Source organism: Narcine bancroftii, chromosome 11 (assembly GCF_036971445.1).
Source record: "Narcine bancroftii isolate sNarBan1 chromosome 11, sNarBan1.hap1, whole genome shotgun sequence".
NCBI classification, from domain to species: Eukaryota; Metazoa; Chordata; class Chondrichthyes; order Torpediniformes; family Narcinidae; genus Narcine; species Narcine bancroftii.
In genome coordinates this window covers 34,367,949-34,440,037 of record NC_091479.1, presented here as the reverse complement: position 1 = coordinate 34,440,037, position 72,089 = coordinate 34,367,949, and the positions used below count along the sequence as shown (strand labels likewise).

General features: G+C 44.6%; 2 long non-coding RNA genes across 2 annotated transcripts; one reads left to right on the top strand and one right to left on the bottom strand.

Moving 5' to 3' along the window:
* Positions 1 to 41,839: 41,839 nt before the first annotated feature.
* Positions 41,840 to 71,851, bottom strand: LOC138745721 (uncharacterized). Its single transcript, XR_011346448.1, has 3 exons — positions 71,716 to 71,851; positions 69,307 to 69,402; positions 41,840 to 41,982 (listed from the first exon to the last, which is right to left on the bottom strand). It is a non-coding gene; the product is annotated as an uncharacterized lncRNA (long non-coding RNA).
* Positions 49,099 to 57,513, top strand: LOC138745720 (uncharacterized). Its single transcript, XR_011346446.1, has 2 exons — positions 49,099 to 50,295; positions 55,404 to 57,513. It is a non-coding gene; the product is annotated as an uncharacterized lncRNA (long non-coding RNA).
* Positions 71,852 to 72,089: the final 238 nt, after the last annotated feature.

Here is a 72,089-nt window from a genome sequence, read left to right as displayed (position 1 = left end):
CTTTCCAGGTCTTATGGCACCATCCATAGTGTTTTGAGATTGACAGGAATGGAAAAGGTAACACTGTTTCCATCAACAGGTTGAAGCCAGTGTATTTCGAATGTCCACGTTCTGCATCAGGGCCAGAGCGAAAGGACCAGTCGTGCACCTGCATCCCCTGTCTTCCAGAATCATACGAGATCAGGCTGAACTGTCAACCCTCCAGACCGTTACACTGGGGACAGTTCCATTCAGTCGCCTCCTTGCATGGAGCGGAGGCTGGAGGTGGGAGGGAGGGGGCTGTCACGGTGATGCATCTGCCTGCTTTGGGAACAGTGCCAGTTGCCGCTGATGATGTAATTGGATCGTCGCACTGGAGGAATAGCCCACGGGCGCAGGTGCGTTAAGCGTGAGTATATGGGTGATGGATCTCGGATGAAGGAGTGGGGGAGAGAGAGAGCATCAGGATCACCATGTGGCACTGAGCTAAGGAGAAGTTCAAAGGGGTTTGGCTGGGTGATGTTTGGAGAGTTGAAGAATGCAATGTTGTGTCTGAGGAGGATAAAGAAGGTCGACTGCATTGTCTTCTGGAGGAAATGAGTGAGGATATTCTTTAATTGTTTGTAAACAATGGTATATCAGTGTCGTTACAAATCTAACCCTTCCCTACCTCACACTCATTACCCTCTATTATTTTTCCATCCATGTATCTTAGAGTGTTTTGAATGTCCTTATTGTACCAGCCCCGACCTCCACCCCAGCAATGTATCCCAGACCCTCACTGCTCTGTATTTTTTTAAAACTTGTTTAGACGATGAAATCAAAAGATGAATCAAGTTCTATTGCTTCATCTCATGATCTCATCATCATTTCTTTGCAGATTATGGGCAAATTGAGAGAAAAATGTTTGTCTTAAATAGACACTATGTAGGAGAGGGGGAAAGGTGGATCCCTTATTATATCTGCTGTGCAAATACTACGAGGTGCATTGTTACAGCACATAACAGCAAATGTAACACCTCATCATCAGATGTTGAAGAATACTGGGGAATATTAATGATCTAAAATACCCAAACTGGAGAAATAAATTGAAATAAATGCCTTTGGAATGAACTTTGGAAGGCATCATTGGGTTTTCGTGACTTGCTCATGAACCAGAATTTCTCTCACATGGGTTCTGGCTCCTGAGACTATTCTCTTGCTTCCATTTCAATGAAGTGGCTACTTTCCCTTCCTGGCTCCCATGCAAGCTCCCTGTGGCTTCTTTTGTATTGACTGTTATTATGTTGTTGCAAAGTACTGTCCATCCATCTTTTCTCAAAATCTGGACTAATCCGTACCAACTCATGAAATATTGATGTTCTCCATTTATTGACTTCCTTGATTTGAGTTTCTTCCTCTACAACATGGTTCAACAGTGGATGGCAGAATCGCAACTCTGTTGCGCTGCCAGTGATAGGGATGGGGTTCAAATCCTGCTCTCTCTGTGAGGAGTTTCTATGTTCTCCCTGTGTGTGCTTAGATTTTCCCCGGGGTGGGGGAGGGGGGGCCAGATTTTTCCCACTGTTCAAAAAGTATGAGCGTGTTGAAGGTGAATTGGGAGGCACAGGTTTGTGGGCCTAAAGGGTCTTTTACTGTGCTGTAACTAATCTTAAAGTATCGCATTGACTCTGATATGTCACTAATGTAAATCTTGGTAGTAATGGTGTGTATGATTCTGCTTTGTCTTGATCTCTGCGGCTATTGGCCTCGTCTCTCATATGGAACCCTATAACTTGGGTGTTTTGGAATTACCTTGTTGTGAGGAGTATATCTGAATGAATAGCTTCGCGAATTGCTCACCATGTTCGTGTTTAAAGTCCATCTATCCTTGTCTGGACTGGAAAATTGTAAATGTTACTCCACTCCTTAAGAGGGAATAGAAGCAAAAGACTGTAAATTTTTGACCATGTCTTCACATAAAAAAAAATTATCACGTAAATTTAACAAATAATTCTGAAAATGAGGCCATTGTAGATGCTAATGCATATTTCCATGTCAATTTTTGCAACAATACTCTAGCCAAAGTACCTTTCTATAAAAATATTCTGATGCCTGCATAACTCTTTAAAGAATATCTTTGGAAGCAAACATGGAATTGATTGAAAAAGATATTGAATACAAGGAAAAATATTCACTTCAACACAATTCACATCTACCATTCATGTCAAAGGAAGATTTTTCCATTTAATTAAATCAGCTTTAATTTTATCAATAGAGAAACATAGTTCAACTTACACAAATGTTGATAATCCACATCAACCATTACCCCTAAATATTTAATTTTCTTAGTCCATCTAAGCTGTGTAATCTGTTAACAAGCAGGATAATCTTCCTCCTAATTGGTAACATGTTCCTCTCATCCCGATTAACCTTATAACCAGACATTTCTCCATATTGTACCAAACAGGTTTGCAGATGTCATAATGATTCTGAGGATTTGTTAAATATATTGGTACAAAGGAACCTTATATTCTCTTCATTTATTTTAATCCCACTAATTTTATCATTTTGTCTTATAGCTTGGGCTAACGGTTCTATCACCAATGGTGACAAAGGACAACCTTGCCTTGCGGAGCGTGTTAAATTAAAGGTATCTGAAATTTGTCCATTTGTCACCATCCTCACCAAAGGATTTTTATACAAGGCTTTAACTCAACCAGGTAAAAAAGGCCCAAACTTAAATCTTCAAGTACTTTAAATAAAAAGTACCTTTCAACTCGATCAAAGGCTTTTTCTGCATCTAATGCCACTATCATTGATTGATTCAAACAATGTCTTGACACATTAATCTAACAATATTTTAAGAAGAAAATCTATTCTTAATGAAACCTGCTTGATCAACATGTATTAAACGTGATAAATACTTTGCAAGTCTATTAGCTACTATCTTATAATCTACATTTAATAAAGATATTACTCGATATGAGGCAACTCTCAATGGGGCTCTTCCTTTTTTGCAATAACTAAGTCTAGGTCTAGAAAAGGATTCTGGAAATGGTTTTGCTCTTCTGTGGCTTGTTTAAGAACATCCATCAAAACAGGAGACAAGACTTCATAAAATTCTTTATAAAACCCTCCTGTAAACCCATCTTCTCCAGGTGATATTCAATATCGCTTCTTCAATTTCTAAATCATTGAAAGGAATTTCCAATTCTGTCCTATCTTTATTGTCCAAAACCGATAAGTCCAAACTACCTAAAAAAGACTCAACACGTTCCTCATCCTGACTTACTTCAAAAGGATATAAATTCTGGTAAAATGAGTGAAATTCATCATTCATTTCCTGAGGTTTAAAAGTGACTCCGGTATTATCTCATCACATTTATTGTCCTTGATGCCTGTTCAGTCTTTAATTGCCGAGCGAAAACCTTATACACTCTTTCTCCTTACACATAGTAACGCTATTTGGATCATTGTATTAATTTTTCATATTTATATGTTTGCATTATATTATAACAGTTTCAACTGAATCAAAAAAGTCTTTTCATCCACAGTCGAATTTCGTTGGAATTCCTTTTCTAACATTGTTATTTCCTTCTCCAAATTTTGCCTCTCTGCCAAATGCTGCGTCTTAATTCTTGTAGAATAATTGATTATCAGAAATCTTAAATAAGCTTTTAATGCATCCCACAAAACAAATTTACTTTGTACTGAATATGTATTAATTTGCAAATAAGACTGAATATGGTCTTTGATATAACTTTGAAACTTTGGTTGCTTCAATAACATCCTATGAAATCTTCACCGATAAGGGTCTCTACATTATACAAACCAGAACATGTGCAGGTCCACAATCCTTTCTCCAGAACCCTCGAGGGTGGGCGGGGGTCACTGTGTTCCGAATTTCAGATTTTTCTGGATTTCGCAAAGACAGATTTAAGCCCACCAAATTTGTGCTGCTGTATCCACCCCCACTCCCTTCTAGTCGCGCTGCCATTTTCCCCCACCCCTCGCCCACCTGATTCGCGCTGCATCTCTCTCCCCACTTGCTGGTGTTTGGAGCTTTCCGGATTTTAGATGTCCGGATAAATGATTGTGTACTTCTACTTAACAATGAAGAATGATCAGACAAAATCCTACTCTTATACTCTGTATGTATAAATCTACCCTGTAATTGTACTGACATTAAGCAAAAGTCAATTCTCGAAAAAGAATCATGTCTGGGTAAATAAAAAGAAAAGTATTTTTCTGTGAGTATTAACTTCCTCCAGATTTCCACCAAATTCAAATCTTTCATTGAGTCTAACATCCATTTAGCTATTTTGGTTCTTTGTACAGTTTTTCGAAATTTATCCAACTCTCAATTAAAATCCCCACCAACCAAAATATTTTCATTAGCTTGACCCAGATTCAAAAAAGTTACAGAAATAATATCTTCATCATCTTCATTGGGTGGATAAACATTCATCAAAGTCCATACTTCAGCAAAAATTTTACAATTCACCAACAGCTCTCTACCCAATGTGGCAGAGAATGATTCCAACTGAAACATTATCTTTGTATGAACCAAAGTTGCAACTCACCTCTAGCTTTCGAATTAAATGAAGATGCAAAAACATGTCCTACCCTATCTCTTTTCAATTTCTTTCTCAGACAAACGAGTTTCTTGCAAAAAAGCAACATCAACCTTCATTTATTTATATATGCCAATATTCCCTTCCTTTTAAGTGGATTATTAAGTCCTTTAACATTAAAGGTCAAAAAATTTAAATGAGCCATAACTTGATTTCCTCTTGAGATTGACACTTCACACAGCAATTACATATTTAAATAAACCCAACCCCCCCCCCCTTTCAATCAATAAGAAAACCCTGAAAAAATGTAAAAACCTACAAGAACCAGACCCCCCTCTGTGGACCAGGTGTAGTTCATACCACAAGTGGCAGATGACTTTAGAAGTAGTAGAGTCAACCACCACCCCCCAACTGAAATTTAATACCCATCAGTCATCCTAGTGATAACAACCACATTAAGCTTGAGCTTCATCTTCAACCTCACTCACCAATTCTGATTCCAACTTCTTTACCCCATTCCCTTCCCAATCTTATCCCAAGACATTTTCCCCATCGATTCCTTCAAATCTGGGAAGAAATTTGCAAACGCTAATGCACCATAAGGACTCTCAAAACATTGAGACTGATCTGGCCCGTAAATCACCTTAAATACCTTTGGATACCGAAAAGTAAACTTATATCCTTTCTTCCACTGCACTGCTTTGACCAGATTAAACTCTTTCCGTCACTTAATGATCTCTTGACTTAAATCAGCATAAAATAAAACCCTATTGCCTTGAACCATCGTAGGGCTTTGATCAAGGCGAGCTTTCTGAACCACAAGCCACAATATCATTTCTCTATCCTGATATCACAAACATCTTAAAAGAACCGCTCTTAACATTTGACCCGGAAAAGGTTTTCTCCTTAATGGCCTATGAGGCCGATCTAAAAAACACGACTCCAAATATCTCTGGAATCCATTTCCAAAAATAATTTTACAGGATCTTCTGGCAGACCAACTATCTTAATATTATTACGACAACTTTGATTTTCCAACAAATGTCCCTTCTGGACATACCAGCGTGTAAACAAATCCTCAATTTGATCCATTATCTCCACATAATGGTCCACACGGTCCTTACAGAGAAATAAAAATGTTATCTATCCTCTTAAATTGATCTTGTCCAGTGTCCACTGCTGTTGAACTCTTATTAATATCAACTTGAGGAGTGTGGGTATGACAACGGCTCTGTATACGCTTATCTTTGTGAGGTTTTTCAGTTGGTTGTTTTTCCAGACTCTTTTGTGTAGTCTTCCAAAGGCGCTATTTGCCTTGGCAAGTCTGTTGTCAGACTTGCATCTGATGAAATGGTGCAGCTGAGATAGGTAAACTGGTTGACCGTTTTGAGTTTTGTGTGCCCGATGGAGATGTGGGGGGGCTGGTAGTCATGGTGGGGAGCTGGCTGATGGAGGACCTCAGTTTTCTTCAGGCTGACTTCCAGGCCAAACATTTTGGCAGTTTCCGCAAAGCAGGACGTCAAGCGCTGAAGAGCTGGCTCTTCATGGGTCCTCTACCGGCACCACCTACGGCTCCTAGAACGCTTCCACCAGCGTTGTCTCCGCTCCATCCTCAACATCCATTGGAGCGCTCACACCCCTAACGTCGAGGTACTCGAGATGGCAGAGGTCGACAGCATCGAGTCCACGCTGCTGAAGATCCAGCTGCGCTGGATGGGTCACGTCTCCAGAATGGAGGACCATCGCCTTCCCAAGATCGTATTATATGGCGAGCTCTCCACTGGCCACCGTGACAGAGGTGCACCAAAGAAAAGGTACAAGGACTGCCTAAAGAAATCTCTTGGTGCCTGCCACATTGACCACCGCCAGTGGGCTGATAACGCCTCAAACCGTGCATCTTGGCGCCTCACAGTTTGGCGGGCAGCAGCCTCCTTTGAAGAAGACCGCAGAGCCCACCTCACTGACAAAAGGCAAAGGAGGAAAAACCCAACACCCAACCCCAACCAACCACTTTTCCCTTGCAACCGCTGCAATCGTGTCTGCCTGTCCCGCATCGGACTGGTCAGCCACAAACGAGCCTGCAGCTGACGTGGACTTTTTACCCCCTCCATAAATCTTCGTCCGCGAAGCCAAGCCAAAGAAAAATATCAACTTGAATAGATGTAATTTCTTCACACATACCAGCCATTTTTCTCTTCGTACCAGCAAATTGATCATTTAAAGTTTCAAAACTTTAGGTCATAGAAGACATCATCTTTTCATTTGGTTGGATCAGTTCTGTAGACATGAGGTTGACTTCCATCCCTGTTGCAGGGGCCTTGAAGTCTGGGGAAGGCCTCTGTGGTGAAATGACAGTTTTCATTGGAGTAGGAGATGTTCTTAAATCCTTAGGCGTCCCTTCAGTGAGTCCAACTGCAGAAAGTAGTCATTCTTGCTATTCTTCTTCTCGAACTTCTAAGTTGTCCTCCTCCACCTCTTCTCTGCCACCTCATACCTGGCAGCCCAACTGCGGATCTGATCCAGAATTTCCTGAATGCGATAACTTCCACCCATGCTGAGAAGCTCAGTAGAACACAGGGGAGCATCTCCAGATGCACCGCTGCATACAGGCAGTTCCCTTCCCGCTAACTCCCGCTGGCATTCGGGCACCAACACCCCACTCTCCTTTGTCAAGCTGGCTCATGTCGGATTCCATACGCGCGCTGCACCTGGCCCGCCACCAGGCCAAAGATCTCGGCGCCATCTTGCCTCTGAGGATGCGGAAGTTTCTTCCAGCTTCTCCCAAGTTCCACGTTGAGGATTCGGATCTATCTCTAACTGTTCCTGAGGTTCCTTCTGGAAGGTCAGGCTTGCTTCTTCTGTACTTTTCACTGGTTGAAAACCGAGGTTTTTTCTAAGTTGCTGGTAATGAAATGGTATTGTATGAACTGACCAGTACAGGCATGGGTTGGCCCACCCTCTTGATGAAATCCTCTCCGAGACTCCTCCCTGGACTCCTCCCCTGTGACCCAGGCCATAAAGTTTGAGGCACCTCTTCCTTCCCTTCACTTCCTTGCTTGGACCCAGGCCTGCAGTCTTGTGTGTAATGAAGGCTATCGTTCCCCTTATTCTTTGTCTCTGTGATTATTGGGCCAACTGGTCGTGCCCAACCCTGCTTTTTTCCTTTCATCATTTCCAGAATCCTACTGTAGTAAATTACTGTTTAAAACATTGATAAAGTCAAAAAAGTCACTACAGTTCGAGTATTGAACAGTTCAGTCAGGGAGAGGTGTCTTCTCACATCTTTTTCCAATGCCATCTTTCCACGACCCCCCCGCCCCCCACAACATCCCCTCAGCTGACTCCTTGAACACCATCCAATCCACAGACTCTAGGCAGCCCTGCAGCTGTCTTCCCTTACGTGACCACCTTCTGGTTGTCCTGATCTAGTAAGTGTTGTGAGCAATTTTAGGCCCCATTTCTAAGAGAGGATGTGATGGCCCAGAGGTGGTTTACAAGAATGATCCTGGGGATGAGAGGAATAATGTTAGAGGAGCATTTGATGGTTCTGGGCCTGGACTTGCTCGAGTTTAGAAGGATGAGGCAGGACCTCATTGAAATCTGATGAATAGTGAAAGAGCTGGATTGAGAGGATTTTGCCAGTAGTGGGAGGGTTTAGGACGAGTGGGCACAACCTCAGAATAAAAGGATGTCTGCTTAAAAAGGAGATGGAGAAACCTTTTCATCTGGAGCAGTGATTTTCAAACTCCTCCTCCACACCCCCACCCCCACCCCCTGGATCATATTCCACTTAATCCCTATGCCAGAAGTTCTCTGTTAGTAAGGGATTACTTAAGGTGGAATGTGATTGGAAAGAAAAAGTTTGAAAACCTCTGTTTTAATTGTACCTGATTGACTTGTTCTGTGCGTGGTTTCATATCTCCAGACGAAATGGGCCAATGACAATTTTTCTCAAGCAAAATATTTCCTTCACAATTGAGTCCACTGCAGTCTTTCTCAGCCTTATTTCCCATTCATATTCCACTTTAAGCAATCTGTTACTGATTTTTCAACACTCCAAGGAATAAAGTCCCAACCTGTTCAACCTTTCCCTGTAGCTCAACTCCTGAAGACCTGGCAGCGTCTTAGTAAATCTTCTCTGCACTTTTTCAATCTTACTAATACCCTTCCTGTAGCTAGGTGACCAGAACTGCACACAATACTACAAATTTGGCCTCACCAACATCTTATCCAACCTCACCATAACTTCCCAACTCCTATTTTTAATATGTTAATTAATGAAGGCCAAGATGACATAAGCTGTCTTTAGAACCCTGTTGTCCTGTGACACCACTTTCATGGAATTATGTAACTGTGTTTTATCTCTTGCTGCCAATTTGTATAACTTCTCTGTTCAATTTCATAAGGTTGGCTTCTGGAGTATTTTATTGTGCCCCTTCATCTAGAGATTCTGGCAGAGCAAAGCAATTTTGTTTTCTTTTGTCAGCTCAAATTTTGTCACATTGATCCAAAAACAAGTATTTTCACCATTCCTTCATTTCAGATTCTCTGCAGCTGTCGTATTGTACCTCACAGTGACGACATCATGTTTGTCTTGTTTATCCTTTACCCCTCCATCGAGAGGATGTTGATCAATGAGTGGACTCCACTCATCCAGCACCACTGTCATTTCTGCTGCTCGGGCTTTTCATCCCACATATTCACTTTGTTATCTCCCCTCTTCTTTTTCTCAGCAAAGAGAATCAGGTTTTTTGGATCATATTTCTGAATCCCATTGAAAGGTTATCGACCTGAATGTTTCAACTCCGATTATTTTTGCAGAAGATGACCTGCTTAGTATTTCCAGCATTGAGTTTTTATTTTACTGCCTTGGTGTATTACTGAGTGCTTTGAATGGGAGAAGAAATATGGGTTGGGTTAAGTGGAGATGTTTCGATCATGGAGTGCGTTTAGAAAAATAAACGTAAAAGGGGAGGGTGCATGGAAATAGTTAAATCATCTTTTAAAATTGTTTTTTTAACTATGATTGTTTTCCGATGTACGTGCAGTGTTCAGAATTAAAAATTTATTGTTATGAACATGTCACAAAATTTGTCATTTTGTGGCAACAATACAGGTGCAAATATTGTTGTAAATAACATTTTAAAAAAAGAAATCCATTTGTGCTAAATGAAGCATAGTGAGGGAGTGACTGTGGTTCCTTGTCCATTCAAAAATCTGATGGCAGAGGGGGAGAAGCTGTGTTTGTACCATTGGATGTTCGTCTTCAGGCTCCTGGACCTGTTTCCCTGGTGATAGCAGTGTGAAGAAGGCCTGGCCTGGGTGGCGAGGGTCCTTGAGGATAGAGGTTGTTTTCTTGAGACTCCGCCTCTTGGAGAAATCCTTAATACATGGGCTAAGGATGAAAGGGGAAAAGTTTAGTGGAAACATGAGGGGGATCTTCTCCACACAAGGTGGTGGGAGAGTGGAACAAGCTGCCAACTGCATGAGGAAATGTGAGCTCCATGTTAGCATTGAAGAGTTTGGACAAGTTGAGGGATACGAGGGTGTTGACAGGCTCTGGACTGGATGCTGGTCAGTGTGATGAGGCAGGATAAGAGTTCTTCAGTTGGCGCGTTAAACCATAAGACAGATAGCTGTGTTCTCACCCATTTAATGGAACGCGCATGGTGCAGCGGGCCGAGGAATGGCACGTTGATCTGTGGAGTCTCCTGCCGGAAAGCACGGGATACTCACGGGGCTTAATTTAAACCTGCTGGCAGCAAACTCTTAATGATGTCCCACCTTGTCCCGTGGAGCCTGGCACATATAACCATATGACAGTTTACAGCATGGAAACAGGCCATATCGGCCCTTTGAGTCTGTGCCAGTTCACATGAACAACTCCACTAGTTTTCCCCTCCAATACTCTGGCCATATCCCTCCAACCCCCTCATATCTATGTACACATCCAACCTTCTCTTAAATGACAGAAAGGACCCTGCCGCAACTATCTCTTCTGGAAGATCACTCCATTCTGCCACCACCACAGAAGCATCTTATAACATTTCTCCTAAAGTTTTGCCCCCTTACCCTTAACTCATACCTTCTTGTTCCAACCTCCCCCGCCCTCAGGGGAAAGAGTCTACTCATGTCTAGTCAATCTATTCCCTTCATAATTTTAAATACTTCGATCATAACTCCCTTCAACCATCGACGTTCAAATGAATAAAGTCGCAGTCTCCTTAATCTTTCTTTGTATTCTAGATGTTGTAAGTCAGGCAACATTTTTGTAAATCTTCTCTGCACCCTCTCCACCTTATCTATATCATTCCTATAATTTGGAAACCAGAGCTGAACACAATTCTCCAAACCTGGCCTCACCAATGCCTTAAACGTTAGTCTATGCTATGATTTATGAAGGCCAGCATGCCATACCCCTTCTTAACTACCCTGTCTACATGGGAATCCACCTTCAGTGAACTCTGTACCATAACTCCAAGATCCCTCTGTTCCTCTTCATTTCTCGACCCCCTCCCCTTAACTGCATAGGTCCTATTAAGATTATTTTTTCTGGAATGCAGCACCTCACACTTGTCAACATTAAATTCCATCTGCCATCTTTTCCAAACAAACCAAATCCTGTAATCCAAGAAAACCTTCCTCACCATCCACCACTCCCCCTATTTTCATATAGTCTGCATATTTGCTTACCCAGTTAACCACACCCTCATCCAAATCATGAATATAAATGATAAACAACAGGGGACCCAGCACCAATCCCTGAGGCACACCACTCGTCATAAGCTTCCATCCTGACAGACAGTTGTCCACATGACTCTCTGCTGTCTTTGTCCCAGCCACCTCTGAACCCATCTCACTATCTATTAATCCCTAGTGACTGAACCTTGCTAACTAACATTACATGTGGAACCTTATCAAAAGCCTTACTAAAATTCAAATAGATCTCGTCAACTGCCCTACCTTCATCCACTTTTCTTGTCACCTCTTCAAAAAATTCAACAAGATTCGTTAAAATGATTTTCCGTTCACAAACCCATGCTGGGTGCCACTGATCAATCCCTGTCTATCCAGATATTTGTATATACTATCTCTAAGAATACCCTCCATATCTTTCGCCACCACCAAAGTCAAACTTACTGGCCAATAATTACTTGGCCTGCACCTTGTGCTTTTTTTAAACAGTGGAACTACATTTGCAACCCTTCAATCCTGCGTCACCACACCCTTCTCCAGTGATCTTTGAAAAATCACTGTCTGAGCCCCCGCTATTTTCTCCCTGACCTCCCTTAACGTCCTGGGAAAAATCCAATCAGGACCAGGAGACTTATCCACCTCCATTGACCCTGGAAGCTCCAAAACCCTCTCTTTACTAATCCCTATTCTTTCCATAACTAAGCTATTCACCTCATTTATCTCACATAATCCAGTGTCTCTTTCCCTTGTGAATACAGAAGAGCAAAAAATTGTTCAATATCTCCCCCATCTCATGCAGCTCCTCACATACACATCGTCCACTGTTCCCATTTTCCAGTGGACCTACCCTATCTTTAACCCTCCTTTTACTGTTCACGTATATGTAAAAACCCCAAGGATTCACATTCACCTTATTTGCTATGGACACCTCATACCTTCTTTTTGCCTTTCTAATTTCCCTCTTGAGGTTCTTTCTGCAATCTAAGTAAGGATCATACATCTCATCAATCTTTTGTTTCTTATATTTAGCATGGGCCTCCCTTTTATCCTGAACCGTTCCTAATTTTTCTTGAAAACCACAGCTCCCTTGAACTTTTAGTCTTGCCTTTTGGCCGATCTGGAACATAAAGATTCTGTACTCTCAAAATCTCACATTTTAAATACCCTCCAATTTTCCTCTTCATCATTTCCAGCTAAAAGATCAGCCCACACAACTCTCTGCAAATCCCTTTTAATTTCCTCAAATCTGGCCTTCCCCCACTCGAAGACCTTCAACTTCAGACCCAACCTATCCACTTCCATAATTAAGCTCAATCTAATGAACCCATGATCACTGGATCTGAAGTTCTCCCTAACGCTCACTCCACCACATGCTCATTCCCTAACCACATTTGGCATCTCCACATACTGCTGCAAAAAGCAGTCCTGAACACATTGAACTCTAAGCCATGCTGACCTCTCACTGACTGTGTTTCCCAATTGATGTTAGGACTTCACTTGCCTCCTTTCTGGACCAATCAACCTCGGGTATTGCTTAATCAGGCTGAAACCTAGATTTGCCTTGTGGCATAATGGCAGAGGACATGAAATTCTGGCATATAGTAGGTGCATTGGATGCTGCTACAGCATCTCAAGTAAGAGAATTTGTTGCCAATACCCTGGCAGAAAACCAGTACACCAGGTTCTGCCAATTTTTCCTCGATATGCTGGAATTGACAAGACATGAGTGCAGCTTGCGGCTTTTAAATATGGAGGGTCTGGGTGACAGGAATCCATCCGATTTAATGAATGAGATGTTCGCATTAACAGATGGTCATTCTAATTGTTTACTTTTTGAGACTCTATTCCTGACCAAACTCCCAGGTCATGTTGCAATACCAATCATTCACATGGATTTCCACCATCCCCATGACATAGCACAGGAGGCTGACAGGCTCCATCATACTCCAATGCAAGAGTCTGCTCACGTCCAGACTGTTTTTGCAGCAGATCCATCTCCCGTGTCCCATGAGCCTCCTATATCTGCAGTTCAGTCAAAGAAGGATGAGAGTGGTGTTTTTACCATGGCCATTGGGGTAAAAATGCCCATAAATGTGTCCCACCATTTACCTATTACAGCAAAAAGGCAGGAAACAAAAAAGCCGGCTACCATTAATTGCCTCGGCAGCTGGGACAAGTATGGGCCTATTGTATCTACAAGATGATGCTGGTAAGCACAAGTTTCTTGTAGGCACAAGTTTCTTGTAGACACAAGTGCTGAGGTCGGTTTGCTCCCGCCAACCTATTTTGAAATAAAAACCACAATAAATAACAACACCCGGCTCTTCAAACAGCAAATGGGACGACAATTCCCTGCTTTGGCACATGACGGGTCATGATTGGGATAGGAGATGTGACATTCCATTGGAATTGTGTATTGGCTTCCATTGCCCAGCCCATTATGGGTGCAGATTTTTTAAGGTCCCATGACTTGCCAGTAGACGTGGAGGAAATTGGTTCATGCTACCAGTTTTCAAACATACCCACTGGTATGTAGCAAATGGAGAGTTGCCCATCTAGGGGTGCAAACCCTGCACAAAGATGCCTATGGTGCTCTTCTCAATGAATTTACTTGTATTTTCTCACCTAATTTCAATACCTCCTAAACAGCCCAGGATGTGTCCCATTACATAGACACTTCAAGCCAGCTGAATTACACCAGGGCTCTTTGTCTTCCACCTGATAAACTGCTCAGGCAAGGGCAGAGTTTAGTGCAATGGAGGAATTAGGTATCATTCAGCACTCCAACAGACCTTGGGCATCACAGTTACACATGGCACCCAAGAAAACAGGTGGATGAAGACTCTGTGGCGATTACCGTAGGCCAGGGGTGTCAAACTCAAATTCGCAGAGGGCCAAAATTAAAAACTTTTAATAAGTCGTGGGCCAAACTAAATATTTATTGAAAATTTTCAACAACATCTGCATGTTTTCTCTTCTTTCAACATATGTAATGTTAAACTTTTTCTTATTAAAATAAATGTTTAATAATATTTTTGGTTAAACTCTTTCCAGAAGAAGCATTAACAAATGGGAAATAAAATATAAAATAAAGTTTGCTGTAAAACCAGACTTCTTTTCATCTCCTCCACCTTCTGGAGCTTTTGCTTCTCGTTCAGATCCTTATACATGTCCTGGTGTTTTGTTTCATAGTGTCGCCGTATGTTATATTCTTTAACTACAGACACGTTGGCTCCACACACAAGACAAACAGGTTTGTCTTTTAAAATGATGAACATATAGTTTGCCTCCCACCTGTCTTGAAAGGTCCTGTTTTCTGTCTTTCTTTTGGCCATTTTTCATAAGAGGTTTATTACATGTGAGTTAGGCGACAGATCGCAGATCCTAATGAAAGTAAACAGAGGAGGTAGGGGCGATTAACGGGCTGATGGGCCGGCGCCAACGCATTTGCAAAGCATTCTGGGATTTGTAGTATTAGCTGTGCATGCGCTATATTGGCGTGGCGACCAGCGGGCCAGCTCTAATACATATTTGATATGATCTTGCGAGCCAAATATAATTATATCAAGGGCCAAATTTGGCCCACGGGCCTGAGTTTGATATGTGTGCCGTGGGCTCATTAACTACATCCGACAGATACCCTCTCCCTCATATTCAAGATTTTGCTGCCCAACCGCACAATTTCTGTGCTTTCTCCAAGGTTGATCTTGTCATGAGACACCATAAGATCCCAGTCCATAAGGATGACATTCCTAAAATGGTGATTATTACCCCTTCTGCGCTTTTTGAATTTCTTAGGATGCCACTTGGGTTGAAGAATGATGTTCAAACCTGCCAGCGGGTTATAGACACTTTGGACAGAGATTTAGAGTTCCCTTACATCTACTTGGATAACATCTGGTAAAAACAATGGCATCACGAATATGCTGTCCAGACCGACTATATATCATATTCAGGGTGACATTGATATTTCTGAATTAGCCAGTGTCCAGGCAATGGACCCCGATGTTCAGGCATACAGTACGGCCATTACTAACCTGGACATACTGCAGTTGGCACCACAACTGGGTGGCCAACCTTACTTTGTGACATGTCTTTGGGCTACACTCAATCAGTGATTCTGCCATCTTGGAGGCAACACCTTTTTGACCAGATACACAGCTTGTCTCATCCGTCCATCAGAACATCTTTCAAGCTCATGTCAAATAAATATGTATGGCATGGTCTGCAAAAAGGTGTCGCACAATGGGTCTGCACATGTACCTCCTGCAAGACTGCTAAAATTTTGTGGCACACTAAGGCACCTCTTCAATGTTTCCCAGTGGTACGCAGTGGGTTGGAACACGTGCATGTGGACCTGCTCGAACAATTGCCAGTATCTCAAAACATGAGATACATTCTAACAGTCGCAGAATGTTTCACGTGCTGGCCAGAGGCCATCTCGTTTCCATCCAGTGACACTGAGACAAGGGCCAGAACATTCATCATCAATTGGATGGCTAGATTTGTTTTCCGGCCCACATTACTTCAATCCAACGGCCTTGTGGAACATTTCCACTGGCAACTGAAGGCGCTCCTCAATTAGGTCAATGAGTTGCCATGGGTTCTATTGGGAGTGCGCATGGCTTCAAAGGAAGATATGTCTGCATTGTCCGCAGAGATGGTGTATGGTACTGTCCTTACAGTTTCATGGGACATTCATTTCACACCAACTCTGATCTGAATGTCCTTCAGCAGCTTTGACATGGTGTCATGATCAGCAAACCTTTTCCTACCTAATGACATGGATCCCCTAAAGAGAATGTTCCCCCACCACACCTGGATGCTGATTTTTTGTGCACAGACAGGTCCCAGGAGTCCCGTTACAACGACCGTATGAGGGCCATTTCCGCGTGGTGAAGAAGGATGAGGTATGTATACTTTGGACATTGGGGGACATTCACAGCTGTTTAGTGTGGACAGACTCAAGCCTGCCCATGTGGATCCCGCTTCACCCATTCAGTACCCCCAACCCAGACGGTGAGGGGGTCCACCTAAGCTGCATGCAGCTGCTGCTTTAGTTTCTGGTGACAGTTCGGGGTGGCGGGTGTTGGTGTAGCAGCTGTCTAGTGGGCCGAGTGGGCACGGTTCTTTGCCGGGTGCGCAAAATCATAAGACAGAGAGCTGGGTACTCATCCATTTAATTGACCACCCTCGCGTGGTGCTGCGTGCCGAGGAATGGCACGCTGATCTGTGGATTCTGCTGCGGGAAGGCGTGGGACACTCACAGGGCTTAATTTAAACCTGTGGTCCCATGGATTGGCAGGAAACTCTGAATGATGTCCCACCTTCTCCCATGGAGCCCGGGACATGCAGTAAATGAAAGAAGCCTGTAAAGTCTGAATAAAGCAGTCCTGTGTTGACTAACCTGGTGTCTGTGTGTGGCTTTAATAGCTCTATCGAAGTAGCCACTACATATTTAAATATTTGGGGTGATTATCCCACTTACAGGATTCTTTTCACAGCCATCTCACAGCCTGTGGGAAGAAGCTATTCCCCAGCCTGTCAGTCCTGATTTTGCTGATGGACGTGGTTAAAGATGCTGTGTACTGGATGGAAATGGTTTCTTTACAATTCCTTGAGTCCTATTTGAAAAACACTCCCAGTAAATGTCATCTACAGAAGAAAGGGAGACCAAAGTGATCCTCACAACTCTTTGTATCATTCCTGTCTGATGCTTTACAGCTACTAGACCATCCAATGATGCAGCCAGACAGGAAACTCAATTGCGCCTGTGTAAAATCTCAGGATGAGAGCCGTTGTCCTTGACCGCCTCAGCCTCCTTGCGAAGTGTAGGCGCTTCTGACCAATAATGAGGTGTGATTGTTTTGTGTATTAATACGTGTCCACCATCAGCCACCTCCCCACCATGACTACCAGCCCCACCATGACTACCAGCCCCCCCCCCCCCACATCACCATCGGGCACACAAAACTCAAAACGGTCACCCAGTTTCCCTATCTCAGCTGCACCATTTCATCGGATGCAAGGATCGACAACGAGATAGACAACAGACTCGCCAAGACAAATAGCACCTTTGGATGACTACACAGAAGAGTCTGGAAAAACAAACAACTGGCAAACCTCACAAAGATTAGCGTATACAGAGCCGTTGTCATACCCACATTCCTGTTCGGCTCCAAATCATGGGTCCTCTACCGGCATCAAATACGGCTCCTAGAACGCTTCCACCAGCGTTATCTCCGCTCCATCCCAGAGATCATAAATTCAAAAGGATTGGTGAAATATTTCCTCTGTATTGTTAACACTAAAGTCCCTATATTTTTCAAGGCATTCGGACGTAACTGAGAAACATTACATTTTAAACACATGGTACGTCAGGATCAGAAGGATTGGAGCATTCTTGTTCAAGTGACACAACTTTAAAAAATAACATCTAACTTTATGAAGAATGTGATGCTACAACAGGAACAACGGATGGAATCAGACACATTCTATGAGCATTGAGAAGCAAAAAATGGATTGGTTTTCCATTCCTTCCTCAGCGAACCAATGACCCTGACAGGTCCTCCCCGACCTGCGACCGTAGTGGAGTCCAAAGGATCATTCAGACCCCACAATGGACGCAAGTTGGAGTTTTGCCCCCGTTCGAGGAGCCCTGAAGTCTTAGAGCCTATTTTTAAAATCAAATGATTTGACAAACGAGAACAGAGACACAGGACACGTAAGACCCAAAATGTGCGGATTGACTTTGTGACTCAGTTTCTCAGGGTCCTTCGGCTGGGGACAGCCATCTTAATTTCAGTGCTAGACCAACAATCTCACCAAATGACTCTGCTTGAAATCAAGATTCAAACCATTTTGAGGAATACAACAGGAATTGTTCAACAAGAGCCTGGTGTTCCCTGAGGAGTTTTCTTTCAAGAGTGGAAATGATTTTTTTTAAAAGCCCGTTAATCTTCCTGATACAGATCTTTGTATTTAACTTTCAGGTTGCTATCTGTTGTTAACTTGGAGGCCTTTAATGGAATCTTTGCTTTAACCAAGCAGTTTTCTTGCAATTTTCCAGCTGTTGGATGCGATTCAGTTGCGGCAAGTTTAGCAAGTGGGATTTTGATGTGAAACTGCAACTCACAACGTCATTTTTGTGTTTGAAAATGCAAATGTGAAAATATTAACTTTGGTCTCCTTGGTTTGCTTAAGTTTACAGAGTAGACGTTGGGTCAAGCTGAGAAGACAGAGTTGGATGCCCTTTTGGCGAATCGGCTGGGCATAGCAGAAAGCTCAAAACGAGGGTCTGAAAAAATAATGAAGCAGACTGAAGTGCTGTTGAACCAAACCCAGGTAAAGAATTTAATTTTGTGCTGTGTACTTAAGAGAGCAAACGATTTGGGCTTTTAGTGGTGACCTATTTAAATGAACAAAATCTGATTAGAATTAAAGTTTATGGAATGTTTGGAAGGTGCCACAAAAAATGGAGCGTATAAATTAGATGTTGTAATTAAGATAAATGAACAATACAATGAGCCTGGTGTCACAGTATCTGCCTACCTCTACCGTACATCACCATTAAACGTTCTCCCCAATATGAACCTGATGTCAAAGTATCTGACACAATTAATTGAACATCACTGTTAAACCTTCTCACGAATGTGAATCCTGTCTCATAGTTTCTGCTTCAGTCTATAGTCCATCAATGTTAAACTTTCTTCCCCCTGTGAACCTGGTGTAATAGTATTTGCTTCAGTCTACCGTCCATCACCGCTAAACATTCTCCCCACTGTAAACCTGGTGTCACAGTATCTACCTCAGTCTCCCATACATCACCCTTAAATCTCCTCCCTACTGTGAACCCACCGTCAATGTATCTGCAATAGTGTAATGGGCATCATTTTTAAAAATTCTTCCCATTGTAAACCCGGAGTCACAGTATCTGCTCAGTCTACCGTACATCACCGTTAAACCTTCTCCCCACTGTGAACCCAGTATCTGCCGCAGTTTATTGTACATCACTGTTATACCTTCTCCATACTCTGAAATTGGTGTCACAGTATCTGCCTCAATCTACCGTACATCACTGTGTAACATTCTCCCCAATGTGAACTTGGTGTCACAGTATCTATCATAGTTTATCGTACATTACTGTTCAAACTTCTCACTGTTGTGAAGGCATAATCTTAATATCTGTCTCAGTTTCCCATACATCATTGTTAAACCTTCTCCCCCTGTCAACCTGGTGTCACTTTATCTACCACAGTTCATTTCACATCATCTTTAAACCTTCTTCCTACCGTGGTGAACATGGTGTCACAGTATCTGTCACAGCTTATTGTAAATCACTGTTAAACCTTCTCTCTAGTGTGAACTCGGTGTCACAGTATCTGACACAGTTCATCACTGTTAAACCTTCTCCCCACTGTGAACCTGGTGTCACAGTATCTGACACAGTTCATCACTGTTTTCTCCCCACTGTGGTCTACCGTCACATCAAAAATAAAATTCTACCCTCAATGAACCAGTTGTCACTGAATCTGCTGCAGTTTTCCTTACACAACTATTAAACCTTCTCCACTCTATAAACCTGGTGTCACAGTATCTACCTCAGTCAATCATACATCACTTTTAAACCTTCTCCCCACTGTGAACCCAGTGTAACAGTATCTTCCTCAGTCTGCCGTACATCACCGTTAAACATTCTCACTTCTGTGAACCTGGTGTCTCAGTATCTGCCACAGTTTATTTTACATCACTCTTAAACCTTATCTCCACTGGAAACCTGTTGTCAGAGTTTCTGCCACCGTTTATCGTACATCACTGTTAAACCTTTTCGTTGCTCTGAACCAGTGTCACAGTTTCTCTCTAAGTCCACCGGACATCAGCGTTAAACTTTCTCCCTACTGTGAACCCAGTGTCTCAGTATGTGTTTCAGTCTCATGTGTATCAACATTAAACCTTCTCCCCACTGTGAACCTGTGTGGCAGTTTGTGCCAGAGTTCGTTGTACATCACCGTTAAACCTTCTCGCCACTGTGAAACTGATGTCACCAAATCTGCCCCAGTTTATGTTACATCACTGATAAACCTTCTCCCGATTGTGAACACAGTTCACAATATCTACCTTAGTCTACCATATATCACCGCTAAATCCTATCCCCACTGTTTACCCAGTTTCACAGTATCTGCCTCATTCTACCGTACATCACTATTAAACCTTCTCGCCACTGTGTATCCAGTTTCACAAATCTGCTTCAGTCTCCCAAAAATCACCATTAAAATTTCTCCTCACTGTGTCACTGTATCTGCAACAATGTATCGCGTGTCACGATTAAACCTCCTTCCCACTGTTAACCCGGAGTCACAGTATCTGCCTCAGTCTACTCTACATTACCGTTAATCTATCTCTCAACTGTGAATCCAGTGTCACAGTATTTGCCACATTATATCATACATCACCGTTAAACCTTTTCCCCACTGTTAACCTGATGCCACAACATCTGCTGTAGTTTATTGTACATCACTATTAAACCTTTTTAATACTGCTGTGAACCCGGTCTCACGGTATCTTCCTCTTTCTTCTGTATATCACCGTTAAACCTTCTCCCCACTGTGAACCCGGTATAACAGTATCTGCCTCAGTCTGCCATACATCACCCGTTAAACCTTCTCACTACTGTAAGCCCGGGGTCTGAGTACCTGCCTCAGTCAACCATCCATCACAGTTAAACATTCTCACCTCTTTGAACCTGGTGTCTCAGTATCTGCCACAGTTAAATCACCGTTAAACCTTATCTCCACTGGAAACCTGTTTTCAGAGGTTCTGCCAAAGTTTATCATACATCACTGATAAACCTCCCCACTGAGGTCCCGGTGTAACTGTGTCTTGCTCAGTCTGCTGTACATCACCATTAAACCTTCTCCCAACTGTGAATCTGGTGTCACAGTATCTGCCACAGTTTATCGTACATCACTATTAAACCTTCTCACTTCTGTGAACTCATTTTCATGGTTTCTGCCAACATTTACCGAACATCACTGTTAAACCTTCTCACTACTGTGAACCCTGTGTCATAGTATCAGTCTCAATCTACCGAAAATCACCATTAAACCTTCTCCCTAATGTGAACCCACTGTCACAGGATCTGCCTAAGTCTACCGTACATTAATGCAAACCTTCTCCCTACTGTGAACCCGGTGTCGCTGTATCTGCCCCAGTTTAACATACATCACTTTTAAACCTTCTCCCCATTGTGAACCCAGTGTTTCAGAATCAGTCTCAGTCTCCCATGTATCACCATTAAACCTTCTCCACACTGTGAAACTGATGTCACAGTATATGCCAGAGTTTTTTGGACGTCACTATTAAACCCTCTCCCCACTGTGAACCCAATGTAACTGTATCTGCCTCAGTCTCCCGTATATCACTTTTAAACTTAGTCCCCACTGTGATCCTGGTGTCACAGTGTATGCTAAAGTTTTATGCCCATCACTGTTTAACCTTCTCACTGCTCTGAACCCAGTGTCACAGTTTCTGTCCCAGTCTACCGTACATCACCATTAAACGTTCTCCACACTGTGAACCTGTTGTCACAGTATCTGCCACAGTTTATTGTACATCACTGTTAATCCTTCTCCCAACTGTGAACCCAGTGCCACAGTATCTGTCTCAATCCACCACACATCTGAGTTAAACCTTCTATTCACTGTGAACCTGGTCTTCTAGTCTCTGCCACAGTTTATTGTACATCACTGTTATACCTTCTTAATACTCTGAGCTCGGTGTCACAGTATCTTCCAATTTCTACCAAACTTACCATAAACATTCTCCCCAATGTGAACCTGGTGTCAATGTACATGACACAATTTATCGTACATTACTGTTAAACATTATCCCCACTGTAAACCTGGTGTCACAGTATCTGTCTCAGTCTACCAGACATCACCATATTACCTTCTCCCCACTATGAACCTGGGTCACAGTATCTTCCTCTGTCTTTAGTACATCACCATTAAACCTTTCCCAACTGTGAAACTTGTGTCACTTTATCTGCCACAGCTTTTTTTTACATCACCATTAAATCTTCTTCTAACGGTGAACATAGTGTCTCAGTATATGCCAGAGCTTATCGTAAATCTCTGTTCAACCTTCTCACTCCTGTGAACTCGGTCTCACAGTTTCTGCCAAAGTCTACCGTACAGCACCCTTAAATATTCTCCCCACTGTGAACCTGGGATCACAGTGTCTGCCTCAATGTACTGTACATCACTGGTAAACCTTATCCTCACTGTTAACCTGGTATCAAAGTATCTGACACAGTTTATCGTACATTACTGTTCGATTTTCTCTGTCTCAGTCAACCATACATGATCATTAAAGCTTCTCCCCCTATGAACCTGGTGTCACAGTATCTGACTGAGTTTATCATACATTACCGTTAAACCTTCTCACTGCTTTGAATCCAGTGTTACAGTATCTGCCTCAGTCTACCTTACATCACCGTTAAACCTTCTCACTACTGTGAACTCGGTGTCACAATATCTGCCAAAGTCTTCCGTACATCACATTAAATATTCTCCCCAATGTGAACCATTTGTCACTGTTTCTGCCATAGTTTATCCTACATCACCGTTAAACCTTCTTCCTACAGTGAACCTGGTGTCACAATATCTGCCACAGCTTATCTTAAATATCTGTTCAACCTTCTCACTCCTGTTAACTCAGTCTCACAGTATCTGCCAAAGTCCACTGTACATCACCATTAAAAATTATCCCCACTGTCAACCTGGGGTCACACCATCTGCCTCAATCAACTGTCTTTCTTTCTTTGGCTTGGCTTCGCGGACGAAGATTTATGGAGGGGGTAAAAAGTCCACGTCAGCTGCAGGCTCGTTTGTGGCTGACCAGTCCGATGCGGGACAGGCAGACACGATTGCAGCGGTTGCAAGGGAAAATTGGTTGGTTGGGGTTGGGTGTTGGGTTTTTCCTCCTTTGCCTTTTGTCAGTGAGGTGGGCTCTGCGGTCTTCTTCAAAGGAGGCTGCTGCCCGCCAAACTGTGAGGCGCCAAGATGCACGGTTTGAGGCGTTATCAGCCCACTGGCGGTGGTCAATGTGGCAGGCACCAAGAGATTTCTTTAGGCAGTCCTTGTACCTTTTCTTTGGTGCACCTCTGTCACGGTGGCCAGTGGAGAGCTCGCCATATAATACGATCTTGGGAAGGCGATGGTCCTCCATTCTGGAGACGTGACCCATCCAGCGCAGCTGGATCTTCAGCAGCGTGGACTCGATGCTGTCGACCTCTGCCATCTCGAGTACCTCGACGTTAGGGGTGTGAGCGCTCCAATGGATGTTGAGGATGGAGCGGAGACAACGCTGGTGGAAGCGTTCTAGGAGCCGTAGGTGGTGCCGGTAGAGGACCCATGATTCGGAGCCGAACAGGAGTGTGGGTATGACAACGGCTCTGTATACGCTTATCTTTGTGAGGTTTTTCAGTTGGTTGTTTTTCCAGACTCTTTTGTGTAGTCTTCCAAAGGCGCTATTTGCCTTGGCGAGTCTGTTGTCTATCTCATTGTCGATCCTTGCATCTGATGAAATGGTGCAGCCGAGATAGGTAAACTGGTTGACCGTTTTGAGTTTTGTGTGCCCGATGGAGATGTGGGGGGGCTGGTAGTCATGGTGGGGAGCTGGCTGATGGAGGACCTCAGTTTTCTTCAGGCTGACTTCCAGGCCAAACATTTTGGCATTTGGCATGAGTTTTTCAAGCTTTGTTGGGACCAAGGTAAACTGCCTCAGGATCTTCGTGATGCCACCATCATCACCCTGTACAAAAACAAAGGCGAGAAATCAGACTGCTCAAACTACAGGGGAATCACGTAGCTCTCCATTGCAGGCAAAATCTTCGCTAGGATTCTACTAAATAGAATAATACCTAGTGTCGCTGAGAATATTCTCCCAGAATCACAGTGCGGCTTTCGCGCAAACAGAGGAACCACTGACATGGTCTTTGCCCTCAGACAGCTCCAAGAAAAGTGCAGAGAACAAAACAAAGGACTCTACATCACCTTTGTTGACCTCACCAAAGCCTTCGACACCGTGAGCAGGAAAGGGCTTTGGCAAATACTAGAGCGCATCGGATGTCCCCCAAAGTTCCTCAACATGATTATCCAACTGCACGAAAACCAACAAGGTCGGGTCAGATACAGCAATGAGCTCTCTGAACCCTTCTCCATTAACAATGGCGTGAAGCAAGGCTGTGTTCTCGCACCAACCCTCTTTTCAATCTTCTTCAGCATGATGCTGAACCAAGCCATGAAAGACCCCAACAATGAAGACGCTGTTTACATCCGGTACCGCACGGATGGCAGTCTCTTCAATCTGAGGCGCCTGCAAGCTCACACCAAGACACAAGAGAAACTTGTCCGTGAACTACTCTTTGCAGATGATGCCGCTTTAGTTGCCCATTCAGAGCCAGCTCTTCAGCGCTTGACGTCCTGCTTCAATCAACTGTATATCACTGTTAAACCTTATCCTCATTGTTAACCTGGTATCAGAGTATCTGACACAGTTTATCATACATTACTGTTAGATTTTCTCACTCTGTGCACCCAGTGTAACAGTGTCTGTCTCAGTCGACCGTACATGATCATTAAAGCTTCCCCCCCTGTGAACCTAGTGTCACAGTATCTGACTCCGTCTTCCGTACAACACTGTTAAACCTTATCCCAACTGTACACTTGGTGTAATGGTATCTTCCTCAATTTACCATACATCACCTTTAAACCTCCTCCCCACTGTGAACACAGTGTCACAGTATCTGCCTCAGTCTACTGTACATGACCATTAAACTTTCTCCTCACTGTGAACCTGGTGTCACATTATCTGACACAGTTTATCGTACATTACTTTTAAACCTTCTCACTGCTGTTAACCCAATGTCACAGTGTTTGTGAAAATTTATCGTACATCTCCGTGAAACATTCTCCCCACTGTGAAGCTGGGGTCAGGTTACCTGACTCAGCCTGCCAGGTACAGCACCAATTGCTCTCAGCCAAAGGTGCTGTAGTTGAGTTTGGGTGACCAGAGGTTACTGCTCAAGAAGGCCAGGGGCTGCCATTCCCCTTCAATGAATTGCTCCAGTGTGCCCCCTACTGCTGTGCTGGATACATCTACTGTGAGAGTGGTGGGTGTCTCTGGCCTGGCGTGTACCACAAGGATTGTGTTGGCCAGTGTGTCCTTGGCCCTCTGGAACACCTCCAAATCCTCATTGTCCCAGGTAATGTCTTTACCTTTCTCCGCATGATGTGGGCCACTACCAGTATGGATTGGTTATAAAAACTAATTGTACCGGTGAATTCCTGCAGCCCCTTCATTATGGGGGGTTTGGGGAAGCATTGAACAGCCTCTACCTTTTCAAGCAGGGGTTTAGTTCCGTGCCTGTTGATTTGATACCCCAGGAAGTCGAATGTTTCCAACCTGAACTGGCACTAAGTAAGGTTTATAGTGTCCAAATTGCTGCAGTCGAGTGCACAGACGCCTTAGATCACACATGTTAAACTCAGGCCCGCGGGCCAAATTTGGCCCATGATATAATTATATTTGGCCCGCAAGATCATATCAAATATGTATTAGAGCTGGCCCGTTGGCCGCCGTGCCAGTATAGCGCGTGCACAGCTAATACTACAAATCCCAGAATGCTTTGCAAATGCATTGGCACTGACCCATCAGCCTGCTAATCGTCCCCACCTCCTCTCTTTACTTTCATTAGGATCTGCGACCTGTCGCCAAACTCACGTGTAATAAACCCCTTATGAAAAATGGCCAAACGAAAAACAGAAAACAGGACCTTTCAAGACAGGTGGAAGGCAAACTCTGACCCCACAGTTTGATAAATTTGTATCTTTTTCCTATATCTGACATGATCATCTCTAATCTATTCATTTTTTCTTCTGTACTTTTAATTCTTCTTTTTATTTCATTAAATTCTTGTAATTGCCATTCTTTTACTGATTCCATATATTCTTTAAAAAAATATATCCATTGTCTTGCCCTTCCCTTCTTCTTCCATTTCTCTGTGTTCTTCTACTTCTTCTTCCTCTGGTTTGGTCATCTGTTGTTTCCTCGATTTATTTTTACTCTCTTCTTTCTTGTTCTCGTTGTTTTCTATGTTCTCTTCTTGATGTTGTGCTGTGGCTGTCATTCTCAGCTGTGGAGATCGACTCCTCAGCTGATCCCCCCTCCCGTCAGTGATTTTTTTTTTGTCTGCGCATCGCGCATGTGCGAGGAGTCGCGCCAGCGCAGTTGTGCACTTTTGCTTGGCTCCGCGAGCCATTTTTGTAGTCCAGAGCTCGGGACTTTGGGACTTTGACTGACCTGAGGGAGCGGGCTTCTCTCTCCACAGCGGGCTTCCTCGGACAGGTAAGGCCTTCACCTTCTTCTTCTGATGTCTTTTCTTCTTCTCTTCTTCCCGTTGCTTTCGACTTTTCTTTCTTCGCTGCCATTTTCTTCCCACCTTTACTTTCACTTTATTTTAATTTTTGTGTTTGTGCCTTTGTGTTTTCTGTGTTTTTTTTAAACTTATCCAGAAAGGGCTGGAGTTCCCCGACTGGCCACTACTCCATCACGTGACTCCTCCATGTGACACAGTTTATCGAACATTACTGTTGAACATTCTCCCCAATGTGAACCTGGCGTCACAGTATCTGCTACAGTTTATTGTACATCATGTTAAACATTCTCCCTACTGTGAACCTCGTGTCACAGTATCTTACACAGTTTGTCGTACATTACTGTTAAACATTCTCCCCTCTGTGAACCTGGTGTCACAGTATCTGACACAGTTTATCGTACATTACTGTTAAACCTTCACCCCACTGTGAACCTGGTGTCACAGTATCTGACACAGTTTATTGTACATCATGTTAAACATTCTCCCTACTGTGAACCTGGTGTCACAGTATCTGACACAATTTATCGTACATTACTATTAAACATTCTCCCCAATGTGAACCTGGTGTCACAGTATCTGACACAGTTTATTGTACATCATGTTAAACATTCTCCCTACTGTGAACCTGGTGTCACAGTATCTGACACAGTTTATCGTACATTACTGTTAAACATTCTCCCCAATGTGAACCTGGTGTCACAGTATCTGACACAGTTAATTGTGCATTAGGTTAAACCTTCTTCCCGCTGTGAACCTGGTGTTACAGTACCTACTTAAGTCTACTGTTTATCAACGTTAAAACTTCTACCCACTGTGAATCTAGTGTCACAGTATCTGACACAATTTATCGTACATTAATGTTAAACATTTTCACTCCCGTGAACCCATTGTCTCAGTATCTATCTCAGTCCACCGTACATCACCGATAAACATTCTCCCCACTGTGAAGCTGGTGTCAGAGTATCTGCGTACGTCTATCGTACATCACCATTAAACATTCTCCCAACAGTGAAAACAGTGTCACTTTCTCTGCCACAGTTTATCATACAGAACTGTTAAACGTTCTCCCCACCGTCAATCCCGTCAGTGTCGTAGCATCTGCCTCAGTTTCTCGTACATCACCAGTAAACCTTTTCCCCACTGTGAGGCCGATTTTACTGTACCTACCACAGTTTATCGTACATCACCATTAAACCTTCTCCGCGCTGTGCACCTAGAGCCATGGTATCTACCTCAATTCACCGTATATCATCGTTAAATCTTCTTCCCACTGTGAATAAAGTGTCACAGTATTTGCCTCAGTCTACTGTACATCACCGTTAAACTTTATCCCCAATGTAAACCATTTGTTAAAGTTTCTGCGAGCATTTATCATACATTACAGTTAAACCTTCTCTCCATTGTGAACACTGTATCATAGCTTCTGCCTCAGTCTACCATACATCACTTTTAAAACTTATCCCCACTGTGCACCTGGTGACACAGTATCTATCTCAATTTACCATACATCAGCGTTGAACCTTATCCCCCAATGTGAACAATTTGTCAAAGTTTATGCCAGCGTTTATTGTACATCACAGTTAAACCTTCTCCCCACTGTGAACACTGTGTCATAGTATCTTACACAGTTTATTGGACATGAGTACTAAACATTCTCACTACTGTAAAACAGGTATCACTGTATCTGCAACAATGAATCGTGTATCACTGTTTACCCTCCTTCCCACTGTGAACCTGGTGTCAAATTATCTGTCTCAGTCTATCGTACATCACCGTTGATTTATCTCTCAACTGTGAATCCATTGTCGCAGTATTTGCCACATTATATCATACATCACTGTTAAACCTTCTCCCTAATGTGAACCCACTGTCACAGAAACTACCTAATTCTACCGTACATTAATGTTAAACCATCTACCTACTGTGAAACCGGTATCACTGTATCTGCAACATTGAATTGTGTATCACCGTTAAACCTCTTTCCCACTGTGAACCTGGTGTCACAGTATCTGCCCCAGTTTATCTTACATCACTGATAAACCTTCTTCCGACTGTGAACCCGGTGTCACAATGTCTACCTCAGTTTACCATATATCACCAATAATTCCTCTCCCCACTGTTTACCCAGTTTCACAGTATCTATCTCAGTCAACCATACATCAGCGTTAAACCTTCTCCCCACTGTGAACCCGGTGAAATAGTATCTGCCTCAGTCTCCCGAAAATCACCATTAAAATTTCTCCCCACTGTTAAATCTGTGTCTCTGTATCTGCACCAATGTATCACGTGTCACCTTTACACCTCCTCCACACTGTGAACCCGGTGTCACAGTACCTGCCACAGTTCATTGAACCTCACTATTAAACCATCTCACTAATGTGCACCCGGTTTCACAGTATCCATCACAGTCCACCGTACATCTCTGTTAAACCTTCTCACTACTGTGAACTTGTCACAATATCTGCCATGTCTATCGTACATTAAGTTAAATGTTCTCCCCAATGTGAACCATTTGTCACTGCTTCTGCCATAGTTTATCGTACATCACAGTTAAACCTTTTCACTGCTGTAAACCCATTGTCTCAGTATCTATCTCATTATCATTAAACCTTCTCCCGACAGTTTATCGTACATTAGTGTTAAACCTTCTCCCTGCCGTTAACCCAGTGTCACAATGTTTGTGACAGTTTTTCGTACATCTCCGTGAAACATTCTCCCCACTGTGAAGCTGTGGTCAGATTACCTGCCTCAGTCTGCCAGATACAACACCGATTGCACTCAGCCAAAGGTGCTGTAGTTGAGTTCAGGTGGCCAGAGGTGTCTGCTCAAGAAGGCCAGGGGCTGCCATTGCCCTTCAATGAATTGCTCCATTGCGCCCCCTACTGCTGTGCTGGAAGCATCTACTGTGAGAGTGGTGGGTGCATCTGGCCTGGCGTGTACCAGAAGGATGGTGTTGGCCAGTGCGTCCTTGGCCCTCTGGAACACCTCCAAATCCTCATTGTCCCAGGTAATGTCTTTACCTTTCTCCGCATGATGTGGGCCACTACTGGTATGAATTGGTTATAAAAATTAATTGTACTGGTGAATTTATGGTGTGTTTGGGTAAGCACTGAACAGCCTCTACATTTTCAAGCAGGGGCTTAGTTCCGTGCCTGTTGATTTATGCCCCAGGAAGTCAAACGTTTCCAGCCTGAACTGGCAATAAGTAAGGTTTATAGTAAGTCCAAATTCCTGCAGCCGGGTGCACAGTCGCCTTAGGTGGTCTCTGTTTAGCTTCATTGCCACCAACTTGATATCTTGTGGTTACTGCCACCCTCTGCTGTTGGAGAATATATTCCTTGGTCTCAGCCCCTCAATGTGACTAAGAGCCCCTTAAATGCCCCAAATGTTTTGGCATTCACTCCTGGCAAGGCATTCCTGGCACCCACAACTCTGGGTAAAAGAAAATACCCCTGATATCTCCCCTAAATCTTCCTCCCTTTGCTTTAGACAGATGTCTTCTAGTGTTTGCTACTCCCATGTGCGTTTCAGGCAAACTGAAGGGCATCTTTCACCGAGTTTCTGGTTTTCCAGCAGTTCTGGATGTCTGTCTCTGGATGCTCAGCTCCGTGGACCACCCCGCAGTATCCCATCTAGTCCTAGAGTCTCTGTGTCAGACATTCTCTGCTGACCACTGCCTGATGGCTTTGTGGTCAAATGTGTTTGTCTATGAAACCGTTCCCAGGAAGGTAAAGGGGCAAAGTCTTGCTGACTGGAACATTGTGCAGCACCAGGGCCAGGCCAATCTTTCGCAACATCTGAGCCAGGTAGAACCTCAGCACATAGCGGCATTTGGTGCCCTTGCACTTTGGTTCCATGGACAGCCACACACAATGATGGCCATGCTGGTTACACCCTTGTCCCCATTGATTGAACATACATGGTCCTTCTCCAGACTATCCATTTTGGACCCCCACATGAATAGGAAATCTGTTTTGGGAATTGCCAGGGTGGAGGTGTGGAGACGGGCCACACCTGCCCCACGTGCAGCAGGACTGAGAGTTCCTTGCACCTTGCAACTGATGATCCGATTGACAGAGTTGGGCATCTCTGTGGTTCTCCCTGTCTCCTGGAGCTGGGGGTCTCTCTACTGCTCCCCATCTCCTTGAGTTGGTGCTTTGTTCTCCACCAGCCCCACAAGACAACCAAGACCCTTGGATGGAGAGCAGAGGTGCAGAGAGATCAGTGAGAACATGGGTAGTTTCAACAGGGTGGGGTCCATCCAGGTGCCTGATAACAGGTGGAAACCAAGGGGGAAGGAGAATGCAGGACATTCATTAGCAAGAAATTGCGAGAGAGTGGATTCCTCGAACTCTTGAGGGGGGAAGGTGTTGATTGATCCATCGGTTTAGGTGGGGCAGGGTATAGACATGGCAGCTGACTGGAATTGTCAGCGGGATACTGAGACTTGGGAGAGGAGGGGAAGTAGGGTGCAGGAGTGTTCTGACGAGAGAGTGCTGAGGGAGAGGCAACATTGGTGGAACCTCAAGGTAAGGGACCCCTGATTATTTGCAGGGATGGCATTTGTAAATAGGTTTCGAGCACAGAGCCTCTTTGTCCCCCTGCCATCAGGAAGGAGATATGGAGGAATAGAAGCAGGACAGCCAGTTAGCTTCTTCCCACAGGCCTTGAGATTGACAAGGCAACATGAGCTGTCTGGGAGCAAAGAATGAAAAGGGGGAGAGGAATATGGACTGATTACAACAGCTCAGCCAGCAAAAGAGAGGGGCCGAAGGTCCTGTTTCTGTGTTGTCTATCTGGATCAGCCTTTTGAGTTCAAGCTTAAAAAAACCCAACCATTTTTTAATTTAATAATAATGGTACAGAATGAATCAAGAGACAAGATGTCTGTCCAGCAGCGAGCATCGAAGGGACTTTCTGAAACGGAGGCTCTGAAACCACAGGGAGATTCTGGCTGGAATGAGGCCTGACTTCTGCTAGAAGGAGGAGAGGAGAAGCAGGGATAATGTAGGGGAAGGGGTGGGGAAGGGAGGGTGTAGAGATACCTTCCTCCATTCACCTCCCCTTTCCTCCACCCCGTTCCCTGTCCTGGTTAAACTTGTACCTCTCACTTTGTTCGTTTTAGATTGGTCACAGTGTTCGAGCTACCATAAGAAAATAGACATCCACACCGAGAGCAGTTCAGTTTAAACAAATGTTTATTACAAATTCAAAAGCTGATTTCAAACTAAATTATGCAAGCCCCTCCCAATTATACTTATCAACGCCTGGACTGGTCCCAACTGCCGAAGCAAGGCAATGACTGCACACTTGTAATAGGTTGTCGGTGCACTGGTTGCAGCTTCTCCACCTCCCTCGACCAGGACGTTAGCTGGACTCTAGAAGTTCTTCTTGCTGAAAGATGTTGCCACCACTCGGAGAGTCTCAAACTTCAGCAGCGGGACCATGGCTTATATTACCCAAAAACTGCTTACCCAAGCATGTATTCCCAGCGCAGTAAGAAAGATAAGCGAGCAAGCTAGCATGTTAGGCTTCTAAGAAATAACGTAATTTTCAGCTTATCACTTTGAATACAATGGTTATTTTGCATCAAGGCTAGGCCTCTGACAGTCTGTGACCAAAACAAGCAGGAAGATTAAATGTTCTTGGTACACAGATGTCCTTTTGTCAGATAACTGCATCTCTGGCCCCTTGGTGGAATTTAGCTTATGTCTGCTGATTGTAAAAAACAAGCAGGTTCTCAGCCTTGCAGAAGCAAAGGTTGCAAAGGTAAAAAAAAAAAAAACACGGTTTAAATCTTCTATTACATTCCCTTCCCCATTCCCCTTCCCCTTTCCTTCCCCCGCTCGCCTCCCGGTTCCCCTCCCCCTTCCCATTCCCCTACTAACTCTAACCCCTAACAAACCCTAACCTTAACACTACCGATACCCCCTATCACTACTCCACATCCCCTAACTCTACCCCTACCCCGTCCCCTAACACTATCTCTACCCCTACGACGTCCCCTAACCCCAACCCTAATTCTGCCCACCTTCCTCTAACCCAAACACTCACCGCACCTCTATCTCCTACTCCTAACCCCTTCCCCTAAACCTAATACAAACCCACTTCCCCGAACTCTCCTAACCCTAAACCTAGACCTAATCCTAGCCCATGTCTCCTAACCCTAACCATGATGTTACCTCAGTCCCGGCCCTAACCCTTACTCTCACCCAACCCAAGCCTAAACCCTACCCCTATCCTCTACACCTCTCTCCTTCCCCAAACCATACCCCTTACCCCTATCCCATACCCACACCCCCAAGCCTACCCCTTACTCACCCCGCTTCCATTACCCTCTTTCTCCTACCCCCCTTCCCCTCCCACTCCTTCCCCCGGTTAGGGTAGGAAGGGGAAAGGGGGGGAAGGGGAGGTGAAGGGAGGAGGGCTGAGGGAAGGGGAATGTAAGCAGGAGGGGGTTGGGATGGAGGAGGTGCAGGGGAGAAAGGGGGTGTGGGTAAAGGGACATAGAAAATGCAGGGAATGGGGTTGGCAGGGCCAGAGGGAGAAGAAGGGGAGAGATTCAGGCCATCATGATGTTGTCCATCCTCTGTTCAGCTGGGATGCGAGGTTCTTCTGGACTTGTGTCTTGTCTCTGAGATCACTCCTTCTCCTGGGAAGAGAAATACGAGTGATAGAGATGTGGTCTCCGAGGCCTGATCATAATGATTTTGGAGGGTCCCAATTCTTCCCCCATCACCCCCCTCCCTACCCCTTCACACTAGGGCCTTTCCACTTCCTCTGCTTTACCTGAGGAAGTGTGTTTTTGAGAAAAGCACAATCTATCTGTGCAGAGCTCAGAGCACCGTGTCCCCATCAGGCAACACCCTGGTTCACCACTACATGACAGCAAGATGCTGGACAAATCATGGATGGATCAGTCGAGTCCCTTCAGCTGACCCATCTGAACCTACCCCACAACAATATTACCCTTCCCTTCCTCACACCAGTACCCTCTGTTTTTCTTTTATTCCTGTCCCCATATTAAAATCTTTTTTATGCCTTTTTTGGACCAGCCTCCTTTAAATCAAATATTATAACAATTAATATCAAATCACAACGTTACAGTGTTTACAAATATATGTTGATAACATATAAAAAAGAAAAGAAAGGAAACGAAACTAAGATACGACTGTAGCGGCGGCTACTCTGTTACTGAATGACCTCACAAACAGACGGGTTGAGTTTAGTGAGCAAAAACTCCTTTATTCAGGTCTTATGCTCCGAGCCCGGACCTGGCTGAGAAGCACACCGGGGGCCCTGATGTCACTGGGGGGTCACGTGGGCCGCAGGTTGCGGGCTTCCGAGTCTGGTGCCGAGGTCGGCGAGAAACCCCCGACAGCGCCATTTTGGCTGGCTGCCCCGCCACGTGCGTGACATGAGGGGCTAGATCGCCTGCCTCATGGCTTGCCGCCACACACCCCCCCAGAACCGGCGTCAATGGCCTTTTTTGCCGGGCAGCCTCGCTTCTTGGTTTGAGCCGCAACCACTGCCTCGTTGGGATCGAGGTGTGCTTTCTTTAATCTGTCCACAGTAAACAGTTCCCTCTTACCACTGATGTCTGGTGTGAAGGTGGATCCCGAATGCTGGATGACTCTGTACAGCCCTTCATATAGTCTTTGAGGGAGTGCTGTGGAAGGGCCTCATCTGATAAAAAACATACTCTGTGGAATACAGCTCACTGGGGATGTAAGAGGCCTGTGTGCTATGTCTGGGCGGTGGTGGGGGTGTGAAGGAGTCCAACTGGGCCCGCAGGCAGAGAAGTAAACCGTGCGGTGACTGTTGCAGGTTGTGAGGTGCATTGATAAACTCACCAGGCAGGGCTAGTGGTTTACCGTAGACCAGATCAGCAGATGACATTTGCAGGTCTTCTTTGGGTGTCGAGCGGATTACCAGGAGTACCCAAGGCAGCTCATCCACCGAGTTGGGGCCGGTGAGGCAGGCCATAAGTGCCGACTTAAGGTGGCGATGCAATTGTTCGACCAGTCCATTGGCAAGTGGGTGATAGGCCATTGTGTGATGCAGCTCAATTCCCAGTCTGTTGGTGAGCTGTGCCCAGAGTGAGGTGGGCCGGGATGCCGAACCAGGTAACCCAACCTGCTTGGGAACAGGAGTCTGTGGAGACATCTGGCATCGGGATCACCTCAGGTCAACGAGTGGTGCAGTCTACCAATGTGAAAGGATAACAGTTACTTCGGGAAACGGGTAAGGGGCTGGCAATGTCCACATGTATGTGGCTGAAAAGTCTCGGACGTGTTCAAAATCGAGCACGGGCATTCTGGTGTGCTTGTGTACCTTGGAAAGCTGGCAATGGGTGCAGGCTCTGCCCCAGTCCACAATCTGCTTTCGAAGCCCATGCCAGACGAAGTGTTCTGCCACCATATGAACCTTGGACCTGATGGAAGGTTGGAAAAGGTCGTGGATATGGTGAAAACTTGCCTGCGCCACTGCTGGGGAACCACTGGTCACATGGTGCTCATCACTGAGAGGCTTCGGGAGGATCTGGAACCGCAGGCCCATGATGGTAGTCCTGAAGGCCTGCATCTCCTCGTCGGACTTCTGATCCGGGACAAGCTGGTCGTAGTCTAGTCTGGGTATCAGCGAGCAAATGGCCGGTTGGGAGAGCGCTTCAGTAACCACATTGTCTTTCCCTGCCTTGTGCTGAATGTGGGTGGTGAGCTCCGATACAAAGGACAGGTGACGGTGTAAGTGGGCCAACCAGGGATCTCTAGCTATAGTGACAGCTTGAGTGAGGGGCTTGTGGTCGGTATAAATTGTGAAAGGCCTCCCCTCCAAGAAATAGCAAAAATGAGGCACAGCAAGGTACATGCCCAGCCACTCACGGTTGAAAGCACTATACTTGCAGTCTAGCGGATGAAGAAGTTGGCTAAAGAATTCCAGTGGTTCCACTGTCCATTAACCTGCTGCTCCAAGACAGCACCAATGGTAGTGGCAGAGGCATTGATGGAGAGCACCATAGGAAGGTCGGTGCGTGGGTGGAGGAGCAGGGTAGCCTTCACGAGGGCAACCTTCGTGGCTTTGAACGCCCTGTTGGCCTCTGGAGTCCAGGCGAGTATCTTGTCCTTGGCGAAGTGTGTCTGCATGATGTGTGCAGCTCCTGGAATGAATCGGTTGTAGGAGTTGACCATACCTGCGAACTCTTGTAGCCCCTTGTGGTTGTCCGGGCATGGAAAATCTCTGATTGCAGTGACCTTCATAGCAGCTGGTGTAGCTCCTTCGGCCATGATGATGTGGGCCAGAAACTTCATGGACTCTTTCCGGAACTGGCATTTGGCCAGGTTGATTGTTAGGCCAGATTCGGCCAGTCGGGAGAAGTGGGTGTGCAGGTGAGACTTGATTTGTGCCCAGTCTCTGCTGGCAACAAGAATGTCATCCAGATAAATGAACATGATATTCAAATCCCTGCGCACCGTATTCATGAGGTGCTGGAAAGTCTGGGTGATGTTCTTGAGCTCGAAAGGCATGCGTAGAAATTCAAACAAGCCGAAGGGGGTGATGATGGCCATTTTGGGGATGTCCTCAGGCTACAATGGGATTTGATGACACACACGCACCAGATCGACCCTGGAGAATAACCTCGCGCCATGCAGATTGGCCGTAAAATCCTGAATGAGAGGGATGGGGTAAGGGTCAGGTACTGTCGTGTCATTAAGCCATCGCTAATCTCTGCAGGGGCGCCAGCCACAGGAGGCTCTGGACCAGGTGGAGCGGCGAGGCCCCAGTTCCTGCAGATGCGAGAACTCCTCTTTCGCTATCTGGAGCTTATCCGGCAGGTTTAACAGTAATGTATAATAAACTATGTCAGATATTGTGACACGAGGTTCACATTGGGGAGAATATTTAACAGTGATATACGGTAGAGTTTGGCAGATACTGTGACATCAAGTTCACATTGGCGAGAAGTTTATGGTGATGTACGGAAGACTGACGCTGAAACGGTGACACTGCATTCACAATAAGGAGAAGGTATATCAGTGATGTACAATAAACTGTGGAATATACTGTGACACAGTTACACCAGGTTCACATGGTGGAGAATGTTTAACGGTGATGTACAATAAGTTGTGGCAGATACAATAACACCAGGCTCACATTGGGAAGAAGGTTTACTGGTGATGTACGGTAGACTTTGGCAGACTCTGTAACACCAAGTTCACAGTAGTGAGAAGGTATAATAGTGATTTACGATAAACTGTGCCAGATACAGTAAAACTGGTCTCACAATGGGGATAAGGTTTAATGGTGATGTGTGGTAAACTTAGGCTGATACTTTAACACCAAGTTAACAGGGGGAGAATATTTAATGTTGATTAAAGGTAGACTGAGGCAGAAACAGAGGACTGTGAAGGTTTAACAGTGATTTACTATAAATTGTGTCAGATACTGTGACAAGATGGCGCAGAGGGTAGACATGTGGTTCCACCCTTCCCCAGTTAGACTATTAAATGCTCAATTTTAAAAGTTGTAAAATTGATTAAAAATACTGTTTATAGACTTTGGAATAGTCGAGGATCGAAATAGCTGCAAATTTTTAAAAAAGTGAAAACTCAGTTACAGAAGAAATTACCTTACAAAAGTGTTGAAGAATCGAGGCCTAGTTCAAGTTGAAGCAATGGAGTCGTTGACTGGAGTCCCCAAGCCTCAGAAGACTCCTGCCCGGCTTAGTATTACAGCAGCGCCATCTTGTGCAATCGCAAGATGGTGCAGGCTCAGCGATGAGTTTGGCTGGTTTCAACTCATACGCTCGTTAACTCGGGGGCGAGGACGGGCCAACTGCGTGCCTGCAGCATTGCCTGGTGGTCCGGGGGTGCGCAGTGTAGCGTCGGAAGATACACGTGTGCGGTGGGTGGCCCGACCAGGCATGCGCCATGCGTCGAGGGTCCACGAACCTTTGGAGAAGGTGTGGGCTATGGGGGAGCCCGAGTGATGGCCAGCTGACGAGGTAGGCATGCTGTTGTCGGGTGTCCAGACCTGCAGCTGCACTGGAAGAGAACCTACTGCTTTGGAGGAAGAAGAGAGCTCAACTTCATTTGAATTTGAAGAACTGGGGACTGAGGCAAAAGACGGTCGGCCTCAAAGGGAGGTGATGGATCCTGGACTGGATTCTGTGTTTCCAATTCTTGAAGAGATTGCTTAGCTCATGGAAGATATGGCAAATATATCAATGCAGATGACTCATCAGATGACTCAAGGATTTTTGGAAATGAAAACTCAGATGAACACTGTGTGTGAAGAAAGAACTTTTCTGAAGCAAGATATTAATGTAGTTAAGAGTGATGTTACGAGATGGACACGATCAGTGGATACTGTGCAAAATCATTTTAAAAAGATTGAGGAGGCTTTCTTGAATGCAAGAGTCAAGTGGAGAGTAATAGAGAAAAAATGGAAATAGTGGAAGATCCTTTTGTAGATTGGGGGATTCAGAAGAAGGAATTATTGAAGAAGTTGGGCTCATTAGAAAACCAAAGTCGTAGAAATAATGTTATGATAGTAGGTCTTCCGGAAGACATGGAAGGTTTGGATCCGGTGAAGGTTTTGAAGAAATGGATCCCAAAAGTGTAGGGCAGGTAATTCATTCCAGATGGACTGGAATTAGATCGAGCAAACAGAGCGTTAAGGAAGAAACCGTTTCCAGGCCAATTACCACGAGCAGTTTTGATTCGCTGTTTTAAATATCAAGACAGAGAGGTGATCCTCCAATTGGTGGTGCAGAAAACACGGCAAAATCAGGCTCCACTGATGGTTCAAAATAATAGGTTTTTTTTTAAATGCAGATCTGAGTCAAGAAATTATCAGAAGATGCTGAGAATTTAATTCGGCTTAAGAAGTATTGTGGCGAAAGGGATATAAATTTGCTTTTCATTATGCATTTTTATGGGAATTTTTAATCTCAGTTTTTTGAAAATGACCATGATGCTTTAATATTTGCTAATTCATTGCCAGATGTACGAGGAAATGGGCGATCATCACCATTGTCACCGAAGGGAAGGGTCAATGGGAATGGAAATGGGAAGATTGGAAAATATGGAAAGAATGGGAAAAAAGTTGAATTGAAGCAAAGTCTTCGCAATATTGAAGATCCGGAACAATCATTGGGACTGGAATCACTGGGTTGAATGTTTTTGTTTCAGGACTTTGTGAAAGTCTGACTGGGGGTGGGTGACACTGAGTCCTTTAGTCACCTGCCACTTGTGGACTTTACCACCCCCAGATTTTTAGGGGGCTACTACTTTTGAGTAGATTGTTTTGGGATTGATTTTTCTCTTTTTTTTTGGAACTTTTAAAATAGGTGGGGATTCGAATACAGCGAGACTTAGAAGGGGAGCATTATTTTATAGTAGGATTCACATTTGTGAGAAGGTTTAACAGTGATATACTATGAACTGTGTCAGATACTGTGACACCAGGGTCACAGAGGGATCAGATTTAACGGTGATGTACAGTATGTTGAGGGAGATAGTGTGACACCAGATGCACAGTGGGGATAAGTTTTAATGGTGATGTACTGTAGACTGAGGCAGATACAGTGACACCAGGTTCAGAGTTGTAGAGGGTTTAACGATGATGTACGGTAGACTGAGTCAGATACTGTTACTCCGGGTTTTCAGTAGTGAGAAGGTATAAAAGTTATGTTCAATAAACTGTGGCAGATACTGTGAAAGCAGGTTTACTATGGGAATAAGGTTTAACGTTGATAAAAAAAAATAAAATGTGGCAGATAAAGTGACAGAAGTTTCACTGTAAGAAGAAGGTTTAACGGTGATGTAAAATAAAATGTGACAGATAAAGTGACACCAGGTTCACATTGGGTAGAGGTTTAATGGTGATGTACGGAAAACTGAGGCAGATACTGTGACACCGAATTCACAATGGGGATAAGGTTTATCAGTGATGTATGCTAAACTGTAGAAGATACTGTAATCGCAGGTTCACAGTGGGGAGCAGGTTTAGCGGTGATGTACGATAAACTGTGGAAGATACTGTGACCCCAGGTTCACAGGGGGAATAAGGTTTATCAGTGTTGTACAATAAACTCTGTTAGATACTGTGACCCCAGGTTCAGAGTGGGAAGAATATTGAAGATGATGTACGGTTAACTTTGACAGATATGCTTACGCTGGATTCACTGTAGTGAGAAGGTTTAACAGTGATGTACAATAAATTTTGGCATATACTTTGACATTGTGATGGTACAGATCTATCACCAATGTATATAGTGTATATAGTTACAGTATCTAGACTGTATTTACAGCGATTGGCTGAGAGCTTAGCCACGCCTACTGTCTGGGCCTTAAAGGGTTCTGTCCCTAGCCAGGTTGGATCATTCTGGACTGGTCGGCCACCTGTGAAGAGCTCCTGTCTTTTGCTAATAAAAGCCTTGGTTTGTATCAACAAGTCTTTGATTCTTTTGACGAGCTCTACAATTTTATTAGCAAAAAGAAAAAATATTTTTTTTTGAACAGGATAGAGCGTTTGACTCGGCAAGAAGAACTTGACATCGACCCACAGTCAGGTACAGCCTTCAAAGCCTTTAAGTTCTGGCTAATGAACTTTGAAAACTTCCTGAGATTCATTCGGGTGGAGGAGGATAACCAGCGTCTAACATCATTGCTGTCTATGGTGTCCTTGAGAGTCTACGAGAACATCCAGGATGAGACCACTTACACCACAGCCATAAAGGTACTGAAAGAACTGTATGATCAACCGGTGAACAGAGTTCATGCCCGGCTCATGCTTGCGTCGAGGAAGCAACAGCCCAGCGAGTCCAGCAGGGCATATTTACAAGTATTAAAGGGATTGGGCAAGGACTGTAACTGTGTGGACAAAACTGCTGCCGAGATCACTAGCGACCTTGTCCGGGATGCCTATGTGGCCGGGCTCCGATCGAACGAAGTGAGGCTGTGCTTGCTCGAACAAGGGGTAGAAAAACTAGAGGACATGGTCTGGATTTCGATCACAATGGAGGATGCAGCCTTAACGCCCAATGAGCTCTCTAGGGACTGGACCACACGTTCTGATGTCGGTAGAGTGCCCTTCTACCTACCACCCCCCGAGATACTGATGGCCTATCGGCTGCTGCTACACTGCCCCCTGCGAACCCAAAATGTTATTTCTGCGGGAGGGACAAGCACAGCAGGTCCCAGTCCCCAACAAGAAAAGCCAGGTCCCAGAAGTGCCTTAAAAAGGGCCACTTTGCTGCAGTCTGTAGGTCTAAAATGGCCGCCAGCAAACACAGTGCCTCGTGTGAAGCCCAACCACCACTATCCCATTCAAACTCTTCTTCCCCAGAGCTCTCGTCCAATGAGAGCGAGGGTTCCCTGCACGGCAACACCTAACGTCACGGAAATGCCAAACCCGGAAGGGGCAGCCCACCCTCGCAACCATGGTGTTGGCCCACCTCTCGCCCCCGTGCGGAACACTCGACCCAGCCACGGTCCCGACTGTGGCAACCGCTGCTGCTGCTGTCGCCACAGACACCCCCGGGGCCGACGCTACTGCTGCCCGCTCCCCGTCTGCCGCTGCCGACGCCGCTGCTGATGTGGCCACCACGACCGACTGGGACCGGCCGCGGCCAACGCTACCACTGTGGAATATACTGTGACCCCAGGTTCACAGGGGTAATAAGGTTTATCAGTGTTGTACGATAAACTCTGTTAGATACTGTGACCCCAGGTTCAGAGTGGGAAGAATGTTGAAGGTGATGTATGGTTAACTTAGACAGATAATGCTGACACCGGATTCACTGGAGTGAGAAGGTTTAACAGTGATGTACAATAAATTCTGGCATATACTTTGACATTGTGATGGTACAGATCTATCACGAATGTATATAGTGTATATAGTTACAGCGATTGGCTGTAACTATATTGGGGAGAAGGTTTAATGGTGATGTATGGTAGAGGGAGGCAGATATTGTGACACCAGGCTCATTGTATTGTTCATTTATCTTAATTACTATATCTAATTTATATGCTCCATTTTTTTGTGGTAACTTCCAAACATTCCATAAACTTCAATTCTAGTCAGATTTTGTTAATTTAAATAGGTCACCACTAAAAGCCCAAATTGTTTGGTTACTAAAGTACGCTGCACAAAATTAAATTCTTTACCTGGGTTTGGTTCAACGGCACTTCAGTCTCCTTCATTATTTTTTCAGTCCCATGTTTTGTGCTTTCTGCTTTGCTCAGCCAATTCCCCAAATGGGCATCCAGCCTCTGTCTTCTCAGCTTGACCCAACGTCTCCTCTGTAAACTTAAGCAAACCAAGGAGACCAAAGTTTTCACATCTGCATTTTCAAAAACAAAAATGACGCTGTGACTTGCAGTTTCAACAGATAGCAACCTGAAAGTTAAATACAATAATCTGCATCAGGAAGATTAACGGGCTTTTTAAAAAAAATAATTTCCACTATTGAAAGAAAACTCCTCTGGGAACACCAGGCTCTTGTTGAACAATTCCTGTTATATTCCTCAAAATGGTTTGAATCTTGATTTCAAGCAAAGTCATTTGGTGAGATTGTTGGTCCAGAACAAACCCTGCCCACACACTCCCTTGAATACCTGTAAAGTCCTGGCTCAGCTCTGCTCGATGCTAAAGCTATCAGAGATTTTCTGATGATATAACGGTTTTCAGATGATGATTCGTTGAGCACAAATAAACACTAATGCTTCCCTGAACAACACACCTCTATCTGAAAACCAACAAGAACCTTCCCGAGTGGTAAACATTCACCTTTTGTGCACCAAAGTCTGGTGAGCTTTTGATATGTTCAGTTCTGTGCACAGTATAAGAATGGCCTGCAAACAGTGGACTTGGAGGAATGAGAAGTGAGATTGGACTGTGAATCAAGGAACTTTTCTGAACTTACACATACATTACACACACGTGCACTTAGAATTAGAAGGGGGGGGGTAAGTTAGGTAAAGTAAGTTAGTAAAATGGTGATAAGTTAAAGAGTAATTCTGTTTTCATGTTTAAAGATAATTAAAATCAACTTTTATTTAAGCAACCTTTTGTCTTGATGAATATCTATTGCTGCTGTGTTTTGGGATCCTCTGGTCTCGTAACAAAGCACCAAGCTTCAGAACAACCCGAATTCTTTAGGTTGTGATATTTGTTCATAATTGGGCCCCGGCATCTTTTGAAAGTTATTATTTGACTCTTCAATAATTTTTGGTAAATATCAACAAGACATAATATCATTTCACTGTTGTGTTTGTGTCGTTGGACAATTCCCTTTCCATTCAATCAGAAGTAGATTTTTGGGTGCCGTATTTGAGAAAAGATGTGCTGGTGTTGGAGAAGGTCAGAGATGATTTACTGGAATTATATCAGGAATGAAAGGGTTAGTGTATGAGGAGCAATTGTCGACTCTTCGACTGTACTAGTTGGAGTACAGAAGGATAAGGGGGTCCTCAGAGGCATTTCAAATAATGGAAGGCCTGGACAGAGTACATATGGCAAAGATGTTTCCCATGGTAGGGGATTCTAGGACAGGAGAGCATAATTTCAGGATAAAAGGGTGTCAATTTAAAACAAATGTGGAACAAATTATTTTGTCAGTGGATCGTGAATCTGTGGAATTGAGGTCATTGGGCGTATTTCAGGCAGAGATTGACAGGTATTTGATTAGTCAAGGAATCAAGGGTAATGGGGAGAGAGCTGGGCAGTGGGGCTGAGTGCAAGAATAGTGGAATAGACTCAAAGGGCGTACTTCTACTCCTTTATCTTGTGATCTATATCCTGCTGGAGACCTAGACAACCTTCCTGTTGTTTTCCATTCTTAGAAAACAGTCTGCATCATGTGTTTATGTCATGTGAACCCATTTCCGATTGAATCGCATGCTACACGTGACCCACACTCCTCCAGGATATTTGCTCTCATGTTATGCCATTTTAGCCAATTCAATAAGATAACTAAAGACAGCTGCGTTTCTCTCAATGCAAATTCTACATTGACAGGACTACATCTTCCTCATTTTGAAAATTAGTATCGAACAGCTCAAATGAGATTTCTTGCTTCTTTTTTTGAAAGGGAAAAAATTGCCATGGGTTAAATTTGAATCAAATAAAATAGGAGAGAGGAAAAGCAGAAGAATTTATATCCAAGTGGGAATTGAAATTAATGGTTGGTGATAAAGATAAACCATTGTTTAAACATTTGATTAATATATGGAATAAAATAAATTATGAAATTGGTGTAAGTGGATATACAAATCCTCGTATCTTTTTCAAAGGATCATCAATTTCTGGACAGCTGGTTTCGTAAGGGGATTATAAATGTTGAAGATTGTGATGAAAGGGGTAAAATAATGTCATTTGAGCAACTGAGAAATAAATATCGTATAACTCATTGCAATCTTTTTTGCTCTTTCCAACTAAGGAAATATTTGAAGGATAAGTTAGGACCAACCATGTTGTACTGAAATAGAAATTCCTTATAAAGAGGAATTGTTAAAATGTTTACTTCGATAATGTATTCTTTATTGCTAGTAGGAATTTTTAAATGAGGAGTTCATAAGTCTAGACAAATGTGGGAAATGGATTTGAATGTTGTAGTAATGTATGATATAAATTAGTTCAGTATAATTGTTTTTACATCAGTCATGTACCAGATGTCAGCAAGGATTTTATCTGAAAGTTACACCTAGAATCAGGTGACTCACGCAGTTGGATATGAAAAGCACTGCAGGAAGCTGATTTGGCAATAGGGATCACGTGATCCAGGGGAGTTGTATTAATTCACTTCAACTCAGCAGTCTGGAATTATTGACCAGAGTTCCACACTACAGCAGTGAGGAAGGAATTTACAACTAGTTTTTCTTCTACAGTTACTTCTTACACTAGAGAAATTGATTAGAATAAAATCAGAATTATCAGATCAATGTTTTAAGTGTGGTGAAGATGTAGCAACTTTCTTGCATTCAACTTATCTTTGTCCTAATGTAAGATCTTTTTAGGGAGAATTATAAATTTTTTGAAACAAGCTACAGGAGATGTTTTTCCGCAAAATCAAACTTTATTTTTATTAGGAAATATTGAATGAACAAGGCCCAAATTAAAACTATTAATATATCAATTGAAATTTGTTAAATTAGCCTTAGTGGTGATGAGGAAATGTATTTCATTAGTTGGAAATCAGATATATTTTTAGGGATGCCAAGATGACATGCAAACATTCAAAGTTGTATTCTTTTGGAAAAAATTACATATAGCTTGAGAAATATATACTCTATGCTTTTCCAAATTTGGCACATGAATATTCAAATATTAGGCTTCAATTTGTAATAATGCCCTTTCCATCCCTCTAGACATGGGAGATTCTCCTCTAAGTTGTAAAATTTTAATTTAGATGTGTTAAATTTCCTCGGCACCGCGAACTCTAGGGAAGCGCAGGACTAGCGCAGGGCACCAGAAAACAAGAAGACCAAACCCCATCAACATCTTAGAAGCAGAGGATTCAATCCACAGGTCAGTGACAATGGAAGCAGACCAGTGAGGGGTTCTGCAGCTGAAGGACCCACACAGGTGACAGGCTGTTGGTGACTTGAGGAGAGGAACCCACGCAGGCTGTGGGCTTCCGGATAAAGCAGTCAAGGAACTCACACCAGGCCGTGGATTCCTAGAGACTGGTTGAAAACTGGCTAAAAGGGTGTCAGACCTGGGATATGAGTGGGTGCTGAAGGATTCCTAATCGTGTCAGAGGTTCAAAACTGGAGCTCGCATTACCAATGGCTTGGATTGGTCTGTGAGCACTGAAAGAGAATCCACAGACCCTCAGTGACTTGACCCAGGATTCGGGATGGTGGGGGTGGGGGAGAGTGACTCTCTTTTCCTTCCTTCTCTGGCTGCAAGAGGCATTTCAGCCAATTTCTGCCAATGGCGAATCTGTCTGTCTTTCACCAAGAAAAAAACAATTTTGTGTGATATGACACATTTTAAATACATGAGAGTAAATTGTCTCCTGAAATAGAGAGAGAGGTTCAAGTTTCAAACTATTATAAACTCCACTCACCAGAGCTACCTGGATTATACCTCTTCCCACTTATTTTTTTGCAAGGACACCATTAATTTTATCACAACTCCTCTGCTGCATCTGTCCTGTGACAGATTATATATTTTACATTGTATATAGAGATGTTTTTGAAGGATAGATTGTAGGAGTTGTATAGGTCACAAACAAATACAAACACTTTGCAAAACAGCTCTTACTTAAAATGCAAGAGCTTTGCCGAGAGTGAGTCATGCAGGCGCCGAGAGCCGCCGAGAGCCTTTGCAAAGACTGTCTAGCTAAATAATTTTAAAAGCAGGTGCAAAATGGAATATTGTTTTTAAAACAACATATTATTGGACTCAGAAGTTAACTGTTCTAAGAAGGTCATGTGCTTTTGCAAGCAGAGAGGAGACACCAAATAGGCTTTTTGCTAAAAGAGAGAGAGATGGCAAGCTGGCATCTTGTTGAAACCCCATTTTGAAGACGGTTTGTGAGTTCTCAGTTCAGCCTGTTGAAAAACCTTGTTCTACATACAAGAGAAAATGGCTGGCTAGAAATGGTGTTTCACCTGAAATAAGTGAAACAAAAGGAACTCAATGGTGACCTGCAGAGGAGGTTATCATTTGGAAAACTCTGATGGTGAAAGTTTCTTTGGCAAGACACCAAAGTGGCTGATCAGAGGGAATCAGTTTTTGTGTGTCCAATGAGCAAGAAATCCCTCTCTGAAACCAACAAGAGCCTTCGTGGAGGGTAAACATTTACTTTTAAGCACCAGAGCTTGGTGAAAAGTCATAAATGTTGAATTCTGTGCACAGTATAAGAATTGATAGATACCGGTGAACTTGTAAGAATGTCAAAGAACTTTATACACATTAAATACACCTGTGCTTAGAATTATAAAGGGTTAATGTTAGGCAGTTACATTAATAGTGATAGTTTAAAGTTTGATCCTGTTTTTTTGTTTCAAGGAAATTAAAAAGACATTTGTTGAAGTATCCGTTTGTCTTGGTGATTTTCTATTGCTGCTAGGTTTTGGGGTCCTCTGGGCCTGTAACAACCCCAAGTTTAGGTCTTCATACCTGGATACCCAAAATGTCTTATTTCTTCAATAATTGCCGATTCCCCCATACATTCATTGATAAAGCCTGCAACCATATCTCCAATTATCTTTCTGCCTTTACCCCATCTCCTTTCTGGCAAAATACGGACAGAATCCCGCAGATTTCTCACTTACCACCCATCAGCTGCCACATCTGACACGTTATCCTTGGACACTTCCAACATCAGCACCATCCTCTAACCTGCTACATCTAACCCGCTCCACTCATATCCTTTTTTCATAGGTGCACGTCTTTCTGTGACTCCCTCGAAGGCACTTCCCTCTCCACCCACCACCACCTGATGCACTCCCCATTGGAACTGCAGAAATTGCCAAACTTGTCCCTACATCTCCTCTCACCTCCATCCAAGGCCACAATCAGGCCTTCCAGGTGAGGCAGTGTTTCACATGCATCCAATCCAACCTAATCTAATACATTTGGTAGACTCAGCTGACCTCAATATCAGCAAGACCAAATACAGACTGGGTGGCCATTTTGCTAAATACATGTGCTCCGTGGATCTAAACTTGAGCTTCCTGTGACCTACCATATCAATTCTCGAACCCTTCCAGCAACATGTCTGTTGGCCCCATCCTTCGCCAGGATGAGGGCAAACAATCTTAAAGAAAACACATTATATTCCTCCTGGGCAGCCTTAAACTCTATAGCATGAACACGAATGTTTCTAATTTAAGCAGCGACTCACCTCTGTCTGATTTCACTGTTTCCATCTCTTGATCTACTGCCCATTTGAATATAATTACTCCTTTAAGGCAGAAGACTTGACAGTGGTGTTTTCCCCATATAGCTTACATAGATACATAGAAGATAGGAGCAGGAGTGGGTCATTCGACCCTTCGAGCCCGCTCCGCCATCCAAAGAGATCATGGCTGATCTTAAAGTGCAGTACCCCGTCCCCGCCTTCTCTCCGTAACCCACAGATTCACCACCCTCTTGGTAAATAAATTCCTCCTCATCTCAGTCATAAATGGTTTGCCTATTATCCTCGAACCATGGCCCCGGGTTCTGGACTCCCCCACCATTTGAAACATCCCTTCCGCATCCATTCTGTCCAGTCCTGCCAGAATTTTATATGTCTCTATGAGATCCCCTCTCAATCTTCTCAACTCCAGTGAGTTCAATCCCAATTTGCGCAATCTTTCCTCATAAGTCATTCCTGCCATTCCAGTTATCAGCCTGGTGAATCGCCTCTGCACTCCCTCCATTGCAAGAACATTCTTCCTCAGATAAGGTGACCAAAACTGCACACAATACTCCAGGTGTTGTCTCACCAAGGCTCTGTACAGCTGCAGTAAGATATCCTTATTCATATACTCAAACCCTCTTGATATGAAGGCCAACATACCATTTGCCTTTTTAACCGCCTGCTGTACCTGCATGCTCACCTTCAGTGACTGGTGCTCAAGAACCCCCTAGGTCTCTCTGCACTTCCCCATCTCCCAATCTATTGCCATTCAAATAGTAATCTGCCCTCTGGTTTGTATTACCAAAGTGGATAACCTCACATTTATCCACATTGTAGTGCATTTGCCTGTATCTGCCCAGTCCCCCAATTTATCCAAATCACACTGGAGCTTCCTGACCCCCTCTTCAGTGCACACTAGCTTAGTGTCGTCTGCAAATTTGGAGATATTACATCCAATCCCCTCATCTAGATCATTAAAGTAAATTGTGAACAGTTGGGGTCCCAATACAGATCCCTGTGGCACCCCACTGGTCACCGCCTGCCACTCAGAAAACGAGCCATTTATCCCAACTCTCTGTCTTCTATCTGCCAGCCAGTTCTCAATCCACATCAATACCTTGCCCCTAATCCCATGAGCCTTGATTTTGCATGCCAGACATTTATGTGGGACCTTATCGAAGGCCTTTCGGAAGTCCAGGTACACCACATCCACTGGCTCTCCCCCATCTATATTACCTGTTACCATCTCAAAGAATTCCAATACATTTGTCAAGCACAATTTTCCTTTTGTAAATCCATGTTGACTCTGTCCGATCCCTTCTCTGCTAGTCATAGGCTCCGCTATTACATCCTTAATAATGGATTCCATCATTTTGCCCACTACTGATGTAAGCCTCACCGGCCTATAATTCCCCGCTTTTTCTCTACCCCCCTTTTTAAATAGTGGGGTAACATTAGCTACCCTCCAATCCATGGGCACTGATCCTGAGTCTATTGAGTTCTGGAAAATAATTCAGAATGTCCACTTCCTTAAGTACACTAGGATGTAGATTTTCAGGCCCTTGGGATTTATCGGCCTTCAATCCCTTCAATTTCCCCAAGACCATGTCCTTAGAGATACTGATTTCATTCACCTCCTCCCTTACATTAGTCTCTATGTTTCCCAACATCCTTGGGAGGTTATTTGTATCCTCTCTTGTGAAAACAGAACTAAAGTAAGAATTTAATTGGTCTGCCATTTCCTTATTCCCCATTATATATTCCCCTGATTCTGACCGCAAGGGACTGTGAGAGATGAGAAAAACTGACATTGCAATATGAACATGAAGAAATGAAGAAAATAAAATTGATACATAAGTAAATGAATGAAGCCAGTGCAAACAACATGAGACATGGATATTGGAAGGCAGGAAGCTGACACTGTCTGAGTAAGGTAAGAATCTCTTACACCAGCAAGTTCACTGAATGAAGGAGAGAAGGACAGACAATTGAGAATAGAAGTAGAGTTAGTCTGAACGAGATAAGGGTCGCCAAGCCCCAGATAGAATTAGCAAGGCTTGCATAAATAATTAGAAGACCTTAGACAGTATTAGCAAGTTATACATATATAATTAGTAAGCCATACAACAGATTTTTCAAGTATGCGTATTTAACTAGTAAACCCTAGACAAGATTAACGAACCCTGCAGATGAAGGGACTGTAGCCCTGAGAGTCGGGAAGGTGTGAATGGGGACAAGGGCTAGGATGTGAATAAGGACAATGGGAATAATGGCAAAAGAAGACACCGACAGGATACCCCCTGGTCCTCCAAGTATACTGAAACTGCACGTAGGCAGGAAGGATTGCCTCTGCCAAACCCATCCAGGGGGCAGAAGAATGTAAGGGGGAGGGTATTCTGATACTGAAATTTACTGTATAAAAGTTGGGTGAGCCCCAGTGTATGTGTGTATTCCCAGGGTAAGGGGAAGCACCCAACTTTGCATTGTTGTTGTAATAAATGTTCTTTGTTCTCAATATTTGTCTCGAGCAATTTCTTTAAAGGTACTTCTATTTCTAACAAATGGGGGCTCGTCCAGGATAACACTCCCTCCACTGACAGAGTGCCCGACGACGAGAGTAGGTGCATCCCGGCTGATTCAGCTGGACTCACGGACGACGGATGGCTGGTCAGTGGAAGAAGCGAGTGATATCCGAGAAGAGGCATTGAGAACAAACGACGGAAGAACGTTAAGGAAGCGCGCTAGAGCCTTGCTACTGGAACCCGGTAAGAGGAATTTTACTTGCCTATCAGTATGGGAAATATGGGTAGCAAGGAAGAGAGTCCTGGTAAAGGATGTGAGGATCAGATAACTACACACAGCCCGCTTGGGTTGATGTTATCTGACTGGGGCACGGGAAGGACCCGTGGAAAGGACAAACTGACCATGGTCAGGTATTGTTGTAGGGACTGGGTTAAATACCCGATAAAAGGGAGCTCCGTGTACTGGCCAAAACTCGGATCCGAGGATGACTGGATGTGTCAAGCTTTGAACATCTGGCTCTATCAAAACCAGAGAGAGAACCTAGAGAGCAAGGAATATGCAGCCTGCTGGCTTAGGGGATCGTGTGATCAATTGGTTTTGAAAGAAAAAGAGTACAGGGACAAGAGAGAGGAGGAACCTTTTGTCCCTGAAACACAAGGGTGGGATGTGCTACATTCCCTCCCTCCACCTTATGTTCCTCCTATGCCGGCTCCTATCTTTCCTCCCCCTCCTATAACCTACCCTTCTGCACCTTCCCCACCTCCCCCATCACTAGAGAAGAAAGAAGAGAGCAGGAGTGGTATGATGACTCGCTCACAAAGCACTCGATTACCACCCCCGTTGACAGGAGAGAGAGGAAACTTTAATTCAGAACAGTGTGAGACTCTTCAGGAAGAAAGGGCAGAGCCCCCCAATCCATCTCCCAGGGGGCAGGAACCCAGACCTAATAAGCCAGAAACCAACTGGATGCGACCCCTGCGGGAAGTTCCCGTAGGAGAGGGTCTCGGTTTCGTAAATGTGCCCCTGACCAGTACTGAAGTGCGTAACTTTAAGAAAGAACTCACTTCCCTGATAGAAGATCCCCAGGGATGTGCCGAACAGTTAGACCAATTTTTGGGACCAAATCTATATACTTGGGAGGAGTTAACATCTATCTTTAGGACCCTGTTTACTTTGGATGAGCGTGGAATGATCCGCCAGGCAGGGATTAAAGTCTGGGATAGGGATCACCAAGGGGGACTAGATGCGGTACCAGGAGAAACTAAATTCCCCTTGGCAAGACCTAATTGGGATAAAAATACCAATGACGGTCGGGTATTGATGGAAGAGTACAGGGTTAATTTGATAAGAGGAATCAAGGAATCTGTCCCAAAGAGACAGAATTTCAAGAAAGCCTTTGAGGTTCCCCAAGGTCCCGACGAGACCCCCTCCGCATTTCTGAATAGATTGCGCATGGCAATACAGCAATATGGGGGTCTCGACATAGAATCCCCAGCAGGGCAACAATTGGTACTAACTGGTTTTGTTACCAACTCAGCCCCAGACATTAGAAGAAAATTACAAAAAACAGAAAACTGGCATGAGCAAGGAATTACCCAGCTACTACAGATTGCACAGAAAGCATTTGTCCAGAGGTCTGAAGATAAGCAAATAGGGAAGGCAAAAACATTAATCCAAGCAGTCAGAGAGGTAGTAGATGAGCGACATAAAAAGGATAGGGACTGTGTGCCAGCTCCTGTATGCGGTGAGGGAAGCCACGGGTGGGGAAGTGCAGACCCCAGTGGATGGAGGAGTAGAGGAGGATTCCGGGGATGAAGACCCTTCCCGGGGCACCTTAGAAACCCAGGTAGAGATTGGGAAATGGGAACATTTGTCTGTTTCCATTGTAAAAAGGAAGGACACTTTAAAAAGGATTGCCCACTGCGAGCCAGGGACACACGATTCTACGCCCCGATGGAAGCAGATTATGAATAGGGGGGTCACGGTTCTCAGTCAATACACACTGTGGGGCTGCACGGAGAACCATTAGTTAATTTATGCATAGGACCCCACAGTGACAACATGATATTTTTAGTTGATTCTGGAGCAGCCCGATCTAGTATTTTACACCAACCAAAGGGGGTTAAAATAGAAGGGACAATGATAGTTTCGGGGGTGGGAGGAAGAGACTTCACAGTCCCTGTATTAAGAGAGGTCAGAATCCAAATGGGAAATAAGGTAATAGTAGAGGATCTTCTACTACTTCCCCAGGCTGGAGTATGCTTATTAGGACGAGACTTACAGCACCAATTGGCTATCGGTACCAGACCACTAGAATCAGGCATTGGGGTTCAATTTTATATTTTAAGCGAGGAAGATCGAGAACTTATCAATCCAAGAGTATGGTCAGAAAAAGGCAATAGAGGAGTTTTAGACATTCCTCCCCTCCAAGTTACTTTAAAAGACTCGCAACAAACAATTAGAAGAAAACAGTACCCAATTCCTATGGCTGGCCGCAAAGGTCTGCAGCCCGTAATTGACCAGCTGCTTAAGGATGGTATACTCGAACCTTGTATGTCACCCTTTAATACCCCGATTTTACCTGTCCAGAAACCAGACGGTACCTATCGATTAGTACAGGACTTAAGGGAGTTGAACAAAATCATTCTCACCCGTCACCCTGTTGTACCTAATCCCTATACGATCATGAGTAAAATCGATCCCCATAGTAAATGGTTTAGTGTGATTGACCTCAAAGATGCTTTCTGGACCTGTCCGTTAGCAACAGAAAGAAGAGACATGTTTGCCTTTGAATGGGAAAACCCTTTTACTGGACGTAAAAATCAATACCGGTGGACTGTCCTTCCTCAGGGCTTTACAGAATCTCCAAATTTATTCGGTCAGGTCCTGGAACAGATACTAGATGAGGCTCCTCGAAGAGACAATTGTCAGCTAATACAATACGTAGACGACTTGTTAATTACTGGAAGAATATATGAATTGGCTAAAGAATTTACTGTTGCACTTCTAAATTTTTTAGAAAAAAAAGATCTTAGAGTGAGCGAATCCAAATTACAATTTGTTCAATCAGAAGTTAAATACTTAGGTCATCTGGTAAGTCAGGGAACTAGGAAAATAAGTCCAGAGAGGATACGTGGTATTCTGCAGATTCCCCCTCCCAAAAATGCCAAGGAACTTAGGAAATTCCTTGGCTTAGTGGGATTCTGTAGAATCTGGATGGAAAATTATTCTAGCCTTGTCAAATTTCTTTACGATAAACTCACGATTATAGAGACCGAAGCTCTAGTCTGGACAGATGATGAGATTAAAGATTTTGACTTCGTTAAACATAGCCTTACGCGTGCCCCAGTCTTGGCACTACCCGACTTAAATAAGCCTTTTGATTTATATACTCATGCCAAAGGAGGTGTAGCCACCGGAGTACTAACCCAGGACAGGGCAGGCTATAGACAACCAGTGGTTTTTCTATCAAAGATTTTAGACCCCGTTTGTCGTGGCTGGCCAGAATGTGTACAAGCCATCGCAGCCACTGCTCTTTTAGTTGAGGAAGGAAGGAAAATTACTTTCGGCGCCCCTATGATAGTTCACACCCCTCACACAGTCCGCAATATTCTCTTACAACGTGCTGGGAGATGGCTCACGGACCCTAGAATTTTAAAATATGAAACGATCCTAATGGATAGGGATGATTTGACCTTGCTCACGACTAAAACCCTTAACCCAGCAGCCTTCCTCGTTGCTCCAAATTCGGACAATTCCACAAATGAATTAGAACATGAGTGCTTAGAAGTCATAGATCTACAAACCAAAATTAGGGAAGATCTAACTGATGTCCCTTTAAAAGAAGGTGAAAGGTGGTTTATTGACGGCTCTTCACGATGCATTGCAGGAACTCGCTTTCGTGGGTACAGTGTAGTGGATGGGAAGCAAGGACTAGTGATTGAAGCCGGTCGACTCCCTGGTCATTGGTCAGCACAATCCCGTGAATTATACGCCCTATGTAGAGCACTCCACGGCTTAGAGAACAAAATAGACACTATCTACACTGACTCTAAGTACACTTTTGGTGTAGTCCACACCTTTGGGAAGATCTGGAAAGAACGGGGAATGATAACTGGTAAAGGACAGAAGTTAGCCCATGAACAGTTAATTGTCCAATCCCTAGATTCTCTGACTCTCCCGACTGAAATAGCCGTAGTACATGTCCGAGGACATCAAAGTGGTGACAGTCCTGAAGCGAACGGCAACAGACAAGCTGATGCAGCTGCCAAACAGGCTGAACTTGCGGAAAAGATTCACATCCACCTATTACTGCCCACACCACTAGAGATTTAAAAAAAACCCATCTTTTCACGGGAAGAAGAGGTCTCAATGAAAGATCAGGGATTTCGCCAAACTGCCGACAGGTTGTGGTGGACAGCAGACGGACGTCAAGTCCTTAACAAAGCATTAGCCCGCCAAGTGGTAGATCAGCTACACCAACAGACACACTGGGGAACTCAGGCGCTTGTTGATGCCTTTCAACGATCTTCATACTGCTCCGGTATATATACAATTGCTAAACTTACTACTCGCAGCTGTCCGATCTGTCAGAGAATCAATAAAAAATCTATGCGGCCTGGCGGTCGCGACATAGCAGTTCGCCCGTTTCAACGCATACAAGTTGACTTTACAGAACTTCCTAAAATTGGTATTTACAAATACATTCTAGTCATGGTAGATCATTTTACACGATGGGTTGAAGCTTTCCCCACCCCGAATGATCGAGCTATCACTGTAATCGGAATACTTATTGAATCTGTGATTCCAAGATATGGTCTGATTCAAACCATTGATTCAGACCGAGGAACACATTTTACCTCTCAGGTTCTCCAGGGTGTCTGCAAGAAACTGGGAATAGACTGGCAACTACATACCCCATGGCACCCCCAAAGTTCAGGTCGAGTTGAAAGAATGAATCAAACTTTGAAAAATCAACTCACTCGACTTCATGAAGAGACTGGCCTCTCCTGGATTAAATCTTTACCATTAGCCCTGCTTAGAATTCGCACAGCCCCTCGTAAAGACCTTGCAGTCTCACCATACGAAATGATGTTTGGACTTCCATTTATGGGATTCCACACTGAAACCCCTATCCCTGAGGCTAATGATCAATACATTTCAAAATTTCTACAGGGTCTTTCTACTTCTATACATGACCTGAAACAGAAGGGATTATTAGCCCAAACTCCACCCCTGGAATTTCCAATCCATTCTATTAAACCTGGTGATTGGGTTTATGTCAAAGCATGGCAAGATAACCAACTGAAACCTGCCTGGGATAGTCCCTACTGTGTCCTTTTGATTTCAGACGCTGCCGTGCGAACAAGAGAAAAAGGCTGGACCCACATCCAACGGATTAAACCAGCTACCAAACCACAGGATCAAGACACTCAAACTCAACCCTCCACCTGGCGTGCAGTGCCTCATCCTTCTGACCTGAAACTTACATTACGCCGTGAAAAAGTGCCGTAATGTTGTTTTTATTCTTTATTGTATTGTTTAATTGTTGCTTCTCCATTTCTGGGACATCACTTAATTACTCACAATGTATTAAGTCCTCCTGGAATAGGGGCAGCAGAGGTCACAATTTTTTTCCTTTAGAGTTTAGACAAGGTGTAGATTTAGTTTTTAGCCATAGTAAGATATGTTTTAATAAGGGATTCCAATACGGACCAGGGGACCAGAACAGCTGTAGAGACCGTCACTTAACTTCCCACATAGATATTAAAGGTATGAGTTCTAAACCTGTAGCACAAAGAGAGCGATATGGCACAGACACACTGAATGTTAGTAACCAATGCACCTGTCAGAGAAAGAGAGAGAAGACGTTTGCTAATGTACACAGACAGGCTTCGACTCACAACTTCAATTCTACTCAGACTGTTAAACACATCTCTAATCGTAATGCACAATCCTCCCCAGACTGGTCTTTTCTCAAACATCCTTTGGGTTCCGCCGGCATTTACAATCCTTACTACTGCATCGTTAAGGGAAGTTCCAGTTATAAACGGCAACAGCGGCTACAGATCGCTAATGCTCCTTGCCACCTGAAACATCTAATCAGACTCCATGCAGCCTTGGGCATTATCATCCAACACAACACAATGGCCCTGAGGTTACGGGCTGAAGATAAACAACGTTTACCAGACACACTTCAACAACACCGCCTGCCTCTCGATTACAGCTTCGCTGCTGAACGCAGCACTTGTGAAAGACTCCTTAAAGACACTACTCACAACGGGCAGGCGGTTAAGAACACTTCTTCAGGACGTCAAAAAACTTCCCATGCCCAGGGACAGACTTTGCCACCTCGGTCCTCTGCAGGATCGACTGGACTTTTCACCGGTTACTGGAATCTGATACTCGCAACCCTTTTAACAGCTGGACTCATTACTCTCACCATCTTACTGCTTCCCTACATACAGACTGGTACACATCGTTTAACTCATCAACCCTTTCGTCAGAACACTTACACCCAAAGGATGTACAATTCCCAACATCTTTCTGAGGACATAGAAACTGCTATCCGTTTATTGACCAGCTGGGAAAACCGACAAGTTCCACTTTACCGCATCAGTAATACTGCTCTAAAAGAAAACGGAGGATTGTGAGAGACCAGTAACACTGAGATCAGTAACACTGATCATTGTGTGATATCAGTATTACTGATCTAAAAGAAAAGTGAGGATTGTGAGAGATGAGAAAAACTGACATTGTAATATGAACATGAAGAAATGAAGAAAATAAAATTGATACATAAGTAAATGAATGAAGCCAGTGCAAACAACATGAGACATGGATATTGGAAGGCAGGAAGCTGACACTGTCTGAGTAAGGTAAGAATCTCTTACACCAGCAAGTTCACTGAATGAAGGAGAGAAGGACAGACAATTGAGAATAGAAGTAGAGTTAGTCTGAACGAGATAAGGGTCGCCAAGCCCCAGATAGAATTAGCAAGGCTTGCATAAATAATTAGAAGACCGTAGACAGTATTAGCAAGTTATACATCTATAATTAGTAAGCCATACAACAGATTTTTCAAGTATGCATATTTAACTAGTAAACCCTAAACAAGATTAACGAACCCTGCAGATGAAGGGACTGAAGCCCTGGGAGTCGGGAAGGTGTGAATGGGGACAAGGGCTATGATGTGAATAAGTACAATGGGAATAATTGCATAAGAAGACACCGACAGGATACCCCATGGTCCTCCAAGTATACTGAAACTGCATGTAGGCAGGAAGGATTGGCTCTGCCAAACCCATCCAGGGGGCAGAAGAATGTAAGGGGGAGGGTATTCTGATACTGAAATTTACTGTATAAATGTTGGGTGAGCCCCAGTGTGTGTGTGTATTCCCAGGGTAAGGGGAAGCACCCAACTTTGCATTGTTGTTGTAATAAATGTTCTTTGTTCTCAATATTTGTCTCGAGCAATTTCTTTAAAGGTACTTCTATTTCTAACAGGACCTACTCTGGATTTCACCAATCTTTTCCTCTTGACATATCTATAAAAGCTTTTGCAGTTGGTTTTTATGTTTGCCGCAAGCTTACTCTCGTAATTTATTTTTACCCTCTTGATTAATCCCTTTCTCCTCCTTTGCTGCATCTTGAACTGTTCCCAGACTTCGGATTTGGTACTTTTTTGGCCAATTGATATTCTCTCTCTTTGGACCTAATGCTGTCTATAATTTCCCTTGTTATACACGGTTGAGTCACCTTTTTTGGTTTATTTTTATGCCAAACTGGTATAAACGATTTCTGCAATTCTTCCATTAGATCTGTGAATGCTTTCCATTGTCTATCCACCGTCAACCCACCCGCCCCCCATAAACACCACCCAATCAATCTTACTCAACTCCCATCACATACCATCAAAATTCCCTTTATTTAAATTCAGGACCTTAGTCTCGGTTTTAATTTCTTCACTCTCCATGTCGAGTGTGAATTCGATCATATTGTGATCGCTCCTACCCAAAGGACCTCGTACAACAAGATTGCTGATTAGCCCCTTTTCATTGCATAATACCCAGTCTAAAATGGCCTGCTCCCGAGCTGGTTCCTCGACATATTGGTCTAGATAACCGTCCCGTAAACATTCAAGGAATTCCTCCTCCTCAGTATTTTAACAAATTTGGCTAGTCCAATCAATATGTAAATTAAAGTCTCCGACAGCTGTTCCCTTATCTAATTTCTCTTTTTATGCCTTCCCTCACCTCTACATTACTATTTGGAGGCCTATATACCACTCCCACTAACGTTTTCCGCCCCTTGCTATTCCTCAGTTCTACCCATATAGATTCGGTATCTTCCGAGTTAATATCCTTTCTGTCAATCGTGTCGGTCCCTTCTCTCAGCCTCAATGCTACCCCACCCCCTTTTCTTTCTTGCCGATCCCTCCTAAATATCATATTCCCCGGGATGTTAAGTTTCCAGGCTTACCCACCTTGCAGCCATGTTTCTGTAATCCCAATCAAATTGTATTTGTTTGTCTCAATGTCCACAGCCAATTCATCTACCTTGTTCCGAATGCTTAAGATATAAAGCCTTCAAATTTGCTTTTTTTACCTTCCCTGCTCTTTCTGATTTTTTTACTTTCGCTGCCCAACCTAACTTTTCCTATTTTATCTTTCCTGTCCTTTGCCCTATCATACAGGTTCCCATCCCCCTGCCAAATTAGTTTAAACCGCATCCGACAGCTGTACCAAACCTAGCTGCCAATATATTGACCCCTTTTGGGTCTAGGTGTTACCCATCCTTCTTGTAAAGGTCATGACTTCCCCAAAAGAGATCCCAATGATCCAAGAAGCCAAAACCCTGTCTTTTACACCAGCCCCTCAGCCACACATTTATTTGTCTTAACCTTCCATTTTTGTCCTCAGTTGCACTTGGCACAGGTAGCAATCCAGAGATCACCACCCTGGCGGTCCTTTTTTTTAGCTTCTGTCCCAGCTCGCTGTAATCCTTTTTTAGTACCTCCTCCCTCTTTTTATCTATCTCATTGGTACCCAATGAGGCATATACCAAGACATCAGGCTGCTCACAGTCTCCTTTCAGAATACTCTGGACCCGATTTGAGATATTCCTGTACCCTTGCACCAGGGAGGCAGCACGCCATGTGGGTATACCTATCTGGCTCACAGAATCTCTTGTCTGTACCTCTGACAATGGAGACCCAATGACCACTGCATTCCTTCTCACCTTTTATCACCTTGATCCTGAATGTTGAATGTGTATGTTCATGTAATTTCCCCGTCTCTGTCGGTTTCTCCGTCCTAATTAGAAGTGTAGAGGCTTGCCTAACATATCAACCCTGTTGTCCTGTTTCCATCCCCGAAATAAATGTGTGCTTTGTACCTCCGCTTTGGTCTGGTTCTTAATCTGTGGGACCCACACGAATGTGACAACAATGGAGGAGGGGAAGCAAAGTATGTCAAAATGTGTTATTGCCTATGAACAGAGGCAATAGAATATTAAATTTATGTTATGACAGAGTATAAGATATTTTGAAGACGCTACATGGAAGAAATTCTTCAAACAATTAAACACAAATATGGAGAGGCAAGTGGGACCTTCTTCTGTTTTCTCCCGCTTAGATCGTTCTTATGAGAAAGATAGGGACCAACATTGACGCCACCTAAAATTAGTGAAATGGAACAAAGAGTTGGATGGGAAATACACACAAAGTTATCAATGAAATGTATGATGCTCTCCAGAGAGAAAATCCAAAACTAGGATAGCAGAGGTCAGGAGAAAGATGGGAGTCGGGCTTGGATGTGACGATTTCAGAAAGAAGCTGTTCAGAGTGGTGTGAAGATTGAAATATACAAATTCAAGAAGAAATAGGGTCAGGATTGTGTCAAGAGTGTTACAAATATGATTAATGCCAGATATAAAAATAAAAATCTCCACATCAATTCTGCCATACTACATATAAATTAAATGGACTATCTCCAATTATTCCGAGAAATGTTTTCAATGTAATCAGGTGATTGAGACTTTTCTTTCCTTTCGGTTTGGACCTGTGTAAAAGTGGAAGGATTTCAGTCTATTATTAGGACAAATTATGAAGATTAAAATACAAAAGGATGTGAGAATATTTGAGCTTGGTCAGAGATATGAAGCAGATACAAAACTGAAGTTGAATAAATATCAAAAACATTTTCTGAGTCCAGCCATAACAGCAGTGAAGAAATGTGCAGCATGAACGTGGAGAGCAGAGAGTTGTGTAACGAGAGATGGGACATTGAAATGAAAACTGTGGCACCATGCAACCATATAACCATTTACAGAGCAGAAACAGGCCATGTCAGCCTTTTGAGACCGCACCGGTTCACTAGAACAACTCCACTAGCTCAATCCTCCTGATTTCCGCCAATATCCCTCCAACCCCCTCACCTCCATGTACACATCCAACCTTCTCTTAAATGACAGAAGGGACCCTGCCGCAACTATCTCATTCGGAAGATCATTCCATTCTGCCTCCACTCTCTGAGTGAAGAAGCATCCTCTAAAATTTCTCCAGAAGTTTTGCCTCCTTACCATTAACTCATGGCCTCTTGTTCCAACCTTCCCTTCCCTCACGGGAAAGTGTCTGTCTATGTCTCGTCTATCTATTCCTTTCATAATTTTAAATAGCTATATTGTCCCCTCTCATTCGTCTACGTCCCAATGAATAAAGTCCCAGTCTCCTTAATCTCTCCCTGTAATCCAGATGCTGTAAGCCAGGCAACATTCTCACAACAGCCTCACAAAGATAAGCGTATACAGAGCCGTTGTCATAACCACACTCCTGTTCGGCTCCGAATCATGGGTCCTCTACCGGCACCACCTACGGCTCCTAGAACGCTTCCACCAGCGTTGTCTCCGCTCCATCCTCAACATCCATTGGAGCGCTTACACCCCTAACGTCGAAGTACTCGAGATGGCAGAGGTCGACAGCATCGAGTCCACGCTGCTGAAGATCCAGCTGCGCTGGATGGGTCACGTCTCCAGAATGGAGGACCATCGCCTTCCCAAGATCGTGTTATATGGCGAGTTCTCCACTGGCCACCGTGACAGAGGTGCACCAAAGGAAAGGTACAAGGACTGCCTAAAGAAATCTCTTGGTGCCTGCCACATTGACCACCGCCAGTGGGCTGATAACGCCTCAAACCGTGCATCTTGGCGCCTCACAGTTTGGCGGGCAGCAACCTCCTTTGAAGAAGACCGCAGAGCCCACCTCACTGACAAAAGGCAAAGGAGGAAAAACCCAACACCCAACCCCAACCAACCAATTTTCCCTTGCAACCACTGCAATCGTGTCTGCCTGTCCCGCATCGGACTTGTCAGCCACAAACGAGCCTGCAGCTGACGTGGACTTTTTACCCCCTCCATAAATCTTCGTCCGCGAAGCCAAGCCAAAGAAGAAAGAAGCCAGGCAACATTCTTATAAATCTCTGCACATTCTCCACCTTATCTATATTCTTCCTATAATTTGGAGACCAGAACGGAACACAATTCTCCAAACATGGCCTCACCAATGCCTTAAACAGCTGCACTCTAGCCTATGCTATGATTTATGAAGGCCAGCATGTCATTTGCCTTCTTAACCACCCTGTCTACCTGGGAACCCACCTTCAGTGAACTCTGTACCATAACTCCAAGATCCCTCTGTTCCTCTTCATTCCTCTACCCCCTCCCTTTAACTGCATATGTTCTATTTTTTATTTTTTTTTCCGGAATGCAGCACCTCACACTTGTCAACATTAAATTCCATCTGCCATCTTTTCCAAACAAGAAAATCTACCTCACTGTCCACCTCTCCCCCTATTTTCGTATCGTCTGCATATTTGCTTACCCAGCTAACCACACCCTCCTCTAAATCATTAATATTAATGATAAACAACAAGGGACCCAGCATCGATCCCTGAGGCACTCCACTTGTCACAGGCTTCCAACATGACATATAGTTGCCCACCATGACTCTCTGCTGTCTATCTCCCAGCCACTTCTGAACCCATCCCACTATCTATTAATCCCTGATGACTGAACCTTCCTAAATAACCTTACATGCAGCACCTTATCAAAAGCCTTACTAAAATTCAAATAGATCTCATCAACCACCCGACCTTCATCCACTTTTCTTGTCAACTCTTCAAAAAAATTCAACAAGATTCATCAAACATGACTTTTCTTTCAAAAACCCATGCTGGGTGCCCCTGATCTATCCCTGCCTATCCAGATATTTGTACATACTATCTCGAAGTATACCATCCATAATCTTCCCCACTCGGAAGTCAAACTTACTGGCCGATAATTACTTGGACTCCACCTACTGCCTTTTTTGAACAATAGAACTATATTTGCAACCCTCCAATCCCACGGCACCACACCCTCCTCCAGTGATCTTTGAAAAATTGCTGTCAGTGCCCCCGCTATTTGTTCCCTGACCTCCCTTAAAGTCCTGGGAAAAATCCCATCAGCACCAGGAGACTTATCCAGCTTAATTGACCCAAGAAGCTCCAAACCTCTCACTTTACTAATCCTTATCCTTTCCATAACTAACCCCTTTGCCTCTCTTATCTTGTATTGCCCAATGTCCGTTTCCCTCGTGAATACAGACGAGAACAAATTGTTCAATATTTCTCCATCTCATACGGTTCCTGACATAGTTTCCGGTCCCATCATCCAGTCGACCTATTCTATGTTTAACCCTCCGTTTACTGTTCACATATCTGAACAAACCCTGAGGATTCACCTTCGCCTTATTAGCTATGGACACCTCATCCCTTCTTTTTCCCTTTCTAATTTCCCTCTTCAAGTTCTTAAGAGTATGTCAAAATGATCACTGGATCCGAAGTTCTCACCTCTGTCACCTGCCCCATTGCATTCCCAAACAACAGATCAAACGCTGCTCCCACTCTAGTTAGCATCTCAACATATTGCTGCAAAAAGCAATCCTGAACACAATGCATAAATACTAAGCCATCCTGCCCTTTCACTGACTGCATTTCCCAATCAATATTTGGAAAATTGAAATCCCCAACCAACACCACCCTATTTCACCTGCATATCCCACCTATTTCCTTGCACATTTGCTCTCCTCGTTTCCTTTCCCCATTTGGAGGCTTATAATATACCCCCATAATAATAACCTCACCCTTCTTATTTTTCTGCCTCTCTTGACGAGCCCTCCAGTCTATCTTGCCTCAGCACTGCTGTAATATCCTCCCTGACATGTAATGCCACACCTCCCCCTCTTAATCCACCAACTCTGTCACATCTGAAGCAGCAAAATCGTGGAACATTCAACTGCCAGTCACAACCTTCTTTCAACCATGTCTCGCTAATGGCCACACATCATAATGCCACATGTCAATCCACATTAATCCTCGCATTAAAATAAATACAACTCAGGGATCTCCTACATCCTACCTTCTGCATATCCTCCTATCTACCATTCTCACAATTTTCACTGCAGTATCTGTTTACTACTTCCTGCTTTTCCTCGCTCAAATTATCTAAACTTGTCTCTTTCCTTATCCTACTAACCCTCACCCTACCGTCCTGCCTAACTTGAAACCCTGTCCCCAACCATACTAGTTTAAACTCCTCCTGACAGCCCTAGCAAATGCTCCCACCAGGAGACTGGTCCCTCTAAGATTAAGATGTCACCCATCATTATGGTATAGGTCCCAGCTTCCCCAAAAAAGGTCCCAGTTGTCCAAGAATTGAAACCCAGTCTCTGACTCCACCCCTTGAGCCACATGTTTAACCTCCACCTAATCCTAGGTGCTCTCTGGAAGTGCTAGCAGCCTGATGTTCCTCTCGGAATAAGTGAAACAGGAAGGACCACTGTGCTAGCCTGAAAGAACGATATTATCATCTGGAGAACCTGATGGGCCAAGTTTTATCAGCGACACATTGAGCTGACTAATGGTGTTAGATCAGTTGTGAAAATCCTGGAACAACAAATCTCTCTCTGCAAACCCCATGGAACTTTCCTGAGTGGCAAAGCCTGATCACTGGATCCAAAGTTCTCCCTAACGCTCACCTCTGTCACCTGCCCCATTGCATTCCCAAACAACAGATCAAACGCTGCTCCCACTCTAGTTAGCATCTCAACATATTGCTGCAAAAAGCAATCCTGAACACAATGCATAAATACTAAGCCATCCTGCCCTTTTATTGACTGCATTTCCCAATCAATATTTGGAAAATTGAAATCCCCAACCAACACCACCCTATTTCACCTGCATATCCCACCTATTTCCTTGCACATTTGCTCTCCTAGTTCCCTTTCCCCATTTGGAGGCCTTTAATAATCCCCATAATAATAACCTCACCCTTCTTATTTTTCAGCTCTACCCATACTGCTTCTCTTGATGAGCCCTCCAGTCTATCTTGCCTCAGCACTGCTGTAATATCATCGCTGACATGTAATGCCACACCTCCCCCTCTTAATCCACCAACTCTGTCACATCTAAAGCAGCGAAATCCTGGAACATTCAACTGCCAGTCACAACCTACTTTCAACCATATCTCGCTAATGGCCACACATCATAATGCCACATGTCAATCCACACCTTTATCTCATCCAGCTTCCTTACTACGCTCCTCACATTAAAATAAATACAACTCAGGGATCTCCGACATCCTACCTTCTGCATATCCTCCTCTATACCATTCTCACAATTTTCACTGCAGTATCTGTTTACTACTTCCTGCTTTTCCTCGCTCAAATTATCTAAACTTGTCTCTTTCCTTATCCTACTAACCCTCACCCTACCATCCTGCCAAACTTGAAACCCTGTCCCCAACCATACTAGTTTAAACCCCTCCTGACAGCCCTAGCAAATGCCCCCGCCAGGAGTCTGGTCCCGTCTGAGATTAAGATGTCACCCATCATTATGGTATAGGTCCCAGCTTCCCCAAAAAAGGTCCCAGTTGTCCAAGAATTGAAACCCAGTCTCTGACTCCACCCCTTGAGCCACATGTTTAACCTCCACCTAATCCTAGGTGCTCGCTGGAAGTGCTAGCTGCCTGATGTTACTCTCGGAATAAGTGAAACAGGAAGGACCACAGTGCTAGCCTGAAAGAAAGAAGTTATCATCTGGAGAACCCTGATGGGCCAAGTTTTATCAGCGACACATTGAGGTGACTAATGGTGGTAGCTCAGTTGTGAAAATCCTGGAACAACAAACCTCTCTCTGCAAACCCTACAGAACTTTCCTAAGTGGCAAAGCCTGATGAACTTTATACATGTTCAATTCTGTGCACAGTATTAGAATTGCCTCCAACCAATGAACTTAGAAGAATGAGAAATGAGATTGAACTGTGAACCAAATAACTTTTCTTAAATTTACACACACATCATACACGTGCACTTAGACTTAGAAGGGGATTAAGGTTAGTTAAGTTAATAGAGATCAGTTAAAGTTTGATTCTGTTTTCATTTTAAAAGATAAATAAAACAACTTATTTTTAAATAATGACTCGTCCTGGTGAATGTCTATTGCTGCTGGGTTTTGGGATCCTTTGGGCTCATAACACCATAGTCTGGTGACGTACATGGACCTCCTTCCCACTCCATCCATTTTGGACCCCCACATGAAGAGGGAAACTGCTCTGGTAATAGCCAGGGCAGAGGTGTGTGGGATGGGCCACGCCTGCATCACACGCAGCAGTACCGAGAGCACCTTGCACCTGATGACCAGGTTCTTCCCCATTACTGAGAGGGAATGTCATTCCCACAGACCCAGTTTCTGGTGGACTTTTACAATCGGCTCTGACCATTTTTTTGTTGCATGCCTCGGCCTCTCCAAGCCAGTTCCCTGACACCTTCAGGTAGTCAGATCTGACTGTGAAGAGGACAGCGGACTGATTTACCAAAGTGCATTCCTCGCTTTTGTTCCAGTTTACCCTGGAACATAGATTTGTATACTTCCTGGTCCAGCCACTTACAGACTTGTGTACAACTCAGCCGGTCTCCCAGAACTGGGGGGTCTCTGTGCTGCTCCCTGTCTCCTGGAGCTGGGGGTCTCTGCACTGTCCCCTTCTTGGAGATCTGGGGGTCTCTACACTGCTCAGTGTCTCCTGATATTGTTGTTTTATTCTCCACCAGTCCCACAGCACAACCCTGACCCCTGGACGGAATGTAGAGGTACAGAGGGATCAGTGAAAATATGGGTAGTTTTTCCAGGGTGGGGTCCATCCAGGAGCATGATAACAGCAGGGAACCCGTGGAAGGGGATGGAGGGCATTCGATGGTGCACCAGCAGGATGCTGCTGAGGGTGCAGATTCCCTCAGGCTCTCAAGGGTAGAAGGCGCAGGTTATTCCAATGGTTTAGGTGAGGCCAGGGTCCAAATTAGAGCTGGCGCAGGTCATCAAGGGTCGACATAACAGGTGCCTGGAACTGTCATGAGGATACTAAGGGCTGGTAGAGGTAGGTAGGAGGGGATAGTTGTGTACCGACGAGGGATTGATGAGTGAGGGGCCACATGGATGGGACTTCGAGACAAGGGGCCTCTGATTGTCCTGGGATGGGGCCTGTAAATAGACCCGCAGACATCCAGCACACTGCATCTTTGACCCACTACCATCAGGAAGGAGATATGGAGGAACAAAATCAGGCTGCCAGACAGGGAAATAACTTCTTCCAACAGGCCATGAAATTGACAATGCAATGCGAGTTGAATGGGTCCGTGGAATGAAAAGGATGAGAGGGATATGGACTGTTTGCAAGCAGCTTGGCCATCAGAAAAGAAGGGCCAAAAGGATGGTTTCGGAGTTGTCTATCTTGTCCACACTTTTGAGTTGAATCCTTAAATAATTCATGACAGGCAGGACTATCATTTTAGATGGAGATTTAAGATTGACACATGCAGCCCGGGAACAGGCCCTTTCAGCCTCTGAGCCACAACCACTCAATTACACCAATGACCTACAAACCCCGTTTTAAATGGTGGAAGGACCAGGAGCAACTGGTGGAAATGCACGCAGACACAGGAAGAATGTACAACTCCCCAGAGACAGTGTCAAATTTGAACCCGGCTCGCTGGCCCCTTATCAGCGTTTTTCTAACTGTGGCACTAACCTCGCCACTCTCAATTATTCCCAGGGTTCTTCCTCCTACTTTCCATGAGCTGTGATTGCTTCCAATTCCAGTGCCCTTGTTTCCCTGAGACTCTGACCCCTGCCCAGTGACTCTGTCCCTAATGCCTCTCCCTGGCCAGATGATCACCAGTCTCTCCTGGCTCTCACCCAAATTTTCTTACCCAATTCCACCACCTACAACCCCCTCGTCATGGCCCACCCACTCGCCCACAGGGCCAAGGGTAGCAAGGTGGGGGAAGGTCCAGTCTGTAGTCACAAAGCTTGTCGAAGGACAAGTGAGAGCAGGAGTCCTGGGGCAAGGGGTGAAGGGCAGTGTGTACTGTAGCAGCCAGCTACACAGGGTCACAGCCTCCAGGGTGGGGGGAGAGAGAGAACTGGCTCAGATGGGACAGATGTCCCGGTGCCAAGGGTCAGGGAATTCCCCAGCTCGGTGAAGGTCTGGGACACTGCCACCGGCAAGGAGACTGGACCACTGCCCTCCCCACATCTCCACCATCTGGGGATCCCAGGAGCAGCTCAGGTTCCAAGGCCTGTCAGTGGGGGAAGGGGGAGGTTCGGGAATTGGGGTGGGGTAGTTCTGAATGGTGATCGAGAGGATCGGTCCAGTGGGAGGACAGACATGACACACATGAGGGCTGGGGCTTCAGGACAGATCCCGTGGGGAGGCAGGAGTTTTGGGGTCCAGCCGGTGGGGGACAATGGCTTTGGAAATGGACCTGGTGGGGGTCAGGGGCTTTGGGGAGAGACCAGTGGGTTTGTGGGAGGACCTGTCGGGCAAAAGAATAAGTGACAGACCAAGTTGGGAATGGCATTGGGGATTGGAGATGGGATGTTGATGGACCCGGCGGGGATGCGTTTGGGAATGGATCCGGTGGGGGATGGTATTGGGATGGATCAGGTGGGGGATGGTATTGGGGTTGGACCCAGTGGGGGACAAGATTGGGGATGGACCCAGCGGGGGGTGGGATTGGGGATGGACTCGGAGGGAGACGGGATTTTGGATGGACCCGGCGTGCACAGAATTGGGGATGGACCCGGCGGGGGACGGTATTGGGGACAGATTCAGCGGGGGACGGTTTTGGGGTTGGACCCAGCAGGGAACGGGATTGTGGATGGACCCGGCAGGGGATGATATTGAGGATGGACCTGGCGGGGTCAGTTTTGGAGATAGACATGCTGGGGATGGACCCGGCAGGGGACTGCCCATTGACTCCGTCTTCAATGCCTCACACCGGCCGGATGATCACCGTTCTCTTTCCCAGGTCTCACCCAAACTTTCTTACCCCAATTCCACCACCTACAAACCCTTGTCATGTCCCACCCACTCACCCACAGGGCCAAGGGTAACTAGGAGGGGGAAGCTCCTGGCTGTGGGCACACAGCTCGTTGAAGGACAAGTGGGAGCAGGAGTCCTGGGGAAGAGGTGAAGGGCAGTGTGTACTGTAGCAGCTAGCTGAACTGGGCCACATTCTCCAGGATGGTGGGTGGGGGAGAGAGAGAGAGAGAAGACTGGCTCAGATGGGATAGATATCTGTGTGCCAAGGGTCAGGGGATTCCCTAGTTTTGTGAAGGTATGGGACATTGTCAACGGGAAGGAGATGGACCACTGCCCTCCCCACATCTCTACTGTCTAGGGGTCCTAGGAGCAGCTCAGATACCAAGGCCTGTGGGTGGGGGAAGGGGAAGGTTAAAGAACTTTGGTGGGGTAGTTGTGATGGGTAATCGATTGGAGAGGGTCCCAGTGAGGGAACTGGTCTGGTGGGAGGACAGACCTGGATACAGGTGAATTGGCGTGGGGGACGGGGACAGGGACTTTTGGCTGGTCATGTTGTGGGACAGGGGCTTGTTGAAAGCCCTGGTGGGAGACAGGAGCTCTGGAGACGGTCCAAGCAATGGGTGGAGCATTGGGGATGGGCCCAGTGGGGAATAGGGGCTTTGTTGACAGGCCTGACAGTATTTTGGGGATGATCTCAGCAGGGGGAGGGGTTTGGGGACAGGCCTGGTGGGAGATGAGGGCTTTGGGGAAGGGCCAGGTGGGTGACAGGGGACAGTATTAGGGAAGGACCCAGAGGACAAAACCACCCCTGGAGCTCTGGTTCACCTCCGGTCACTCACCTTGGCCCACGGACGTGCTTTGATCTGCGGGAAGCTGAATTCGTTGCAGTTTAGGTTCATCTCCCAGATCTGCTCCCTGGATGAGCTCCGCAACACCTGTTGGGACAGAAACCACCTTCACTACTGGCTCAGGGTGGGGGGAGCAGGAGGGTGACAAGGGGAGGGAATGCAGTGTATGTGTACCAGGTCATGGACAAGGGACGAGCCCTAGAACTGGGGTGGTGGTGAAGGCTGAAACCTTAGGGGTATTTAAGAGGCTCTGAGTCATGTGGATGAAAGAAAAATGGAGGGTTATGAGGGAGGAAGGGGTTAGTTACTTTTATTTTGGTATGAATACATCGGTCGGCACAACATCGCGGGCTGAAGTGCTTGTACTGTGCTCTCATGTTCTATGTTAAACGTGTCCTGTCAGTCTTTCAGCAAGCGGATATGTCGGGGAGGGACCGCTGCCGACTGGCACATTCCAGGCTGCAGGGGTACATGCTGAGGGATGCACGGAGGCTTGGCGTAGCCAGCACGAAGGCACTAAGGGGATGGATCATAATCCTTCCATAACCGTGCACTGAGAGGCTGAGAGCAAGGGGAACTCCTCCAACAGCAGAGGGGGGCAGTAACCACACGGTATCAAAGTGGTGGCAATGAAGGTAAACAGAGACGTATGCAGCAATGTGTAGTGAAGGGAATATCTGGATACAACAGGAGGAGGAGAAAAGACGGAACGGTCTTCCTCTTTGGAAAATATTTGTAAATAAAGTCAAGTTTGCGGGGTTGGGGGAGGGGAAGAGAAAAGCCCTACTCAGTCAACTTTGCTTCATGAGATACATTCTCCGATCCAGGAAATCTATTCTGCACCCGCTCCAGAGTACAAGATCAAATTTATTACCCTTGGATAGCACAAGTACGACCTGATAAAACAGAGTTCTTGGGATAAACATACGCAAACACACAACCAAGCCCTCACACAACAGACAAATGATACATGTGCAGCACGACCAGAAAAATTACTCGATATTGTTGAGTAAATAGCAGAGTGGAGGAGTATTTGTATGAGCAGCTCATCAATCGTTCCACGTTCTCCCTGCCTGGAGGAAGAGGCTGTTCCTGGGCCTGGAGGTACTGGCTCTGAAATTCCTGGATCTCTTTCCCGACGGGAATAGCTGGATGATGCTGTTGGCCGGGTGAAGGGGTCCTCGATGATTTTGTCAATGATCATAGTGGATCACATTGATATTTGTGATGGTGGGGAGCAGGAGGGTGTCCCCAGTGTTGCTCTAGGCCACTTTACGTCCTGTGGATTGACCTCTGATCATTTTTTAAAAATATTAATTATAAATAAAATCCACAAAGAATTCACACAATTAATAATAACACAAATCAAATATAAATACACTTGTCATAGTTAAAAGAAGGAATAAAGAAATTCCCCCCCCCCGATTAAACCACCCCATCTGCCCTCCATCCCCTTGCTAAAAGAAAAAGAAGAAAAATGAGGACAAGGGACCCCCAACAGGAGAACCAATTACTTTAACGTTCCTTTTCAAAAACTGAGGCCTTAAGGAGAAAGGGAATGTTAGAGCCACCCTTTCTAAATATGGGGTCCATATTCTTCCACAATATATGGTTGAGGCGGCCTGCTCACCAGGACGAAAGCCAGTACACAAGATGGATGACGAACGCGGTGACTACACAGATCCTGCGGCAACCAATCATCTTCGTCCCAGGTGACATCCCACACAGTGGGAAGCAATGAGCAATGGCGAGAACACCCACCAATCCGAGGCTGGCTTTGCCGTCTCGAAAGACCTGTCATCACTAGCGAGAGAGTATATAAGCAGAGCTGCCAGTTCAACGAACCAGTCTTCGACTTCGACTTCACGGGTGTGTATCATTCATTCCACACATCATGGTGAGTGTGCTGGATATCGGTGCGAAGGAAGAGACTTTCACCATTGACCACCTCAAACCAGCACATCTGGACATTAGCAAATTCACCCCCCACGACCCAGATATAGGCGACCGAAAGCAGCGAACAGCGCTGGTTCTAGGGAGGTGGGGCATCATGCTAACTGGGATGCCACCCTGTACACAAGATGGCCGACGAATGTGGCAACTGTTCAGAGTCCACGGGGACCAACAACTTTCATACCAGGGGACAACGCGCACGGCAGGAATCAACAAAGAAGGGAACACCGAACAATTGGAGGCCGGCATGGATGTGACATCACTCCAGTCGATAGCAGCAGGGAGAGAATAGAAGCAGAGCTGCGAGTGTAATAAAGGAGTCTTTGACTTTGATTTTTTTGGGCGTGTGTCCGCCTTTACACCCATCACAGTAGCGCACACGCTCCAAGTTCACATCGAATGGTCTTGCTCATCTTACATCGGGAGTCACGTGTACAGTTTCCTTACCTGAAGCATGAGAAGTGCACAAAAATCGTCAGATTTGTTTCTGGGGTGTTTTAAGCAGGTGATAGAAGGAAAGTTTGAATGTGGATCTCTTGGTCGTTGGTAAAAAGGGAGATGACCTTACAACATTATGAGAGGACACAGCAGCACGGATCAAGAGAGGATAATGCAAAGGAGCCGAACACCAAGTGTCACAATTTCCCAATAACCGATCAGCTGCTTAGACTTTAAGATATGTCTTCAATGAAAATGTAATATCCTTGGAATTCTCTCCGCTTTTGAAGGTGCATTTGAAATTGGGATCCATGGACTTGTGATGAGTTTATTGCCGTACCCACTCGTAGAGGGATCATATGCATTGAACTTAGATGTAGATA